We start from the raw sequence: 72089 nt of genomic DNA on the forward strand, positions 1-72089 counted from the left end.
ATCTTTACCTTTTTTGTAGAGTCCAATATGTACTTCCCGACGCCAACCGTAGCTCATTAGCGTTCTCTGTTGACGTCATTCAAAGAGAGACGATTCCAGTGTTGCATCTGAATCAGCTGATATAGATCCTTATGCAATCGATTCCTTTATCAGCACAATTCTAGAAGCTTCAAGTTCCCACGTTCTTCTTCCTAAATTTTGGTGTAAACAAGACAGGTGGTTGGCTCCTTGTGCGTGTCGTCTGGTTACACTAGTTATCGAGTTATTGGCTGATCTTCTGCTAGTTATCAAGATCAAGATCCTACGTCATGAAGATCAGGACCTAGACTTCATCAATTCCCATTGTTTAGATGAAAGGATTCTATTAGATTGATGAGTGACTCTAAGTGTAGAGTGAACAAGATTATCATTCAAAGCTACATGTGATGCATAAATCATAATGAGACTGTATAAGTATCCAAAATAGGGTTTATAGTAGTGGGGTGCCTGCTTGATTGTGCTACCGTCCTAACTATCGAAGCTGACGATGACGACTTGTACAATTACATGGTCCTTACTCGAAGCGTTCCTAAAAGAATAGGGGAGACACGACTTAGGAGATACATCGATGATCCAAGATAATGAGAAAGGACATGGGTGCATAGGTTATTACTAGAAACTTGGGAAGGGACATCTACTATCTCACTATTTGGTAAAAGGGTTTAAACTAGTGTTGTCAACCTCATGGGTAAGCTTGCTAAGCAAACTCACACTCTCCATGGGCTGGCGGATACTCCGTTCTTAATGACAGACACTCCACTACACTAGGTACCGAGGTAGGCTATTCCTAGGTTGGCTCTATTCAGATTGATGGACAATCCATGGAGGTCACGGGTACTCCGGTAGGTTCCGGTCTTAGCCATTTCTAGGGTTTATTGTTGACATCAGATGGTCCAATCGGTTGACGAACACTCCGGTTCGAACTGGGTACTCTTGGGTTACTAGATAGCTATTCCTTATACTTCAATGGACACTCCACCGTGACTGATGGATGCTCCGGTACAGACTGGTTACTCTCGGATTACTAGACATAAGGCTTTATAATTCAACAAATACTCTGACAACTTTTCAGACACTCCGTTGTTCCTACTCCGTAAGGGTATGAGTGCTTATGTAGGTTGGTCTACTAAATTAGGAAGGTTTATTGGATGCTCTGCCACATTTGACGGACACTCGCCAAGTTGGACAATAGAACCTATGTTCTGTGTTTTAGGTTGGTTAGATCCTAATTTGGGGTAGTAGACATCTATGCATGTGCACCAAACTTCTAGGATACTTCTAGGGATATACTAGGCTAGGGCTAGATGGGTTTTGTGTTATAGCTAACTAGTGCACCTAGTGATTTGGGTGCTATTCCTTCCCATGAACTATTTGGGACTAAGGCTTGAGATTGAGCAAAAGGGCAAAAGGAACTTAACTCCGAGGTTGATAATCATGAGAGGCTAGGATCCTTGATAAGAGGTTAAGCACACCTTGCTTTCCATTCTTGAAGAGAAATATCAACATCCTTGTAAGAATCCATAGAAAAGCATTAGAGTGACATTCAGAGGGATTTCTTGAGATTGGTCATGCATAGGGCCTTCATCTTACCTTTGTGACGAATGAGATGTCACCACACTCCATGATCCATACATGCATGAGAGATTGAGATTAGGGTTTGGGAGAGATTTCCAATTACTCAAGATGAGAGCTCATGAGCTAACCATGATCATGAGGTGAGGATGAGTTTAGCTTGATGAAGTGATGATCTTGATTTGCATGCCTTCACTCCATCTTCCACCTTTATCTCCAATCTCCATTTTATCTCTCTAGTTCTTCCTTGTTCTTGCTCTTTTGAGAGAGAGAGGGAGGTGAGAAATGGGAGAATGGGTTGAGTTGTTGCTGCTTTAGCTGAGGTATGGTTCATCCAATTTTGTGCATATGACATGTGGGGTCAATTGTTGAGTTGAGGACAACTCATTCCCCACTTACTGCATGCAGTTCAGATACTGTTTGATGGTCCAGTAGGACATCAGACTGTCTGGCATTCTCTGTTGGTTGAGAGATGGGTCCAATTACCTGGGACTTGGCATTGGGCCAATTAACTTTATTCCAAAGGTCAATAATCTGATCTCTAATAATCTGAACCATTGTGTTACACCTTTTAGAATTGCGAGTCACCTCACCAGGTAGGAAGCAATATATTTGTGATTTCTGTTGTATCCAAAGGCTTGCAGGGCTCATCCAGGAGCTTCATCGGTGATCAAAATTAAGAGCTTAGGTTGTAGCAAATTCGGATTGTTACAACTCTCCCTTCCTTAGGAAAATCTCATCCTCAAGATTTCCTAAGGTTCCATTAGGGAATTACACTTGGATAGACTCTAAGGTATCTTCAATGAATAGGAGCTTGCTTCCCTTTCCTTTGTGATTTCTTTCTCTCGAGGGTCACTAAAAGAGGGTGAGGTTCTTCCTATATCTTCCATCGGATGGCTCGATAGACTCATTGGATGTTCTAGCAATCTTTATAACTGTCACGTGACTTAACCATTGTGCTGATAGACCTGGCAGATACTCCGCCAAAATTGACAGATGCTCTGTCAGTTTGTGGCTATAAAAGGGTTGATAGTCGAGTGGTTAATGTTTCCTTCTTCTCCACCTTTCCTCCAACCAAGCCACTGCACTTTCTCAGGCCATCGCCTCCACCGTCCTCAGTCGATCTCTTGGCTTCAAGCTTCTCGAGATGGGGAGGTGAGTATTCTTCTTTCGTCAGCCACTTATCTCTTCCCTTCCCCAAGGGGTTAGGCTAGGGTTTGCTCGATTAAGAGGTGGGGTGTTGAATTCCAGCTTGGTGTAGAGGTAGAGCATGCTTGATTTGCCCATTGGGTAACCTTCGGTTGCTTAGAACTGCTTAGAGTGGTAGATCTTTGAGGAGTAACGCCTTGCGGTTGCTCAAATCATGCTGAATCGAACATTGACAGACTCTTCATCGGCCCTAGCAGAATATTTCCACCAAAACCTAGGGAGGCTTAGAAATGCCCTAAACATGTCGTTCACCATTTGTGTTGACTTTGATAGATGGTCGGAACTACCACGGACTCTCCACCAATCTTGGTTAGTAGCTTAAGTTTGTGTCTACATATTGTTGAGAAATCGATGGGCTCTTCGCCACTAGTGTCGAAGGTTTCGGTATGCTCCAATTAGTCTTGGGTCTGAAGTCTATAATTCAATGGATAGTCTGACACCTTTTGCAAACGCTCTGCTATTCTCTAGGTAGTTGCAAGTCTCTGAACTTCATAGGGACCCATAAGGAACATCATGTGACACTACATTACTATATTTATACCCTTGTTCCATAGTGCTAGCAGATACCATCAGTATTCTTAAATTTCCTTGGCACTTGTTTGGTCCGACCACACTTGCAGATCTGGCTTAGGTCATCAGTCTATCGAGTGGGGGTCCTACCAAGAAGAGACCACACACCGAGGAGCAAGGTAGCCAGCAAGGCTCTCGTGAGTGGGTGGTGCCACCTAAGAAGAGGAAGACACCGCACGCTAGGAGATCCAAGAGGGCCACTTCGCCTAGCATCATCAATGACAATGAATGGGCCATGCTTGAATGAGAAGAGGAGGAATAGTCCCTTAGACATGGCAAGGGTCCAATGAATAGGTCCGAGAGAGAGGACTCCTCGTTCGATGAATTCGAGGTGGATTACAATGATGATGAGTATGAGGAGGAAGGGGCCCGTCCAATATGCTTGGAAAATCATCCCAAGATGGACTATTCCTAGGAAAACACCAAGAAGTACAAGGAGGCTTGTCAAGAGAAGCACTACTAGAGGGACAATGACACCCTTTCTGCCAACTTCTGCTCTCAGGTCCAATATCGACTCTTCTAGGGTGAATTCATCAACAGGCCAATGCAAGAGAGCCAGTGGATCAATTGGGCTTATTTGGATGGCTTTCCACGCATCAAGGACTTGGTCCAAAATTTTCGGGTTATGGGTCTTCACAAGGTGATGGAGTTCAGCCACAATTGGAATGAATCTGCTATTCGTCAGTTCTACGCCACTCTTTAGGTTAACATGGAGGATGAACTTCTGACTTGTATGACTGGCAAGAAAATCTTCACTACATCATTCCAAGAGTTTGCTATTCTCATTGGTCTTGATTATGAAGAGATGAAGATTGGGAAGTCTGTAGGGGATCTTCTCCTGATGTAAGAGCACGAGACCTATATGTTCTAAGTAGATGGAAAACATAATCATGGGGGTAGCAAGGACTTCAGGAGGTATCCTTCCCTGATCTTCAACATGTTGAGGCATACCATCATGCCCAAGGTTGGAAATTTCGATGTTGTTCGCATCCCTTATTATGAAGTGATCTGAGCTATCATGTTCAGGGACAAGCTGAACATGGTTGAGTGGATGGCCACTAGGATTGTAGAGTGTAGGCTTGGCAGGAGAGGTGCCTTGGTATTCCAGTCGTACATTATGGCACTGATCCATCACAAGACTAGCTTCTTAGGAGTTGATGGCGTGGTGCATAGGCATTTCCACCCGTTCAAGAATAAGGAGGCTTTGGAACAAGAGGATTCACCTTTGCCTAAGGTTCCACCACTGCCTATTACAGCTACAGTCAAAGATGGTGCTATTGTGTGGACACCACCAGAGGATTACTTTGTCCCATACTTTAAGCGCCTTAACCGTCAGTTCTAGGAGTTGTTTTCTCCACTCTACCAGGGGTTGGATGCGAGGTTCGCCAAGCAGGAGCAATTCCTTAAGGATAGCTTTGTTGATCCAATGACTACCATGGTAAATAGTTTGGCTGATCAGGTGGGGAGGATGGCCACCAAAGAAGAGATGGGTCAGCTCTGCTCTAAGATTACTTCATAGGTCCAAGCTACCGGGTAGCTCAAGCAGCCCTTTGACATGCTATACCACCATGTCTACCGCTGCTACCCAAAGCCATCAGCTAGCAACTGTGATTGGTACACTCCTTCTCCTTTTTACTTACTTGTACTCCTTTTGAAGTATCTTCATTCTCTTATAAGACTATTCTCATATCTACTGATTATGCAGAGCCCATTCCACTCTAGATGTGTCCTTTGCTTCTGGCCACTCAGGGAGTTGCTGCTTCTCCTATAGGTTCTCTAGGTATGCTTGTACTTCTTGTGGCTACACCTTGTGATACCCTTATTTTATGGCTACCATGGTTTCTGACCATTGCTCATGCCATGTCTTCATGCAGGTGGACAAGCCAATGATGATATCTCCAGGAGCCTTTCGTCCTGCTGCCATTCTTGCAAATGTCGTCGCCTCAACAGCCCAATTGGACTCTGTCCGACCAGTGATTGCCTTCATGCCTTGCCGCCGCCATTCTCCAAAGTTGGTTTCGCTCCGGTCCATCATGGGAGCGTTTATCAGATACTTTGAAATTTGATTTGCTTCACCACCCAGTTGTGTTGGGCGTTCTTGGATTGTGACATACTTGATACTATGATTTGTTCTATGGGTCATCCATCGAGGTGATGAAGTTGACATCCCATTTGAATATATTCCTTTAGTTGGTCGCCTCAACTTGTTTGACATCTCATCCTTCTATTGATGCTTGATGGTTGTTGCTCTAGTTTGGATTCTTGTGCATATGATTGTCCGTATATGGGGGATAAGGCCTAAATATAGACGAGGTTCTGCCGAAACTTTCACCGATCCAGTAATAGTGAGTGAAGGGAACCTGATTGGGAGCTTCAGAGGTTCTAGATAAGGATGTTGGGATCATTCTAATGTTCTCTACACTTTCCGCCCTGACATGCTCGATCTAGATGGGCGCTCTACCACAGCCTAGTATTCCTCACTAAGGTAAGCTATAACTATCCTTCCCAACCTTATACTGAACACTAATCGAGTCCTAAATTTTCTCTACAAAAACAAGATCCTTTGAACCTTTTCTTCGTATCATATAGTATTGAGGGAACAGGGGCTAGATTCAACTAGAGAAGAGAGTTAAGATAACTTAGGGTTTTCCTAAAGCATAAAGCAAAATTTTAAAGTTGAAAGCTCAAGTGCATATCGAGTGGGTTGAATGATGCCTTGTATGAGGACTGTCGGTGTAAGTCAATGAACTGCTCTAATACCCTGTCCTGTATCAGGGGACTGTCATGCACGGGCATGCATGGCACGCCAGTACATGGCGGGGGTTGTTGCTAATTTGGCACCACGAGGCCCCTAGGAGTGCATATAGCAACTCCTCTTCAGGATCTTTGCATTGAGTTACACACACATTCCCGATGCAGGGCATACCAAAAAACTTGATCGATTACACACTTAAGTCTCCAACGCTTAAGCTGAAACATTATTGACAATAACACAAGATTAAAACAAGAAACTACTACTAACACTATCTTTCTAACTATCTGCTGCCCTCTACCCAAGTTACACTTCATTTTACTCTTCTACTCATCGGAAAACACATAGCTCATCTTGGAGAACTTCTAAGGTCTACTAACCATCGCACTCATCGGAGATGGTTCTGGAGGAAAACCTCAACAACCTGCAAAACAACTTAATGGCAATGCTGTGAGTACATTTCATACTCGCAGGACTTAATTCCAACACATAGATATTTGATGGATGCATAGGTAATTTATTAGGCATTTGTATATATGCAGAAAAGCGCATGGCGTTTCTTATATGACATGCTATGATCCATTTTAGAGAATTAGTATTAACAAGAGCTATATCTATAGGGATATTAAGCATATATAAGCCATATCTTCACGTTCCATCATTACACTACCATGGGTATAGAAAATAGGAACAACCGAATCATTCTGTCTTGAAGGACTTCAAGCTTTCGAACTCTATAGAGGTGTAGAACTATACCCACACGGAAAACAGGACTAACCACCATACACTGGGTCTGGTAGTAAGGGTTGCCTCACATTCTCCAACCTTTCCCTAATCTGGCCCGAGTGTTCGACAAAAGGTTCGGCTAGTGCCCAGTCAATGTCCTGGATATTCCTGAACCGACGCCACCCCCTTGCCTGTTTCACGGATAAACCGGTTGCAATTAGTTACTTGGCTTGTTGAACCCCATCCATGACATGTGGTCTGTATGGGTGGTTACTCGGACTCACGTATCCCAATAAATGCTCCTTAGTTGCTCCATGAGCTATGTTATTTGAGATCCCACACTCACAACGACCTACCCCTCACATGACCAAAGTTACCAAAGTGGTATCCAAGTTTATGACCTTTGGTGTTGTTGTGCCTTAGCCAGATTAGTGAAGTAAGTCAAGTTGTACCCTCATTGCTTTTAGTGGTTAATTATCCTAGTGTAGCATCTTACATGAATGAGTTCCTTTCTCATACTCGACTTCTACCGTTGCTAAGTAACTAAGCAATAAGCAATTAAGCATTTCCATTTGCATTGTTTAGTGAAAGGCTTCTACTAAATTGATGAGTGACTTTAAGTGCAGAGTGAACAAGATTATCATTCAAAGCTACATGTGATGCATAACTTATAATGAGACTGTATAAGTATTCAAAATAGGGTTTATAGTAGTGGGGTGCCTGCCTGATTGTGTTGTCGTCCTAACTCTCAAAGCTGGCGATGATGACCTTTACAATTACATAGTCCTTACTCGAAGCGTTCCTGAAAGAACTGAGGAGACACGACTTAGGAGATACATCGATGATCCAAGATAACGAGAAAGGACATGGGTGCATAGGTTATTGCTAGGAACTTAGGAAGGGACATCTACTGTCATGCTATTTGGTAAAAGGCTTTAAACTAGTGTTGTCAACCTCATGGGTAAGCTTGCTAAACAAACTCACACTCTCTATGGGCTAGTGGATACTCTATTCTTAATGACGGACACTCCGCTGTACTAGGTACGGTGGTAGGCTATTCCTGGGTTGGCTCTATTCAGATTGATGGACAATCCGTGGAGGTCACAGGTACTCTGGTAGGTTATGGTCTTAGCCATTTCTAGGGTTTATTATCGACATCGGATGGTCCGATCGGTTGACGGACACTCCGGTACGAACTGGATAGCTATTCCTTATAATCCAACAGACGCTCCGCCGTGAGTGATGGATGCTTCGGTATAGATTGGTTACTCTCAAGGTTACTAGACATAAGGCTTTATAATTCAACGGATACTCCGACGACTTATCGGACACTACGTTGTTCCTACTCCGTAGGGTTATGGGTGCTTCTGTAGGGTGGTTTACTAAATTAGGAAGGTTTATCAGGACGCTCCGCCGCATTTGATGGACACTCCGCGAGTTGGGCGACAGAACCTATGTTCTGTGTTTTAGGTTGGTTAGATCCTAATTTGGGGTAGTAGACATCTATGCATGTGCACCAAACTTCTAGGATACTTCTAGGGATATGCTAGGCTAGGACTAGATGAGTTTTGGGTTATGGCAAACTAGTGCATATAGTGATTTGGGTACTATTCCTTTCCATGAACCATTTGGGACTAAGGCTTGAGATTGAGAAAAAGGAACTTAACTCTAAGGTTGATAATCATGAGAGGCTAGGATCCTTGATAAGAGGTTGAGCACACCTTGCTTTCTATTCTTGAAGAGAAATATCAACATCCTTGTAAGAATCCATAGAAAAGCATGAGAGTGACATTGAGAGGGATTTCTTGAGATAGGTCGTGCATAGGGTCTTCATCTTACCTTTGTGATGAATGAGAATGTCACCACACTCCATGATCCATACATGCATGAGAGATTGAGATTAGTGTTTGGGAGAGATTTCCAATTAATCAGTATGAGAGCTCATGAGCTAACCATGATCATGAGGTGTGGATGAGTTGAGCTTGATGAAGTGATGATCTTTGGTTTGCATGTCTTCACTCCATCTTCCACCTTCATCTCCAATCTCCATTTTCTCTCTCTAGTTCTTCCTTGTTCTTGCTCTTTTAGAGAGAGAGAGGGAGGTGAGAAACGGGAGAATGGGTTGAGTTGGTGCTGCTTCAGCTGAGGCATGGTTCATCCAATTTCGTGCATATGACACGTGGGGTCAATGGTTGAGTGGAGGACAGCTCATTCCCCACTTACTGCATGCAGTTCAGATATTAGCGGATGGTCCGGTAGGACGTCGGACTGTCCGGCATTCTCAGTTGGTTGAGCGATAGGTCCAATTACTAGGGACTTGGCATTGGGCCAGTTAACTTTATTCCAAATGTCAACAAACGGATCTCTAATAATCTGAACCATTGTGTTACACCTTTTAGATTGCGAGTCGCTAATATATTCGCGGTTTCTGTTGTATCCAAAGGCTTGTAGGGATCATCCAGGAGCTTCGTCGTGATCGAAATTGAGAGCTTAGGTTGTAGCGAATTCGGATTGTTACACTCAGTTCTAAATTATAAGTCGCTTTGATTTTTTTGGTACATGAAATTTGCTATGTATATGGACATACGTTATATCTAAATGCATAATAAAATAGATATACCCAAAAAAGTCAAATTGACGATAATTTGGAATTGTGGAAGTATTTAACTATACAATAGTATGAAAATTATGGTTATGATATATTTACAAGTAAATATTTTTGGGCTTAATAAGATGAACTACAAATTTTTATGGGTCCTCATATTAAGTCATAAAACTCCATATTTACATATACCAACACTTGGATAGCATGAAAATTAAGGTTATGATATATTTTGACTAAATATTAATGGTTTTGTTATCATTTTCTCTCTCCCATACTTTTATGAGTTAGAGTACTGTGTTAAGACATGGTGTGAAGTTTGATTCCAAGACAAATTGAAACGCGTGACCCAATCATTGGATAAAACTTCAAACGTCCTTTACCTGTATGAATTCGAGTAGAGTGTGTTCGGACATGTTATAGAGTTTGATTCAAGATGAATGAGAACGCATTGAGCTTCATGCCTTCCAAGTGACTAGACCATAAACTATACGTACAGTAGCAACGCACAGACATTTTCGCTAGTAAATATATAAGTATCTAGCAAAGCTAGGTCAAAACCTAGCTACAAAACTGTACTTTGGTTGAGTCGATGGTGATTCCTAGCTAATTAAATCCTGTTTAGCGCTTGAAGTATATCATCCATGAGATCTTCAAACTTCTCAATTCCAAAGCTGAACCTCACCATGTTGTCTTTGATCCCATTCTTGGCCTTCTCCTCCTGGCTCCGTCCCCAGAATGACATGACCGCCGGCTGCTGCACCAGGCTCTCGCACCCGCCCAGCGAGGTCGCGATGAAGGGGATTTCTAGCGTATCGACAAAACTCATGGTACCATGCAAGTCCGCCTTCAGCTCGAAGCTGACAACGCCTCCGTAGCCGGACATCTGACTCGTTGCAACCTCATGCCAGGGGCTGCTCTCCAGCCCTGGGTAGTGCACCCGCTTGATCTTTGGGTGGCGCTCTAGCATGCGTGCCATGCGCAGCGCCGTTCTGTTATGTGCCTCCACGCGGAGCGCCATCGTTTTGAGCCCACGGATGACCATGTATGCCGCGTTCTGCAAAAATTATGATTTGTCTTGGAGTTAGTATCGCACTATATATCGTTAGCCGCTGGCAGCTCCAACTCCAAGGGTTAATAACGGTCTAGATAGAGATGACGTACCGGAGAGATGGCGCCCCCGATGTCGTGGTGCCAGGCGCGTATTCTGGAGATGAGCGCCTCTGAGCCGCTGACGCATCCGGCGATGGCATCATGGTGGCCGGCCATGTACTTAGTGGCGGAGTGCAGGACAAGGTCGGCGCCGAGGGTGAGCGGCTTCTGGTTGATGGGCGACGCCATGGTGCTGTCGATGCACACCAGGGCACCCTTCCGGTGACACAGCTCCGCCACGTGTCTGATGTCCACGCACTTGAGCATCGGGTTCGTCGGGGAGTCGGCGTAGAAGAGGGTCACGTCGTCGTTCTCGTCAAGAACAGGCCCTCAGCGACTCCATGCCGTCGTCGAGGTCGATGAACGTCGACCGGATGCCCATCCTGGAGAGCTTGTCACGGATGAACGCGCGCGCCTCGCTGTAGCAGTCGGTGGTGGTCACCACGTGGCCGCCGGGCGGGACGAGGGCGAGGAGCGTCGTTGTGATGGCGTTCATGCCGGAGGACGTCACCAGGGTCGCCTCGGCTCTCTCCAGCGCGCTGATCTTCTCCTCTAGCACCTTCACCGTCGGGTTGCTGTAGCGCCCGTACTCGAAGCTGTGGCGCCGGCCTTCCTTGAAGGCTATGAGGTCCTCGGAGCTCTTGAACCAGTGCGTCGTGCCGCTCACGATCGGGGTGGCGATCGAGTCTGTCTCTGTGCCAGTGCCACGTCCACCCACGTCCGCGCCCTTCTTCCCGAGCTTCTCCCCAGCGTGCACGGCGAGGGTCTCGTCGGAGGCGCGCCTTGCCCTTGGCTGATGATGGGCGTCACCGTCGGCGGCGGCGGTGACCAGCTCTTGGAGCAACGACTCAGGTGCAGCTGGGCACACGACAGCGACGCGCTTGTGCCTGGGAGAATGGCAGCGGTTGGACAAGGCTGCGCTGGTGCCTCGGGAGTGAGCTCATCTTGACAAGCCTGCTGGACGGAGCCATGACCGAGCTTGTGGTTGTGGGATCAACGACTCAAACCAAAGATTGGATTGGAGTTGATTTCGTGCTTGTCTTGTCTGTCTGCTGCACAGGAGGTCAGGCAAAGAAGACGATGCGATTGAGCTTATCGGTTGGTGTGTGTTCTGCTGCCTCGCCTACCTCCGAGGCATTTATACATAGTTGCATACGCGCGTGAACTATATTCACGCGTGGGCGCCGCTGTAGGGGGGATTAACTACAATTTTTGACATGAGTTTCTTATGCTCTGTGATGATGAGTCAAAAGCGAGTGTAGCATATATATATCCAGCTCACTTAATTAACAAGGAATGTAGGAACAAACCATGTGATATCGTTAGTAGTAATTAAATTGAGGGAGCAGTTCAGATCTTGGACATCACTGCCGGTTCAAAAACCTCATTTCACTGCCGGATTTTGAACCGACAGTGGCATACCGGCAGTGATGAGGGGTCGATATCACTGTCGGTCCTTAAAAACCGACACTGATCTATAGGAACCAGTGTCGGTTTCTGACTCCACCCGACAGTGTCCAGTCGAACAACACTGCCGGTTTATAGAGCCAACCGACAGTGACGGTTGCTTCAAGAGTGTCGGCTCTTGGCTCAAGCCAGCAGTGTTGAGCAAGCCTACACTGTCGGTTCATGGATCAAACCGGTAGTGTTGTGGTAAATATCAGTGTCGGTTCATGGATCAAACCGGCAGTGTTCTCGTAACTATCAATGTTGGTTCATGGTTCAAGCCGGCAGTGTTGAGCAAGCCAACACTATCGGTTCATGATTCAAACCGACAGTGTTGTAGTAAATATCAGTGTCGGTTCATGGATCAAACCGGCAGTGTTCTCATAACTATCAGTGTCGGTTCATGGTTCAAGCCGGCAGTGTTGAGCAAGCCAACACTGTCGGTTTCCTTCTAATAGGCAGTGATGGTTACGACAACACTGCTGGTTTGTTGCTAACCGGCGGTGATGGCCCGTTCATATTTTATTATTTTATAATTTATTTTAATTTATATTTTTTCGTGAAATCGGGTTTCGCTTTATATACGCTACGTAGACGACAGGTCCATCAATATTAAACATTACAAATGTTACGATTACAATTTAAATGTTCTTATCCACATCTCGATCTCTCAAAATTAAAAATAAATGTTCTTAGACTTCACACATGCTTCTCGGACTTCCTACAATAATCTAGCGAGCCGCTCTGGGCCATACTGGTCCTTGTACCTCACGGATTGTGCAATGGAAAATACTCTATCTTTTTTCAATACCTCGGCTAAGATGAATTTTGCCAGCTCCGATTGTAGTGCGACGATCTCCATGTCTAGCAGCCTTTCGTGCTTAAATTTCTTGCGCTGTCGTTCAAAAAGATGATATCCAACGAGGAACAGTAAATTATTTTGTTGAATTATTAACAGACATAAATGAAATGGAGATTATACACACCAACTTATCGGCTTCTTCCGATTTCCCGCCGATGTAGCGAAGCATTGCCCACATTACATAAAACCCGCATTCATTGTTTTCCGCCGGCTGTGATAGGTACTTCCCCTCCATTTTGACAACCTTGAATGGGACTGGCGTCTCACCGATATGTCTTCTTCGGACACTGAGCAATATTAAAAGAAGAAACATTAGAAAGCGGTACGTGTGACTAGAAAATAATAGTTATTAGGATCGCTTACTAATTCAGCACTGCCACCAGTGCATCCAGATGATGAAATGGTTTTTTCTTCGAGTCCCACACCTCGATCAGATTTTTGGTAAGATTGACACAAATGAAGACGAAATAGTTGCTGCAATCATAGAATCCTAATTATCAAATAATCTTAACGAAAAAAGAAGCATAAAATTAAAAGTCAAAAACACATACTCGCAGTTGTAGGCTAGAAGTATGTGAGTTTTCTTCTTCATCATGAATTCATCGAAAACAACAATCAATCTTTGTTTCAGGTCTTCCACGTCACATCCATAGAGGCCTAGACAGGTCCTCTCATTGACTCGCAAGGGGTCCAAGAAGCCTATGTAATCCCATTTGCTTTTTACAATGCAAAATTTTGATATACACCTACATAAAATCATGGGAAGTGCTCAAAAGTTAATAATTTATCTCGAGAGAGTAGTTAATTGTAATATCGCGCATGCAGTGTTATCCTAAACGCTAAACGGTAAACAGTCGGTCACCTACCGTTTAGCCTATTATTCGGGCAAAACGGGTGTTTAAACGGGAAAAACGGCCGTTTAAACGGTCAAAACAACCGATTAAACGGAAACGGTGTACCACCGTGTAGCGTTTAAACGGTGTGTAAACGGGCTAAACGGCCGTTTAGGCGAACAGTGCGCGCATGTAGGGTACTTACATAGTCCACAGCGTCAACATTTGAACATCGAGATCACGTTTCTGGTATAGCTGGAACAAGCACTCCCACTCGACATTGAACTTCTCTTCTTCGGGATAATGGAAAACATGTGGCGAATGGATAATAACCTCAAAACCAAAGTCGTCCATCTCTGTTGCTAGAGCCATGTAATATTCATGCAACTGGCGCATATATGTTGTTAGATTTTTATACTCGTCATCAGGAATCAAAAGATTGCCCCTTTCATACTTTATTGCCGGTGTTCCCGTCCCTTGTACATCATAATAGATGTTCGTAGCCTCTTCCATGGTTAATCCTGGGTTGTCTTTGACGTACTTCTGTATGTTCCTTAAATCTTTATTGTGTATTTCTTCGTCTCTTGTTGTAGCGTATTTATTCCGTGTCTGCCTTTTGAATTCGGACTTCAACATATACGAAGGCAATGATGCACAGAGATTGAAGAAACTAACACAATCTTCCTTCGAGATGTGTGCTATAAATGTTTCTTTCATCAAGGTGGTAATGCTGCCACTGAACGACCTTTTTCTTTTCTGTTGGTCCACTTTGGGAGCATTAGCGACTGAATCCAAGGACCTTTTCTGCGACTGCGAGGATGTCCTTGATCTTGTTTTGGGCTGCGGTGGAGGAGGAGGATGACGATGAGAATTCTATTTTCCCGGCGCTGATGAAGATGGAGGAGGAGGGGTGGAGGAGGAGGAGGAGTCTCTTTTCTCGGGGCTGATGAAGATGGAGTCGGACGAGGAGGAATAGAAGGAGACCTCTGTCTTCTTGGGGGTGATGGCTCCGGATGAGGAGGGGAGTGATCTCTGTTGGGAGATGGTGAGTGATCATCGGGGGTGGGCGAAGACTCGCAGTCGTCCTCATCATCAGAGGACAATTGATGGTCAAGCTTAATGAAGCGCTTGCGCCAGGCCACTTGAGAGCCCTTGTTTTGACCAAGTTTTGGCCTGTCTTCCGCTATGGGGTACTCAATGGGTATCTTGTTAAACTTCTTATCAAGTATTCTATCAATAGTGATGCAAGCGTACCCTAATGGAATTGGGCGGCCATTAATTGTCCCGTCTCATGCAGGCTAGGCCTGGCCAAGCGCCACCTTGTCCTTTGTCCATTCCTAACGGATGTACAACCTGACATTGATGGGCTCAGTGATGTCGTCCATCGGATGAGGTAGATTCGCCTCTTCTTCATCGAGTGGGGTTGATCCGCAGCTGCTGCAACCCCTAAACTGTGGGCTAAAGGCACTAGGCGTAGGGTTTTGTGGTACTACTGACCCCTTGGATAGCAAAATTTGCTTGACTCGCGCTTCAACGGTCGCCTCAATCCGTGCTTCCATTCTATCTTTCATCTCTTTTAGTCTCCTCAAATACTCTGCCTCATGTTCCGCTCTACCCCTCGAGCGGCTCCGGTAAGTGTTAGATTCTTGGGGGAATGCTAGTTTCCAAGGAACAACACTGGTTCCCCTAGTGCGACCAGGGTGCTCCTTGGTTCCGAGTGCTTGGGTGAGCACGTCTTTCTCTCTATTAGAAGTGCGAGTCCCTTGCCTCACCTCCTTAGTTACTTAGGAGATCCTCTAGATGAGTTCGCTCATGGGTTGATTTGAGGAGCTAAAGCTCCCGTCCTCGACATGCCGTACATTTCTCTCCATATAGTATAATACCGATCTGGGCTCCCAATCGACGGTCGCAACCTGAACGCCTTCCTCAGCAAGGCGATCCATCTTTTGAAGTTCTGCTTCAAATTCTGGCATCTTTTTAGCGTAGCCACGAGAGCCGAGATGATGAGGATTTGTCGCTTTTTGCGAATTCTCCTTATTCTTCCTGCTCAGTTCTAAGTACTCCTTGGTAACCTGTATTCCTTGAAATCCTACTAATTACAGTTATTTGTTAGCGACATATATGCATGCAACAATGATATTAAACTAATTATAGTTATTTGTTAGCATCAAAAAACAAAAGATGTTGGAAAATATTTCATACAATAGCTAGAATAGGGAACTATGGAATGGCCACATTTGGAGCGAATGGCTCATCGCTAGGGTGGAAACCTAGTTCTTGTGGTGGGGGAGGTCCGTTGTTCATACCACCTAATCGATAAAATGAAAAAAAAATATGAACATAAAAATATGCACAAAAAATTCTTCCAAGTAAAATGTGGCAACATAATTAAATATAGATCGAATGCAAGGAATAAGAATATATATAAATGTAGAATGCAAAGAAATATGAATATAAATATAGATCAAATGAATATAGATAGAATATTGGAGAAGACAACATATCAATACCATTGAAAAATGCAGGAGCCATGACCAAATCACGTAGAGAGAGAGTGGATGTCTTAAGAAGTGAGAGTGAAATGTGAGAAATGAGACTGAGAGAGTTCGTGGGTGGGTGGGATTGATGTATGTGGCCGGCAGTTTGTTTTATATAGGGGGGCATGGACATCACTGTCGGTTTTTAAATAGAACCGACAGTGGAAGTTACTATCACTGTTGGTGTCGGGTTCATAAACCCGGGGTCCCTCAGGGACCGGCTTTCACGCCAGGGCTCGGCCCAGGAGGACGACCTTTTTTTCTTCTGGACCGACCCAAGAGTCTAAACTCAACAGACCAGAGCACTCGCTTCAGGCCCTGGCCGACTTTGGCCCATCTTTTCGACCGGAGCACTAGCTCAGGCTCATGCCAACTCCGAATGGCCTCTCCGATCGAAGCGCTAGCGTCAGGCCCCGGCCGCCTTCACACGACCTCTAATCGGAAAGCCTGACCCGAGGACCACCTCCAACTCCGACCCCGTGTCTTTGACCAGGGTTCATAGAAAACCCTACCCATCGCTATTCTCTGACTAGCGCGCTAGAATCGACTGGGACCATCTGACCGGGGACGCCCGCTCGGAAAGAACTAGAAGGCGTACGAAGGAAGGCAAGACGGGGCTCACAAGTCAAACCACGGCACTAGTGACCATACCCTGTGGAATAGTACTTCACAACCACCATGCCACGAACAGTATTGTAGGCGCCAACATTTACCTCTATAGTATTGTAGGCGCCGGTCAAAAACACCCGTACGGTAAGACCCCCCATGTGCCTCTGGGCATCAACAGTATTGGGGGTGCCGGAATTCACCGTACTAGGTGAACATGGTAAAGCCATGCCTCTAGTCGGCAAGACAACATTTTTGCAGGTACCGATGTCCTCCAGTCTTGAAGAAAGCAACTCAACCTCCCACATGTACCTGACATTCTACGGTGACATCAATAGTATTGCGGGCGCCCACCATTGTCCCGTCCCCATCGGCGTGGGCAACAAGGCTTAGAAATGTCCGTACTCTCTCTCCCTCTCACTTGTAAAGCCATCCCCTTCTTCTATAAAAGGGGATGTGCTCCCTCCAAACACAGAGATTTAACCAAGTTGACTTCTTCAAGTTCAGGTTCATTAGATCGATAGCTCGCAACCCCTCAAGCACACGCTAGGACACTTCGTTCATAGCATAGCTCCTGTCGATCATGGCCCTTCTGACCGGACCAATCGGACACGCCGTCTCTCTCTCTCTCTCATTTGTAACCCCACTACAGACTTCGAGCACCTGGGCTTAGGAATAAAGTCACCGACTGACCCACACTGGACATAGGGCACGTTGCCTGAACTAGTATAAATTCTATGTCATTGAGTGCTAGGCCACCTCTGATCAGAACGTACAACAAAACTATAAATATTTACTAGTTGGTCACTTTCTGCACCGATAGTTGGCGTCGTCTGTGGGGAAGACACTGTACGTTCAACACTTTTTTGGTAATCGGATGGTCCATTTCTCTGCCGCCCCCGCCGCGGTGGGCTCGGGCGATACGATTCTCTTCGGCTCGATGGAATTTCCCGCGCTCTTGCCCGCCGGGATGTGGGTTCCACCCGTCTTCGAGCCTTCCCAAGCCTCCCGCTTTAGAAGCCTGGACTTTGCCGCTGATCGGCTCGGCGTACTCCACCTCCGTGAGGAGGTGCACGTTTTGGCACCTGTCGAAGGGGCACCCTCCATCGACTCCAGGACACATGACATCAATGGCGCGGCATCTGCGCTTCTATCCGAGCAAACTCTCTGCTCAAACCCCGCTATAAGTAATACGCGTACTGTTACTTACTCTTCATTTACTATCCCTAATCGAGCACCCGGAGAGACTATGTCGTCCACGCCGCAAACACTGCATGATCGGTTCCCCTACGGCCTCACGTCCTCTGTGGATATGTACGCCCGGGGACTCCGAAGGGTGCTGGCGCCTTTCCCCCTCACATCCGAATTCATGGGAATGGCAGGCTGCGCTCCTACCGCTTCCCACGAACCCTTGGATGGTGAGGGCATGAGCGATGATTCCAGCGTCAGCGACGTGGCATCACGCCACCATCCGTCCTAGGAGTAGACTCAGTTCAACATATAATTAAACGGTCTCGTCACGCGGAAATTCAATTAAACCTCAGAAAGTAGCAAACCATCTTCGGAAAATCCCAAACTTGGTGTTTTCTTCACACGTGGCACATGCAAGCCTGAGAAAAAGTTTGAGGCCAATACGACACCGGAATGCCTATGAACCATAGAAACCTTGATAACCTATGTGTATAGTCATGGTTCGACGAAAGAGCACATGTACCTCTGTGAAGCATGTATACTCCGCCTATGTCGAAATGGCTTGAAATTTTTTTGGCAAGCATGTACACCCAAATAAAGACCCCACACAGGATCTTAGTTTTTTCTGTTCATTTTTTATTTATTATATTTTTCTCCGTGCCAAATGAGACAAAAGAGGGTGAATTTCATCTAGGACCCAATAGATTTTTCCATCCACCTCCACAAAATTCTTATCCCTAGGGCACATTAGAGCCTGTGTAAAAGTTTGGCACCATTCCGGATCTTTTCGTGGGTAGACTCCGTTCAACCTATAATTAAACAGTCTCATCGCGTGGAAATTCAATTAAACCTCATAAAGTAGCAAACCATCTTCGGAAAATCCCAAACTTTGTGTTTCCTTCACACGTGGCATGTGCAAGCCTGAGAAAAAGTTTGAGGCTAGTACGACACCAGAATGTTACACGAATTACATGCATGACAATAATTAAACACACAAAGCCGTACATATTAAAATTAGAACCCAATTAAACTACGACCTTGAAAACCTAGCTAAATAAACATTAATTATTATCGGAATCACTACCGGGATCGATCGGGCCACGCACACTAACATGCCTCTATAGCCATATATGGTAATTGATGTCATAGATTATGTATCCGCTTGTATCGATGAAGTCCAATGCCCTAATAAGTGCACTCTCTCGTGCCTCACAATACCGAAAGAATGGTCGGCCATAGATGTAACCTACTGAACGACCACTGCCCCTATTAGTAATCCTTATGCAGTATTGGTGTCCTTCTATAGTGAGCTAGCCGAGGTTTCCATTGTAGAAGTCCCAATCGTACCTGAGTTGCTCCGTAGCTTGGTCTAGAACGGCCCATAAGCCACATGTAGCATAGGTAAGGTCCTGTAGCACAATCTACATGTGGAGAAAAAGAAAAAAATTAGAGAATGTTATTACAATAATAAACAACAAATAACCACGACTCAGGTATAAGTGACCATTTTACCACATCCGCATGGTTGTAGCTCGCAAACCATTCGCTTGCTTGTAGGACGGGGATATCACTAGCATTCAAAGCAAGTGCCTTGAAGTGCCTCTAAACAAATGCGCATGACACTTAATTGGGAGCTTATCATGTCCGGGCTCTGTATTCCCATCCCGTGGATATGGTTTCGATGATTTGAACCCCTCACAGGGATGAAAAAACGGAGTTCACACATCCATAACCGACCACTTGCATTAGATGCCATGTTCTCAACGATGTCCGAGATAAAGAACCAGCTAAGTGCTATTCGCAGCCAATCTATTGGTGATATAGTCAGCGACATATATGCATGCAACAATGATATTAAACTAATTACAGTTATTTGTTAGCATCAAAAAACAAAAGATGTTGAAAATTATTTCATACAATAGCTAGAACAGGGAACCATGGAATGGCCACATTAGGAGCGAATGGCTCATTGCCAGGGTGAAAACCTGATTCTTGTGGTGGGGGAGGTCCGTTGTTCATACCACCTGATCGATAAAATACAAAAAAAATATGAACATAAAATATATGCACAAAAAATTCTTCCAAATAAAATGTGGCAACATAATTAAATATAGATCGAATGCAAGGAATAAGAATATATATAAATGTAGAATGCAAAGAAACATGAATATAAATATAGATCAAATGAATATAGATAGAATATTGGAGAAGACAACATATCAATACCATTGAAAAATGTAGGTGCCATGACCAAATCACATAGAGAGAGTGGATGTCTTGAGAAGTGACAGTGAAATGTGAGAAATGAGACTGAGAGAGTTCGTGGGTGGGTGGGATTGATGTATGTGGCCAGCAGTTTGTTTTATATAGGGGGGCATGGACATCACTACCGGTTTTAAATAGTACCGACACTGAAAGTTACTATCACTACCGGTTTTTAAATAGAACCGACAGTGAAGGTGACTATCACTGCCGGTTTCTAAATAGAACCAATAGTGAAGGTCCATATATGTGAAGGATATATTTATTTAGATACTATAGTCGGAAAGTTTTAACAATAACGATATATTTATTTAGATAGTAATGAAATACATCAAAAAAATTAGAAAGAAGTTACATATACGATAACAAAGACCTTACACTAAAATTACATATACGATAACAAACTAATTAAAATGTTAAAACCAACTCTGTTATAACATAGAGGATGACCTTCAGCTCTATGACAACACTATCCTTGCTTTGAATCATTTGTATACACCTTCTGGTATATGTTGTCTACTAATCCCTTGCAGAGAAGAAATAATGAGAGGAGTAGAAGGTCCGATCGAAATGCCAAGAAAGAACAAAAGACGACATGATGGAAGAGTGAGAAAGGAGTGCAACATATGAGACAAGATGCTCATGAACAACTCATGATGCAAGGAAGTAAAAGACCATCGAAAGTCATCTACCCTTCATCACATGGTGTCATTATGCTCCATTGATGAAGGTAACATCTTAAGGTAAGTGGTCATTGTTTTCATGTTGATCTTGGTATGCACATAAATGAAGACACAAACATGTTCAAGTTACAACTTTGCTTGATCCAACCTGATTAACTCAACATGTCTTGTTCCTTAAGTTTGTTCATAGCACCACTTTCTTGATCTCGGTCTTAACCAAATGAGCTAAAATGTTGCATATCTTATCTTTGGAAGATGATAGTCATAGTCATGAAAATTTTGATACATTATATAAAGATGGGCAATCCTTCCATAGGTTAAGCAAATCCACTCTTTTTATCATAGTCAAAATGCTACATTGATGCTCATCCTTCTGATCTTATCACCCATGTTATAAATGAACAATGCACACAACATCAATCTTATCATAATTCAATGTGCCTAAGGCTAGAGAAGAATAAATAAGATTTTGTTTCTGTTGGTATTTTCCCACAAATAGAACCCATGCACTTGATCTCTACCTTATCTTTATGAGCATAATACACTTTGAGTAAAGTGTGGGGGAGTCGATCCTCCAAATTCTACAAGTGAAAGTTCTGAATCGATAATAGGCTCACAACCATTGATGAGAGGACAACTGCCATACAAGGTACGTTACATAATCATGCACAATGGCAGGTAAGCATAGGACATGAGATGGCTAGCCTCTAGTAACAACAGCAACAACAAAATCAAAATTAGGAGGCTCTATTCCAGCACCTCCACATCTGGCCACCTCGTTGAGCAACCACGACAACAACCAGTTCAGGTCAAAAGGCATCCCCCGTGTATCTAGATAAGTATTTCTTTTCCTTTTATTATTCTTAGTTTGCTTTATATATATATTAGAAAAAAATATGAATAACTAAAAATGAAATAAAAAGTTATCTTTGTAGAGATATATATAGTTATAATATGTGATCTAAAAAATGAAAACAAAATAAAAAGAGTGTCTAGTTTGCTTTAATTTCTTTTAAGGGCTAAATAAATAATAAGGGACTCTTAAGATAATCTATTAAAATAAAAATGATGAATAGTTGCTCTGTTGTAATTCCTTTTAAGTACCTAGTTTTTAGCCTTGAATTCTCTTGAGTTTTGGATAAAATTATTTTGATATAAGGATTTACTCTGAACTCGAATCTTGTGGGTAGCATATGGTTGATCTAAGTCTAAGTAATTGACGAATATGATACGAGAAGGTCTAAGGTGTTGTTTATCTTGTTCCAAGTAACACTAAAGTTCTAGAGATTTATCTTTTAAAAAACACAAAAATGCTACATGATGAGTTCCTGTATGACAAAGCTTGAATTCCTACCAGAGCCATACATATTATTTAGGCTAGGAAAACTTTCACTATATGTTGCTTGTTTTGTATTGAGTTTTGTCAAGCTTTGTTGACCCTTATGAGATATTTGTCATGCTCTTAAAATCAAGATCACGTACACACCACCCACATATGCACTACTCCTACACTGGGGGTAGGCGCAAAAATATGCCATTCTATCTAGATCCACCCAAAAATGTTTTACTCCTACACTAGGGGTGAACACAAAAACATGCTTGTTAGGTTTTTCATCCACCAAATAAATGCTCAAAGTTCTTGTTGATATCTCTATCAAAGTTCTATTGCAGAAAAGAGGAATGGGGCTATGCAAAAGTTATTCATAAAAAAGAGTTGAGAAAAAATGGACACAAAAGTGTCCGAGATATTGAAAACAATGGGTACTTCGATGCCCGCCTGAAAAAAGAGAAAGAGAGATGAATAAGATAGCCCCTATTCTCTAGCAAATGTTTCTAAGTTTCAAAAGAGAGATATGTTTTCAAGGAGCAAAGTAGAATTAGGTTAGCCACCATAATTGTATCCACCATACATTCACACACATGCACATCTTGATTTGATTGTATGACTCCACTCTCTTTAGATCCGTTGTTTGAATTTACAATATATACATTGTAAGTATGCTCTAGATTTCTCCCTACCCAAGAACTCCACATAAGCCTTAGTAGTAGGAAGAGAAAAGGCATAACATCTTTACTGCCCTGGGGAGGATCCATAAATACCACATATATTGAGAGACTTGAGAGTGTCATACATTGGAATCTTTGAATTTTATTTTAAAAACTTATAAAAACTCTAGAACAATGGTGGAACAAAGAACTTGATACATAGTGCTTGACTTGATTGTTCTATCTTTCAATTTCTCAAGACCCAAGTGAAGGCTAAGAAGCCCCATGGTTGAAGGTAATATGGATAAGTTTGAAAGTTAGAATAGTTTGTTCTAATCTAGAGGAGAATTTCTAATTGAACGCATGTGTACTTTTGAGGAGTGAAAACAATGTAGCAACTCCTGATCCATTGCTGAATTTAGCTTTGCTCAGGGACCAGCAAAGGTTAAGTGTGGGGGAGATTGTTGACGGTCACTAACACCAATTATAAACCATCAACATAACCTGCATTTATACTTAATTCCATCACCAAACATAGGTATAGGGGTTTAAACTAATAAATTCCACAAGTTTTATTGAATCTGTGTTTTTAGTACGGTTTATCCAAAAAGCCATCAATGGCGACCTATTCATCAAAGGAAATTACGGAATTCCGCCACGTAAACAGCGTGGAAAGATTCTAGAAGACTCTAGGAGGCTCTCCACTGGAGCAGACCCCGAGGGGCTACCATGTGGGGCTAGCCAGCCCCACATGTAGGCCAGTCGACCTATGGGTCCTACCAGTCAGCCTCTACATTGAAAGTCAGTTTCCCACCACCATTGAGATCCAATCTTCGTCGTTTATTCAAGTTAGTTGGATCTTAGGGCTCAGGATTGATGCTCCGGCCTACATATATCAGCCCCTACCCCCTCCCTCAGTAGATCCCTGAAACCCTAATTCATATCCCTCATTTAGATCAACACACACTAGGAGGATTAGGTCTAGAATTCTCCAATATAGTAGATTAGTAGCTCATTAGTGAGGGTCAAGTTGGGCTCATGCTCAAGTTCCAGATCTAGTCTTAGAGGCTAGGCAAAGCCTTGTATTTTCACTTCTACATCTTGTAAGACTTATTATCAATTTATCATATTTTTATCTACATGGTTATGCTTACTTTGAACATATATCTTGCTTAGTTATGGTTATCATTACTTTTATGTGCGGGTTCATAGAGCGTTTAGCCTGCTAGTTTACTGATTAGGCTAAGTAGCCAAGTCTCATGTAAGCATGGTGCTTATATGATGCTCTACCTATGAGTGTACCCTGTTCTCTAGTTGGGTGGTAGCAACGGGAGGTGACAGCCCCGTCTATCCTTTGTAGTCCACTCCAAATTGAGCAGGTTCTTAAATTGTAGAATCATAGTCACATTAGTAGAGTTATGTATTGTGGGTGCTCTATCGTATAAGCGGTGTCCCAAAGTGCACAAGAGTAGAGTTAGTCTTAGCTACAGTTGGATGTATATATACTTTGACCATGTAATAGGAATATCATAGGAATCTACCTCACCCGTTGTTCTCCCAAGTTGACTAGTTTACATTATCTTAGTGATCTATCCCCTGAGTGCCATTATGTTTAATTTCTATCATTACATTCATCCCTGCTTTAGCTATGCTAGTATGTTGATTAGTAGACATTTCTTTGTTATCCAATAAATCTTTACTCCAATGTTTTCCTATGGTAAAATATAAATAACGATACCTAGAATACCCTCGATAAAATGCTACAATGGTATTCTGTGCGCTTGTGGAATCCTTCATATTTTATTTGCACTTAATAAAAACCAACAATGGCATATTTTGATTATAATTCCCTTGTATTCATGTATGTGACTTGCAAAATAGTAATTCTGCAATACAAGTGGAACTATGTCAATAGTAAGGGTATATGTGTATAAAAATAAGTAGTTTTCTTCTTTTTGGATCATAGTTGGCGGTTGGATTTTGTCGATAAGAACCACCAACAAACGTAGGGAGGAGTTAGGTCATGGTTTGGCCTTGACCTCTTACAGGGTCATGGGGACCCAACTCTATTTTTTCCCTAGCATCCTTACCGACCTAGAGAGGTTGTGTTTCCCTATTACAGGCAGGTTTGGTTTGGCCCCACACGGGGAGAGGCATGTCCACTGTAACCATGCGGTCGGAGTGGTGCACCTCAGTGGGGTCAATGGGTAACTCAAGTGGGACCCAATATCCTCCCCAATCGACGTGGAGTTCGACTGTGCCTCATTGAGAGACGTCGCATAAATAGTTGGCCATCAAACCTGTCGGTCCCCTACCGCCTTCGCAGTGGTCAAAGGGCAAGATGCCACCCCCAAAGGGGGTCAACCCAGGAGACTTCGAAGCGGATGACTCAAACATAGGAAGAAGTGGTCATGAGGCTCTACACCACCGATTAGAGCCATAGGGGCCCACCTCATCCTTTCCTATCCCTTTTGTGGCCCCGAGCCCATCTAAGGGCCGACCAGGGGAAAAGTATCCTAATCATGCCACAGGGTTGCAAGAATGGTAGGTCGCCCTGCCTATGGACCAGGTGGCTTGCTGCCTCCCTAGTCAATTCATGACTTAATGGTGCCTGTTTGCTCATGAAGCGAGACATTCTGCATAGGAATTTAAGGAAATGGAAAAAGGGGTGCAGGTCTTACATGTGTTTTGCTTGTTGCTCCTTCATCCCTCATCCTTCGTCTCATCCCCTAGGGCTCTTCTTGTCTATGATCTTTTGGGAAAAAGGTTTGTTTGTTGGTTTTCGCCCTACATGGGGAGAGACATGTCCACCATAACCACACGATCAGAGCAGTGCACCTCATCGGGGTCAATGGGTAATTCGAGCGAGACCCAATATCCTCCCCAATCAACATGGAGTTCAGCTATGCCTCATCAAGAGACATCTCATAAATCACTGGTCGTCAAACCCTTAGGTCCCCGACTGCTTCCACAATGGTCAGAGGGCAGGATGCCTCCCCCAAAGGGGGTCAACCTGGGTGACTTCGAAGCGAATGACTCGAACACAGAGAGAGATGGTCACGTGGCTCCATAGCATCGATTAGAGCTGCAAGGGCCCATCTCACCTTGCCCTATCCCTTTGTGGCCTTGAGCCCTTCTAAGGGCCGGCCCAAGAGTGGGTGTCCTAAGCATGACACGGGGTTGTAGTTGCGGTGGGTCATTCTGCACACGATCTCGGGGGCGGTCGGCCTCCCCAATCATGTCATGGTATAATGGCACCTAGTCATGAGCAGTCATGCACCATAGAACATGGGCATGTAAATCAAAATGATATGGAAAGAGTGGGAATGCACAAGGCTTACTTGGTTCGTGTCACTGCATGGGCACTCGTCGCTCTGCCTTCCCTTTGATCGCTTCACCTATTGGTCGGGGAGGCTTTTGCTTTGAGTCGCCTGCTCCACCACTTCCATGTTCTTGGTCTTGCACGCTCGTATTCCCTCCTTCGTCGGCTGGAATGTATCGCAGCAAGCAGCCATGGGAGGAGTCACTTGAGGCCAGTGGGCCACCACCGCGTCTTTGAGCTTGCCTGCGTGAGCAAGGGTAAGTATTCAGGTGATGTTTTAGTTTGAGGTTTGACCTATATTGACCATGTGCATTCCTAGGGCTGCCTTCGATGCCATGTCTAGAGGGGCCTCTAGCACCGCTGGTGCCATGACCCCACCTATTGGGGGGTTGAGCTCGTCGTCCTCATTGTTGTCTTCCTTAGATGATTGGCATGAGTTCCACGAGCTTGTCCATGGGACTAATGAGGCCCACTGGCTAGAGCGCTACCTTGACACTGTCAGGGTGGCCCACAAGGCCTTGGAGAGGGAGACCGCCACCGCGCAAGCAGCGGTCGCCGACGCCTAGGCCCACCTCATGGGTAAGGATGCTTCTTCATCTTGTTGTCTTGTTTGTTGTTTGCTGCTCCTAATCTTCTTATCTTCTTGTTGCCAGCATTGGAGGAGCAGCTGGCACCCTCCTGCCATGAGACAGAAGAGGCCTACCTCTAGGAGGTTCTTCTGATGGAGGACTGTGAGTATGTGGTGGTGGCCAAAGCTCGGTAAGGAGTCAACATCACCCTCGCTGCCATGCAGCTGCGCACCATACCAGCCAGGACTCCGCTAGGTGTAGCCCAGGTTCCCAAAACCACGCCGGGTAGGCAGAGCTGGTTGGTGACTTTGCCGCCGCCACAACCACCATCATGGTCACCATTGTCTAAACTTTTCTTCTTTCTTGCATAGGATGGAGAAGATTTCGATGGAGAAGTCATGGTTCTTGTGCTTGGCCTATCAAGCATAGGCAGGGTGGGCCACCGACCATGGTCGCCTAGATGTGGTGGAGGCTGAAGTGCAATGCTTGTGTGGGGAGCCAGAGGATTCCCAAAGGACAAAGGAACTACTCTGTCAAGAGGCGCGAGCTCCATTCCAGATCGAGGATCTGATGTCCCAGGTGGTCAGTCTCAAGGTTGCATTGGCCATCCAAGAGATAGAGCTCACCTCAGCTGGCATAGCTTGGAACAAAGCCGAGCAAGGGCGAAAGCATCTCAAAGCTGAGTGCCAGAAGCTACGCTTCGATTGTGGCAGTGAGTCCCCTTCTACTCTGCATTGCGCTTTCGCCTTGTTGCTATGCCTGGTCATGAACCAGTTATTCTTTTCAAGGCTGCGCGTGAGGGCGCTCTTGGATCAGGAGAAGAAAGCGGTAGCAAACTAGAAGATGTTGAAGATAAACAACCAGCTAGTAGCGCTAACCACTTCTAGGTGGGCCCTCTACGATGTTGTGCTCGGCGCTGACTGAGGGAACACCCAGCTGGTGCTTCGCCTTGATGAGGCCTGCCTCCAAGTGGATCCTCTGATTTTCGAGGGGATCCGTTGCAATGTTCATGCCACCTTGACATCGGTCAGTTTGCACTAAAGTGGCGTCGATTTTGATGTTGTTTGTGAGGATATGCGCCGGGGAAGTCCGACATCAATATCCTTGCCATTGGCAGTGCCGTCGCTCGTGGTGCGAAGGTTCTTGCGGGTAAAATGTCAACCGCATGCATCCACCACGAGTTCCAGACTTTTGGTGTATGATGTTTTTTAGTGTAAATGTTTTGTGCTATATGGGTGATCTTGTTGTGATGAACATGTTCATGCTTTGTATAAATGACATGTGATTGGTGCATTCGTTTGCCATTTTGCCGTTTCCCCATCTTCTAGTTTGAGCTAGGAATGTACGCCGTTTCCCTTAGTCTTGTGCGTTTAGGTGCGTGTTTTAGGCCGAGGCTAGCCCACGGGGCTAAAACATGCATGACCCAACCGTGTGGCAAGACATCAATGATAGGTCGTAGATCCGATGCGATGCGAGAAGAAAAGCGAGTAAGGGATGAGTGTTTTGCTTCCTTTCATTCTCTTTGCCTTGAGTGAGATAGTGCCATGTTCCTTTTCAAACTTGTCTATGGGTGCTTCACCTTGCCTTGGAGCTAGTCCATGTGGCTTGGCCAGAGTGGCATTTAGTGTGAATGAGAAGTTGAAGAGCGAGTCATTGATTCACCGTGGCATGAGATACAATCAAAATAACTCAAAACAGGTCACTGGGATGATGACAAACTATGCTACGCCTTGGGATGTGTCTAGGCATGCCTATATGTGTAGCCTCCATGAGTGAGTCATGTCTGACTGCTAGCACAAATCGAATTGAATCACTTGGGAGTCGAGCAACACTAATGAAATGTGTGGGTATCATGCTCTTTGGCTTTTTCCACAAGCTGACTCTAGGTTTCTACAACTATGGGTGAGCTTGCACATGTATGTGGACGTGCTTAGGTAGAGAGGCTGGGGTCAAGGTTGACGTGACTAACCGATGTACCAGAAGTTGTCGTGAAACTAGCTGTCACTACTCGGGGCATGGCGAGCCCTTGAGCGCTTGCTCATGGGAGAGTTGTTGGGGTCCCTAGGCTGCCAGCTAGTGAGGGTGCTTCTTTAGCACATGGAGCGGTCGAAGCCGACAAGGGGCAAACTCTCAGGTGGTCTTGGGCCAATCCTTGCTAGCTTGATGTCCTCGGTGGGCTCACAAGCCCCCGAGGGTGACTCCTTCGTGTCTGACCTACTATAGTTTTTAGCCAGGATGGCTCATGCCTTCTATTGCTTGAGCCCTCATGGTGCGATGATGTCGCAGTCATCGTCTCTCTGCTTTTGGGTGTGGTTGCTTCTCTCGACGGAGAGCTAGCATGACCTGTCACTATGGAAGTAGGTTCTAAGGGCAACATGGTTCATTCCACTTAGCACGGCGCGTGGTGCACTTAGGGAGACTGCTTCCTTGGATGCACGTGCCTCTGAGTGAAAGCTGACAGTTTGTTGAGCTATGACGGACAGTTTGTCCGCCATGTGGGACTAGGCCCTATTTCTAGGTTTGGCCTTGCGAGGTGTGGCACCAGGTAGCCACCTGATCACCAACGCTGATGCCGCATGGTGGTGGGGGATATCATCGCTTGAGTATGCCCTGACATGATGTGTTTCGCTAGTGGTGGAGACGCCACTCGGGCGTCGCTCTATCATCGGATCCGGGCTTCCCACGCGTTTGACCTAGATGGGGTAGAAACTAGTGATGGGCATTGACCCATTAGTGTGGATAACCTCATGGTTTCCCAAAAGGATATAGTTGGTTGAGGCCATTCCATAGGTGAGTTCGCCATGAGCCATGGGCCTTTGGCTTCATGAGTGGAAGATTTGGCCATGGCTGGTGACAAGAGATGGTACTAACCCCCTATGTAGGTGAACTCTAGGATGCTACCACTAAGGGTAGTTCTTAGAGTGTGTCTTCCATAGACCGCGAGGTCTAGATCTCCGATGCGGAGGTCTAGGCCATAGCTAAATGCGAACGCATGCACTGACCCTCTGACGCTGATGATCTCATAGTTTTCATGGCGGATGTGGCTGTCGTGGGCCATTCCACGAGCAAGTCCATCGCTAGTGCGAGGAGCCATCCACTTCCTTCTCGACAAACGAGGGTGTGTGACTGTCCTTGCCTGGTGCGCCAACTGTTGGTGTTTTGTAAACTGGACTACTAAATTTATATGATTGCCTCACTACTCTGGGAAGACGATGGTAGCATCCAAAAGACACGAGGATTTATATTGGTTTAGGCTGGAGCCCTACGTCTAGTCTCAGAGATGATTGAGTGCGTGTTCCTCACTTGAATGCTCTAAAGTTCTTACAATAGGGGGTGCAAGAATGGTCGAAGAGGTTGGAGAGCTAGAGCTAGGAGATGGACTGCCTGAAGGGAAGCTTCAGGAGCCCTACTACGATGGAGAATGAGTAAAATGGTAGAGGATATTAGAGAATGAATCGAGAGGATGGCATGGCTACCCTTATATAGAGTTCGGGGCTAGTGCATGTACAGAGTAAGAGGTTCTCCTGACTGAAGGATCGTGAGCCTGGGGGAGGAGCCTAGCTAAGTTGGCTTGCAAGCTACGCCATCTTGTGGAGCACATCTGGGCACAATTGTTGTCATGGTCTTGTGCCCATGTCACAGTAAGGTGTGGCATGGTGCTACTGTGCTGGCTGTGGTGGCACTCTAGGCACAGTGGTGGTTCACCAGTTGTCTTGTACGACATGGTCTCCGTTGTGGCCTTTGTCATTGCCTCCTATTCTCCTAGGGGCATCATACAGAAGTCAGTAGCTGCCCCCAGGTCGCCGGTCGCCTAGTTAGCTTATGGAGTTGGTGGCCACGATCTTGAGCTCTGGGGTCGTGGCTCCCGCTGTCTTTGGTGGCCCCTAAATCAAGGCCTCCATCATGGATCCTATCCCATAGTGGGTAGAATCATACATATATCTTCTCGGACTGTATTTGGATGGCGGGTCGCCGTACCGACTGTCACTGCTATGCAGTGTTGTCTTGTCTGTGCTGTGTGGCACTAGGATGGCGTCTGACCGGATCGAGGTGACCGCTGTCCCCTTAGTCCTTACGGGGTCAGTGCGGCGTGCTTACTCCTGTCAAAGCAGGCATGCTTGGCTAGGCTTGACTTCTCCCCTTCCCTCCCAGGGGTCGGGACGGTGAGGTCGTGAACCACTTGTGCATCATGCGGCTAGGGCAGAAGGGAGGGGTCGTGTCTGACCCTGGCCTTGGCGTTCGGCCTAGTTCACTTGGCTCAGTTGGGCCTCGGTTGTTTGGGCCTTCGCTAGCTGATGTATCGTGGACTGCTCGGCCTGTTACCTAATAGGTGCCTTGAGACACCCGGGGATCATAACCCCGACACCACTACAACCAAATTCAATGATGTTGGTTTCTATAGGATAGCCCATGTCACCAATTTATATATATATATATATATATATATATATATATATATATATATATATATATATAAAATTGAGTATATAAATTGCAAAAGGGAAGAATTATGTTTATTTTCAAAAGTTTTGTCACTCCTGCATAACCATGGTGACAAACATGTAGCCGCTGCCCCTAACAATTTTTAGATTTGAGACATTATGTGTTGAGATAAGCTTGAAGCCACTTGAAGAACAGACCGAACAGCATGAGTAAAACAACATTGAAAGAACAGGTGCTGAATTATCTCATCTTTATGACAAAAATAACATTATTTGTTGCCATGCCAATTCTATGTAGCTAAGTTGTCTTTGGTTAACACTAAGCCCGTACGTAGGTACCATAAAAAGACCTATGAAATAAAGGATTAAGATGCCCAAGAGGGAAGTGAATTGGGCTAATCTAAAATTCTCATCAAATTAAAACCTATCACTTAGCCAATTTCACCCCTTGTGGCTAATAGTGTTTCCAGTCTACACAGAAAAGTTTTGCAACCTAGATCTAATCCTACACTAGCATCACAATTCTTAAATTGTAAAGACACAAAGTAACTGCACAAATGTAAGTATATGTAATGTCAAGAGAGGGAAAGGAACACGATGATGTTTTCCTGAGGTATCAAAAAGTCGGCACTCCCCACTAGTCCTTGTTGGAGTACATACGTAAGGGTATAGCTCCCCCTTGATCCACGCAAGAAAAAAGTTCTCTCTACGGGCTGATTCTTTGCCACTCCAGCACGGTGAATCACCCACAACCACTCACAACATGAGTTGGGTCTCCCACAATCACCACCAAGAGATCACCAAGTTCCCAATCACCACCAAGCCATCTAGGTGATGCCGATCAACAAGAGTAACAAGCACAAACTCTCACTTGGCCTAACCAAGCCTAATAAGACTAGTGGATGCACACTTGCTACTCATCATGCACTAATGGAGTCCTTAATCTTGCAATTAGCAAATCCCAGTCACTCCACTAAGCTTGAGCAAAAACTTGCTCACACCAACGAGTGTAACCAGCTGTTCAAAGTTGCATGAGAGCCTTCATGGGCAAGGTGGAGGGGTATAAATACCACCCACACAAGCAACTAGTTGTTACTGCTCCACTACATGTGTACGGGGCATACTCTCTGTAATGCACAGTCCCGTGCCTTACACTGGACTAATTTGGTGCCTCTCTGCATATCTAGATAGCACCGGATGATGTGGTGCCTAAAGCACCGGATCAATCCGATGAAGCTAGAACCTCTCTGCATATCAAACCCTAGCCAGGGTCTTGTAACGCTTGATCCGAGGACATCGCCAGATTAATCTGGTGATCACTTCTCTAGCTAACCCTCTATACTGCATAATCTGGTGATTGCTTGGCCATAACACCAGATTAATCTGGTGGTACAGAAACATGCTTATTCACTTCCATTTCAGTCATCTTTGTGAATGGGAACACTCTCACTTGATTCTTGGGCTTCCATAGAGCTACCTAGTGCTAAGTTTCACAAGTGTGTACCACACTAACTCTCTAGAATTACCTAGGTCAAGCTACTAGTTCATACCCCATTTATAGTACAGTCAAAGGAAAAACAAAGTCCTAAGCACTCTCAGTGTCTCACAACTCCAATTGACACTTAGAATTAGTCCTTCCTTAACCTTGCATTGTCATCATACTTTGAAAACCGTAACAAATTCCATTCATAGAGGCATGAAAACCATTGATTACCCAATCATCAATCACTATTGTGATCTAACTTATAATGCCTCTATAAAACACGCATTAGTCACAATAATTGTGCCATCCTTAATCACCGAAATCAAATTAGGGGCCTAGATGTTTTCAACCTTGATTTTTAACAAAACTTTTATGTTTCACACTTACGTTTATTAATTCAGGGATATCGTTATGTATCATAGCCAGCTAGTGGGATTTAACTGAGAGTTGTCCACTAGCATGAAGGTTCCAGTGAAATCTATCTTACTCCTAGCTTAACACAATATTAGTGATGTGTGAAGTAAATCGTTCCAAGCCACTAATTTGTGTCCAATCAAATTTCTGCATGAAATACTCCTTGCACTCTTCTCTTTGTTGAATTCAAGATCATGTTTGATTGCATGTTGACAAAGAGCCAACTTTTTTGCCATATTAGGATAAGTGCCTACTTCGATGGGATCTTCTTCTGCCCTATTCGCTTGGCTGATAAGCCATGACTGAAAGTACTATTGGCTGATTTGTTGTGAGAGAAAATACGGTTCGTTGACCGAAAAAAGTACGGCTTATAAGCCAAGCAAACAGGGCGTTCATTGTAATCAATAATTGGATGATGATATACTTCTTCACACCTCTGTTCCTAATCAGCCTCTACTTCATCCTCTAAGTCCTTAAACTCACTATCATCCTTTAATTCATCATCATCCTCAATCTCTTTTTCAAAACATCCAGATACATCTAGAACATCCATAGGTTCACTCTCCATGTACATAGTCTCCTCAACAACACCAACATGTTCATTTTGTTGTAATGGATTTCTAAGGTAATCATCCTCATCTTGGTCAGTATTATTTTCAGGCTGCCCTTCCCCAACGAAATCCTACTCAGTGATGACCTTAAATGTTTTTTCGGGATCACAATGGGTAATGGACATCTCTATTTCTCCTTTTTGTGCATATCAAACATAGACATCAACTCCGCATATGATTTTACTTCTAGGAAAGTTAGAACATTATCGTAGTACATGTGCAACTTCCAAATAACCTAGAGGGTATTTCTCTAGAACTAAATCAGTAAATCCTTATAATTTGATGTCAGAATCAACAACCATCTCAAAACTGAAACATTTCACATTCTATCTAGACTTTTGTGATTGCCAAGCAATTTAATTTTCAGTGAAAAACTAGTATTTGGATCCATCCTGTGAGCCCAAAACAATAACGGCATGCATGAGAACTGACTATGTACATGCTAGTTTAAAGATTTGATATGGAAGACGTGGAGATGATAAACTCACCTTGCAACGTGTTTTGTTCCTTGGGGTGTGTCCTTGTACATGGTAGCTTCTCAAGACCCATGTTTCCACTTGCCAGCGAGGCAGCGACCGTCCTGTGCCAGCCCTATCCACAGTAGGCTTGGCCGCACCGGACCTGGCCATTATGGCCTGCTCGGTGCTCACCATGTGCTGCCCGCCTTGGCCGAGCAGTCCTCTGAGGTCACATCCATGGCCACGGTGGGTATCTGTGCCTGTGACAGGCATCTCCGTTCCCACTCCGTCGCCGAGCCAACCTCTATGCCTGCCTGATCTAGGGTTAGCGCCAGCGAGTAGACAAAGCTCGAGTGATCAATTCCCCTCACCTGTGTAAATTAAGGTAGGAAATTGACTTTTAGTTCCAATCCCTTGTTTGGTTCGTGGTGGGAAATAAGAAAGAAAATTGAAGAGGGAATTCATATTCCCTGTTTGGTGTGGGGGTTTTGAGAGGGAAATTAAAAGACAAATCATGATGGATGGTGAGGATCTATTTTTCTTTTATTAAGAACACAACTCCCACCCCTCCCCTAGGGTTTTTGATTAGTGGGAGTTGGCCCTCTAAACTTTCCTTCCCCTTCTCACCAAAACTCCCATTCCCACAAAACAAAGACAAGATTTCTAAACTCTTATTCCCTGCTTTCAATTACCCCCAACCAAACGAGCCATTATTAGAGAATTTTTGGTCTTTTTCCATTCACCAACAAGGAGATTAATTTCACGGTGCATGCCAACGGAGATTACGGAAGTGTCAGATTGGGAACAGCAATGAAAGGGATGATGAATAGGGAAGATTTTAAGTTTAGGTGTTAAATAGAGAAGCATAAGTTTTTTAATATCAAAATAGAGAATTTTCTCGTAGAGTATAGGTTTGCCTTTGCATTAGCGGCTAGCCGTTTACTTACTATTATATTAAGCGGCAGCATCTTACAGTTGCAGATACAATGAATAAAGCCTTAAGTTATTTTTCATAAAAGCTCGGAGTAGTTCAATTTTCATGGCTGCGCTGGCAATAGATCATTTAGAACTACTAAGACTGACCGATTTGGTTAAAAAAATGTGTATGGTTGTGCTGTGAATAGATCTTTTAGAACTACAGAGACTGACCGGATCCGGAACCACTCAGGTCATATCATGTATTTGCACTTCTTACCACTTCAAATAAACTACTACTACAAAACTATTGGACATTCATGAGCTGGCAGAGAGAACAGAATAATGCAGGTTCATGAATCTATGCTTCCTTTCTGCCTTGTACCCAGTGTCAACTGGTGCTTTTACTTTGCGTTAACCTACCACTTGTGTAACTAATAATAATTAGGTATGAAAACTGACTTGGGCCAGCGGCTGGTGGCTCCATGCTTCTTCAAAGTTCATACATACAAATAGTTCCCTTTCAAAGAGAAAAAAAACATATATACAAATGGTTTGTAAAATATGGCAGTAGATTTAGTAGTTTCTGCATTGGACATCACATCATACATACAAATAGTTCCATTTCAAAGAGAAAAAAAAATATATATATACAAATGGTTTGTAAAATATGGCAGTAGATTTAGTAGTTTCTGCATTGGACATCACATCAGGAGGAAATAAAAAAGTGATCCTACGTCGTATCGAGGACCGCGTGTGGCCGTGTTGAAGACAAATCTAAACTTGGAGTGTACCCCGTTGCAATGTTGATGGGTCAGCCTGATTTAAACAAATGCATGCAATCCTCAAAGCGGTTTTGCCAATTCCGCTGCAAGTCTGCAAGGCAAATACTATGGTAAATCCCCAGGCCTTGTTTTTTTTTTTTTTTTTTTTTTTTGAAACTTGGTTGGCTCTATGGCCTGTCATTACCATCACCTGACTCAGCCAAATCGTGAGTCACTTGGACGCTTACACGATCCAGGAGAGGGCCAGTCCAAACATGTGATTGTCCCAAGTCCCAACTTAAACCCAACCTCGCAATCTCGTGCGCAGACGAGTTAATACATCGGGGAATAAGAATTACATTCGGATTAACAAAGTGATCAGCAAGTAATCTACGGATATCTCTAAAGATCATGCCACTAGGTGCTCGGTCTAGAGAGTCCGAAGTGATTGCTTCCTTCAGAGTGCTTGAGTCGACTTCCACCTGAACACGAGATATGCCATACATTTCCACCATCTCCAGTGCTTTCAGGCAGCTTACAGCCTCCGCCATTAGTGCATCTAGAACCACCCCGGTGTTGCCCGCTCCAGCCACTACATGATCACCGGCATGGTCTCTGATGATAAATCCCCAAGCGCCATGCCCAGTTTCTTTCACATAAGCACCATCAGAGTTTATTTTCAGAATATCATGGGGCAGCCTCGACCATTTCAGTTTCGGCATAGCAGCAGGCTTGTGTGTAGTTCCTTGCTTTTGAACCAAGCCAGCCATCTCAAGAGTGATTTGACAAATGATTTGCGTGCTCAGGAGCGGATCGGCGGCATTCACCTTATTCCTTGTATCCCACATTTTCCATAGCAACACACTGACTGTACAAGCTATCTGCTGGTCCAGTTTCAGCACCATTTTCACAAACTCTTTTGCTGAGGAAGCATCCAGCAGGGACTGGCGCACATGTTCCAGCTGGCCTACGCCAGAATTCGTTTGCATGTTTTACATTTCAAAAAGCAGTCTCCACCGTCTTCATCAAAGCGCATACAAGTTGGGCATCTCGTTTCCAGATCAATGCCTCTCCTTTTGATGTTCATTTTCAAAGCCAAACTATTTTGTGCCAACCTCCAGAGGAATTGGCGCACTGTTGGGGGACATTGGAGCCGCCATAACTTCTTCCAGAAAACTGCATTTGCATCACTCGTCCGGCTCCCTATATTGCTCTCTCCTTGTTGCTTCTGTTTTTTCATTTGTTCTTCATCCTCAAGCACATGGTATGCCGATTTAACAGAGAACAACCCCTTGTTGTCATAATGCCAAGCAATGAAATCCTCCCCGTCCACTCTCACCGGAATCGACACAATGTTGACTGCGTTTTCTTTCCAGAAAATATCGCGAATCAGTTGGGAATCCCAGGACCAGTCATAGGATCAATCAACTCCGCCACCTTTGACAACAAGACAGCACCTCTTGGAGTTCTCGGCCTACGAATTGTGCCAGCGGGTATCCAAGGATCATCCCATATCCGCACCTGTGTCCCATCACCTATCCTCCAAATGAGCCCGCATTTTAGCGCATTCAGACCACGGACAATGCTTCGCCAAGTATATGAAATCCCCGGCCTTTCCGAAGCCTTCATAATATCACCATTTGGACAGTACCTGGCATGCTTGTCTTGCTAACATGTCCAAGTTAAACAGATGCAAATCTCTATAGTCCAGAACGCCTTTATCCTTCCGGCTTGACAGTCTCCCAGGACACCCAATGCAATTTATTCTCTTGTCTTGCTGTGCCCACCAAAAACGGCATATCATAGCACTTATATCATCAGCCAAACCTTTTGTGATATCAAAACAGGCCATATCATAGCTAGGAATTACCTGGGCAATGGCCTTTATCAAAGTTTCCTTTCCTGCTTTTGACAAGAGCTTCTCCTTCCAGCCTTGGATATGCTTCCAAACTCTGTCCTTCAGGTATGAAAAGGTTTGTGCTCTTGATCGGCCCATAAACACCGGCAACCCAAGGTACCTATCAGTTCTCACCCTGTGCCAGCCCAAGAGTTTCCAGGAACTCATCTTTGTCCACCCGACTTCACCGATGACTTATTTTTTGAGGAAAGACGACTTGTCTTTATTGATCATCTGACCCGAACATTCTTCATACACTTGGAGCACATGTCGTTGTAGATAACTTGCATTCTCCCTATTTGCTTTCAAGAGAAGCAAAGTATCATCCGCGAACAACAAGTGAGTAATGCTGGGTGCATTGTCACAAATAGTAATTCCCTTGTTTATGTTCGACACAATGGTAGCCACATCACAGGTTTCCATAGACTTGGTCCACCACGTCTTCTCTCTCATGTCACTTGGAGGAAAAAAAAATTGGATGCATACAGTATGCACCAGCCTTTCATGCATACATGCCGTGGATAAATGTCACATGTTCTCATCTCATGATCCAACAGCACGCATCATGTTGCTCGCCTATCGTGGGCCTACATGGGCCAAGTCAATCATGGATCAGTGCAGGTGGGCGAATGAAGGCCATGAGCGTTTGATTATTTTGTTTGTACACGTGGCAGCACATCAAGGGCGGTATGCACCGGAGCTCCATGCATAATGTATCCACCTATTTTTTTCCTTGCATGCACCATCGAGCCAACCAAGCATCCTTCAATATATGTAAGTAGGGATCAGATGATGTGTGACCCAAGAAGAGGAAGTAAAAACTTTCCTGACAAACATCTCTATGAGTAAGTTAATATATTACTGTTACAGTTGCCATCCATTACATGTTTGTCCACCAAGGAAGAAAGGGTCTCCTCCATCACACATCAAATAGCCGCCACTCCACAAAATGATCGGAGGGTCGTCAATATGGCCTGAGAGGCACCAAGCCTCCAAGTGTTCCCACACACCAAAACTATAAGATCATCTATCCCAACTCACATTCACCCAACTAAGGCCTAATCACTCATAAGATGGGCGCTAAGTACAATCTTAAGCCTTAGATATGATCATAAAGTTCTCCATGTCGTGAGGATGTGTTCTAACACTTGCGCTGGCTTTTTTTCGCTTCAAAGTACTCTAACACACTTCAAATGGATGGCCAAGGGCACATATATAGCCCCAAAACTGAACAAACTTTTGTGCCCAGGAACCGCACAGGTAGCCATGTGAAGGTAAATTACCCGATGAGGCATCCTCGACCATTGGCGACTGAGCCACTAGCCCACTACCATGGAGTTCCACATCACCAGATGATCTATGGTGAACCTTTTTCTTCGCCGTCTCGTTTGGTGGTTCCACCAAACTACCTCTGCAAGAAACCAATGATATTACAAGCGATAAGATCAAAAGGAAGATATTAATATGAAAGATTTATTTGATACAGTTCGATCTAAGAGTGGTTCAAAATAGTGTCTTGCGCTAATCCAAAGATTCTTATGCTAATCGGGAGATCTAATGTAACTTGTACAAATACAAGATTTTATTAGATAATGGAAAGAAGTCTCCGACTTCATCCTCATCATTGAAGATGAATTAAACCAACTTATTATAACTCAACATGTAGAGGCAAAAAAGTTTTTTAAGACAAGACCAAATTCTAAATAACGAAGGCCACCCATAGGACGCAAAGAGTCACATTGCTACTGTCTCCAGAGCCCAGCAAGCCCCCACGTTGTAATTGGGTCCATAATCAAAGCCACTTAATAGAACATGCAAAAGAGATTTTGGTCGACAATTGTCAAAATCAACTTTGTTCTTTGTTATCTGTATTGACCAGAAAATAGCCACCGCATGAGGCATCTTGCACCAGTCCGTTCTTGCATATCCTGTAGAGCATGGCCACGACATTTGGGATCAGCCTGGCTTGTCCTCAAGCGGCCACCGCTCATCGCCGAGCTTAAGCTTCTCTACTAGCGTTTCATGACAGCCTTCTACGTGCTTCGCTCAGCTTACTGTGTTGGAACCGGTGGTGACCATTGAGTTCTCGATCTTGGAGCTGGCTTGCAGCTGGACCAGCTCGTTACCACGAGCCTGCGCTTCCACGGATCCCAGGTCCAATGAAGCTACAACACATAAGGCCACGGGCCTTCCCAACCCAAGAGAAGTCTAATAGGTGGGGGCTTCTCCCGTCTTATATGTTGTGCTCCCCCACCAGGCCTTATATGTTGTAACTCTGGTGGACCTGGGACCTGTGGAAGCGCAGGCTCGTGGTAACGAGCTGGGCCGGCTGTAAGCCAGCTCTAAGATCGAGAACTCGGTGGTCACCACCAGTTCCAACAATTAGTATCAGAGCCAGTACCCAAGGTTAGAAAAAGCTAAACCCGATAAAAAATCTCGAGAGTCACATACATATGGCGGGGGCACCCTGATGTGTGACTAAGGAGGAGATTGTTGGGAGAGCACAACATATAAGGCGGGAGAAGCCCCCACTTATTAGGCTAGTCTTTTGGGTTGAGTAAAGCACATGGGCCTTATATGTTGTCAGCTCTGATGGACCTGGGACTTGTGGGAGCGTATGCTTGTAACGAGCCGGGCCGGCTGCAAGCCAGCTCCAAGATCGAGAACTCGATGGTCACCGCCGGTTTCAACATACTACTGCTGCAGTGGAGGCGTCGGGTAATCTGCCTCAATGCCTCTACAGTGGGGAAGAGGACGGCTTGTTCTCAGGGTCAACTCTGAACTTGAGGGTGCAGAGGAATGCCTCATCATCATCCTCCTGTTGCACCATGCGAATCACTCACCGACGCCAATCGTTGGTGCAGGAGAGGAGGCGCGGAGGGCGTTTGATCTCACCAGAATCTGCATTCATATCTCACTTCCTCTTGCTCCCCTTTGGTCCCTCTGCAGTGGATAGTAGTCACAGGAGAGACAAATTGAAGCCCAGACTTCACCATGTGCAGCGGTAGATGGGTCAACAATACTTCCTCCCGAGCCCTTCTCTACCCTCCTGTCTTCCACTTTCCCCACCACTGATTGGCGACAACATCATCACATGGCAATCTCAAAAGCAAAAGGTTGTGACTCTATCCTCATGTGAAGCTGAGTACATCGCTGCCATGACAATGGCTTGCAAGGGGGTTTGGTTGGCATGCCTACTTGCTGAGCTCTGAGGTGAGAAGGCGAGCGCTACTGTTCTGATGATCGACTACCAGTTCGCCATAAACACAGTAAGAACCCAGTCTTCCATGATCCAAGTAAACATAGATACAAGATATCATTACATCTGAGAATGCATCGAGGAAGGAAGGGTGAATGTCGAGTCCAATGGCACCACTGAGCACTAGTCGGACATTATGATAAATGCGTTAGGGTGTGAACGTTTCTGCGAGCTGCACTCCAAGATTGGCGTCGTAGATGTCAAGCAATCATGCAAGGTTTAGGGGGAGACTTGTTAGTCAAACCTTAGCCAACGTTACCTAGTTCTAGAACCAACTTGAGAATTGTTTGACCTAGACTTTAACAGAATAATAAATTTGCATTGTCCTATCGTTTTATATCGTAGATTCGTATAATAAATTTTCTGCCAGAATTCCATCCATAATTAAGCATCCCCTCATCTTAGATACATGGGTCGATCGAATTATTCACCCTTAGAAGCTGGGCATGTCTTTTACAGTCTCAACAAATGGATGCATCCCATTACGCTAACACTAGCACACTACACCTGACGCAGGATGGCCATAAAATTCCTGCACTGCATCCATCGGAGTCTCAGCTGCAGGAGGGACTCACGGAAAAGTTGCTGACAGGGAATGATTGTGTGAACGTCTGGACATGGAATGTGAGCTGGTTGCCGGCGCGGACGACTTGGTTTACTCCAAGCCAAGCGAACTTGACCTGCAGATTCACACCGTACACCTCGGTGATGGACCCGGCATGGATAATTCCACCGAAGGTACTAGCGTACTGAAACTTGTACTTCTGGCCGCCGAGGGGGATGAAGAAGTTGCACTCTCGTGGGAGGGTCACCTCTATTTTGCCGTCAGATTTGAGATCATAAGAGTGCACTCCCTTGCGGACGAGACCACGCGGTAAGTTGTTTTTTGGCCAGGATGTCGTATACTGTCCCGGTCGCAGCTGCCACCGTTATGTTCGCCGAGGTGGTAGCTGCTGCGTACTCATTGTGGTGGATGGAAGCCACGATGACCAGGAGGAGAATGTGCTGCCTGGCCATGGCTACTAATCCCTTGAGAAATTTTGAACCTGTCTACTCACCAACCGGCTGTTTTGGGGCTTCCTAGCAACCGGTTATTTAAAAGCCCCAAAACAACCGAATCCACAGGCTAATAAAAATCGGTTGTTACAGCACCATCTAACAACCGAATTACACATCATAAGATCAAAATCTGATGGCCAAAATAATTCACACTTAAATCTAATGATCAGAATAATAATGACAACTCAAAGTACACATAACTCAGGACACATACTTCTTAAAATCTCAGGAACCAAACCTACACTAATATTCAAATAACAGATTGCATGAACAAAGATATAAAATTACATCACTATAACAATAAATTTACATTGAACAAATCAATGTAAATATAGTAATATACCACTATAAATACAATGTAAATGCAACAATGGTGTGCGTAGTACTCGGCAACGACGACAGGACGTCCATCTTGGCTTGTGGTTGCCATCGCTGTCCGAATGTGCCTGGATCGATAGCGTCTTCACCAACATCAGTACCTGCACGTCCGCAATGCATCACTGGAATCAATTGTACCACTAAATTGACAAAACAAGCGGAGCAGCATGCAGTGACTGAACTGAAAAAAGAAAGGTGTGGGATACACGGGGATCTACACGGCAATGGATGGACCTTGAAGATGAAGGGCAAATCAACGCCGCATTGCGAAGCGACGACACAAAAGTTCAAAAGACAAACTGAACAACAAAGTTTCAACTTCAAATTATTATATTATTATAGTTTGTTTGACAGACAACGTTTGGGACGGAAACTCCCTAGCCATTTAGCGCTTCCTGAAGCACCAAGAAGAATCAAATTTCAAGCGAATCCACAATTAAAACTTCAAAAGTGGAAACAAATATTATGGTTGAAAATTGGTGTGTAACTCAAATTAGTTTTTGAAGGAATTGGTCTACATATCCCTATGTTTGCTCACTGGGGTAACACATCCAACAGTGTCGTATTACTAAACAACAAGTATACTAAACAGAAATCAATGAATCAAAAAAAAATATATATATATATATACTAAACAACAAGAGAACATCCACCAGAACTCTGAAAAACATAAGCAAATTGATATGCAGAGAGCAAACATTGCAGCCTGATGGAATCAACACTACAAAACGGCATGGGGAGGATTACAATTTTGAAGAGCATCAACACTACAACAGCCTGATGGAAACAACAACAGACTCTCAATTTTGAAGAGCAGAAACTAAGAGTGCACCTCAAAGGAAAATAGCAACCAAAACAAAAACCAATTAAAATATAAATTGGGGATTGAAAAATTACATCTTGAAAGGAACTGTCACCAAACTTGCGCAGCCACTACAATGCACTAAAACAGCTAACCAAAAACTAATCTAATACTCGAGAAAAAGAACACTACAAAACCCCAACTTACATCACCCTATCAAGGAAATTATAATGAAGAGTTTAGTGTAAATATATTAATAGGAAATTGTATATTCAGTAAAAACTGAATGTAATTCCAATCATATGTCATTGATTTCACCTATTGACTAGATGAACACAGCACACAACCACAGCAGTGCACAAAATCTGAAAAAAAATGTCAAGAAATATTTTCTGAGATAAATGGATTTCTGAAATAAATGAAGCAAAAACACATATGTCAAATTCTTCAGAAAAAAACAATTGTTTTCTATGGAAGGCAGATAACAAAGAGAAATAGGGCACATACTTCACAAATGTAAAACAAATATGTACAGAAAAAATAATATTTTCCAAATATTTTCTAGGCAATGTAGAAAACAAAAAGAAATATTTACGATGCTACTGATCAAGATACAGAGCAACATTGGAAAGAAATAAGAGAAAAACAGGCAATGTCTGTAACAGAAAAACAGCAAGACAAACACAAATGTGACTAAGGTGTAGTTCATCACAAAAACTTCAGAGTATGGTGGATAGAATTAGGCATAGTTGCCTTTAATATAACTGAAGATACCTTGACAGGTAGTTCTCTGGGATAAGAGCAATGGTCACGTCCAGCCTGCTCTGCTAGTCGGCAGGGATCCCATAGTGGCTCATGGAGCAAAGCATCACTTCATACTAATGCGGCAACGGTTCCTCTCATCAAAAGTAACCAGCAAGTCAGGTCACTTGATTTGTTTTACATGTGTCAAATTCTTCAGAAAAAAAATCACAAATGTTTTCTATGGAAGGCAGATATCAAAGAGAAATATGGCACATACTTCACAAATCTAAAATAAATTTCTACAGAAAAACAATATATTTCAAATATTTTCTATGCAATGCATATAACAAAAGAAATGTTCAAATTGTGCACAAATGAACAGATTCACAAAGAAGAGGCAGCTAGTGTTTTCTAGCAATATCTATAATAAAACATGATCAGCTACTTATTCTACTTTCCTGCTGGCATTACACATAAGCAACCTCAAAACACAACTCTTCAAGCTCACACTTCCTAGTAACAAACCATTGTTATATATGTGATCAGACAGTCCATAAACATGTTAAAACGAAACCAGGTACATTATCTAATAGATCCTAATGCAACATGAGACATCATGATACACACCACATGGAAAAAAGCAGAGACTCCACATGCATACAGTAAGGAGAAGCTACTCTACAGTAAAACATCAAAATTTAGCTTTATTCTCCAATAAAGCTACTCGCCACATAAAGAGCTTGACATTAAAAAAACTCTACAAAATAAATAAAATTTACAAAATCTATTCAATGGAATCCAGACCTCAGAGAGAAATACTACAAATTGTTCACAAATATAATAAAATTTCAAAACATCTTTTCCAAAACAAAAACACCAAGTCACCAACGTCGTCAGAATTTGGCTTAACAGAAGTGACCGGAACCTAACGTTCCAGCAACAGCTGAAACAACTACTAATAATATAGCCGAAACGAAAATGCCCACACATCCTTCAAAATTAAAGATGTGGTATGCTTCGAAAAATTAGTTCCGGCTTGTGAACAGAACAGCATGATGCCACTTCCTACCTCTCCTTCCTCAAGCAGCAGCGCATCCATCTCGATCCCAAGACTTCTGCATAGCAACAGCAGCGAATGGCACGCCGTGGCGCAGAGGAAAGTCAAGTCCTCGCTGCTGCTGCTCCTAGCGCTCTCCACCATCCTCGTCTTCTTTGTCCTATACTTGTCGCACAGCTTCGGCGCAACGACGGCTGACCAAGCGCTCACGCAGAGACAGAGCACGGATCATGGAGGATCGATCGTGTCGTGCCAGGACAGGAGGAAGCCGATGAACCGATAGTAGTCCCTGCCAAGAACAATGAGACGCTAGAACAGAGCCTACCTTCAGACATCTCGTTGCCATCAACAAACACATCACCAGCTCCCGTGGTTCCTGCATCGAGCAGAGGCGGAGCAGAGCAAAAAGGTGATCAGAGTAAGTGCAGTTTTACAGTGAACTGTTTGACATTTACAGTTGTACAGTCAGTATAAATTTTAAAACAACTCAATGTAATTGCAAGCATATTGTACACTAATACAAGGGACTAGGATATATTGCCATAATTGCAAAGACTAGGATGGACATAAAGAGCTTAACATTAAAAAACAGATCAAATGACAAATTCTACAAAAATAAACAAAATTTTCAAATGTTTTCTATCCAATCCAGACCTCAAGGAAAATACTGCAAATTATTCACAAATATAATAAAATTTTAAAACATCTTTTCCAAAAAAATAAAAAAAAACGCACATTCCCACTACTACATAGAAGCAAACAAAATGAGAGAAAGACAATTACCCTAGTACAATAAATTGTGAACATGTTGATATATTTAACGCACACAGATAAATCCACAAGCACACGGATACCGCTATAGCTTTCACCCAGAAGTATTCCAAGTATCGTATCTACAGGGAAACATGTGAGACTAACTACGATCTAACTTAACTAGGGGTAGCAACAAGGCTAAGATAAATAGGAGCGTAGAGAGGAAAACTAAGGTTCTCTAATTTTGACTTGGATAAGTTATGTCTTCTACTATTCAACTGGGACATTATTTAAGGAAAGACACCAACAGATGATGTTTCCCATAGTAACCACGTCCTACTTGCCCTATAAATGGGATTCAACGAGGCTATAAGAGTCACCCTTACGAGCTATCACCGATCCAGAATATTGAATGCATCCACAAGTAACCAGAGTCAAAGCACCACACTTACACTACAATTACTACTTTGCTCTTCCCGGATAAAGAATAAAGCACTCAAACAAGTTGTGAACCTAATGAATAATATAAACAAGAAGCTTACTTGAATCAGAAGTTGATTACTAGAGAAATCTCAGAGACAAGCTCAGATAGAACTTGGATCCACCAAAGTACAAGCCATAGAGAGAGTACCAATAGGCCGGTATCTTCTCCAAACTCTTCCCTCACTCTTTATCTCACTATTATTGATAAGACTACATCCTATGGAGGACTAATCTTCTCTTGATAGCTGGCTCTGATCCTGAAGATATGAATTAGGGTTCTAGGGATCTGCTGAGGGAGGGGTAGGGGCTTATATATATAGGTCGAAGTGTCAATTCTGAGCCCTCGGATCAAACTGACTTGAATAAATGGTGAAGATTGGATCTTAGTGGCAGTGGGAAACCGACTTTCGAAGTGAAGGCTGACTGGTGAGACCCATAGGTTGGCCAGCCTACTGGTGGGGCCGTCTAGCCCCACATTGCAGCCCCTCAGGGTCTGCTTCGGTGGAGAGCCTTCTAGAGTCTTCTAGAATCTTCTCACACTGTTTACACAGTGGAATTTCATAATTTCCTTTAACAAATAGGTCCCCCTTGATGGTTTTCTGGATAAACCCTACTGAAAACATAGATTCACCAAAACTCATGGAATTTATTAGTTTAAACTCTTATACCTATGTTTGGTGATGGAATTAAGTATAAACACAAGTTATGTTGATGGTTTATAATTGGTGTTAGTGATCGTCAACAAACTCCCCTAAGCTTAAGCTTTGTCAATCCTTGAGCAAAGCTAAACTCAGCAATGGATCTAAAGTTGCTTCAATGCTTTCACGCCTCAAAAATACACATGCGTTCAATCAAAAAATTTCCTTCGGATTAGAATAAACTGATCTGACTTTCAAACTTACCCATATTACATTTAACCATGGGGCTTATTAACCTTCACTTGGATCCTGAGCAATTGAAAGACAGAACGATCAAGTCAAGCACTATGTCTCAAGTTCTTTGTTTTACCATTGTTTCAAAGTTTTTATAAGTTTTCAAAATAAAACTCAGAGATTCCATTGTATGATACTCTCAAGTCTCTCAATATATGTGGTATTTGTGGATCCTCACCAAGATAATAAAGATGTTATGCATTTTCTCTTCCTACTACTAAGGCTTATGTGGAGTTCATGTGGTAGAACCGCCTAATCTAATGCCTCCCAGAAGTACTTGTCTTCCATTAGACACTAAATACCCAAGAGAAAAAACTAAACTACGTAGTTCCATCGAGCACACCCCAAGGGAGAACTCAAAAATCTACATTTTTCCATCAGGATCATAAATGAGAGAAGAAAGCTTACAACATTCTTAAGTCATTTCTTACATCACTTTATTACACTACCAGAATATTACCTCAATTTATTATAATAGCTAATGAGGACATGACACCCATGCATATGACCATGTTTGGCACATGGTATGGAGGGGTAGGAGGCCAGCAAAGGTGTCCAAGTCAAGAAGGAGGTCCGAGGCTAATTCGGTTCGAGTCCCCGAGGTGGAGGCCCAAAGTAACTCAAGTTCGAGTCTGCCTCGGCCTCCAGGACTAGTCTGCCTTAAACTGATCACCCAAGAAGCATCCAGACTCCGTTTTCGATGATCCATATATGGATAGAAAGATAATTTGATAAGGAAGCCAATCCAAGTGGTTTCACGTCAAAAGCTCTTCGGAATCAACGGAAATCGTCGAAACAAGTCAGTATCCAGAATCTGCCAGGGTGCTACGACACCTTCTTTTGGTCCGTTGGACCGTGTATCGTGTTTGGGCCCATTAGGGGATGCGTCCAGGGTAGGCGACGACCCTAAGACCTTTATTATCATATGCCGTCGCCGTCATTAGGTTTTGGGTTTTGCTTAGATTATTCTGTCAAGAACAGTTTCACCGTTCATCTGTTTGTGAGACCCCAACTTCGTGAGTTTAATCATTCATCTGTAATTTGGTTGCGTTCTTTCTTGTTCTTGCTTGTGTTCTTCGTTGCGCAGGCAGGGATTAGCCTTCTTGGTGAGGTCAACCTAGTCCGTGACTCGGTTGATAACCCGAGGAGCTGTGGTGCTAAGATTGCAGGGTTTGATCTTTCGATCTGAAGCCGGATCGGTGTGTCATTCTCTACCACAACAATAGTTACCACCACCTGATGGAAGATCGGGATCCCCGTCTCCATTAAGTGGTAATCAGAGCTAAGGTATACCGTCAGGTTCACTTTTATTCCCTAGTTTTGAGTGTTTTGATTCGTCCCATAGTCCAGTGCCATACTCATTTTTCCTGTCCTAGAACCTTCTGCGCCATAGTCTTTGCATATTTTAGTTTCAGAGTCCGTCGTTTTGAGTTTGTGTCCTGGACAAGGTCTTTGTTGCTGGTTAGGTCATGTTAGAGTCCAGTTCGTGTATTTTCCCCCATCGTTTCCATCAAATCTTTGCTTCCGTGACCAATTTTGCACACACTGTTCCTGTTTTGTCCTCTAATTCGGAGCCAATTCTTAAAACTGGTCTAGTTTTCACATACGAACTCTATTTTTGACGTTCCATATATGCAAATCGATCAGAAAAAAAATTTCGGATCCGTCCATCCCCGGCGTTGCCGGGGTCGAAGATTTTTAAATTGGTCAAAAAGTGGTCACAAGATCCTCTTTTCGTGGTCACAAGGTTTTTGTCGATTTTGATCCAGTTTTCTAAAAATTCCACAGGCCACGTCTTTCACTTGTTTGAGCTCATATTTTCTGTGGTTACTTCTTTTGTGCTCCTAAGTAAAGGAAAAATATCAAAAAAATAAAATAAAAAAGTCGAAATTTCCCAAAAAATAACGACAGCCCAAAAAATAGAAAAAAAGAGAAGGGCAAAAGAGGAACAATATTTAGAGGAGCACATAGAGAAGACTAAAGTGAGTTGTGTTAGCGTGTGTTGTCTGGTTCCTTGTTTGTGTTGCTGTCTCCATCCACCATACTTGTTTTTCTCTCACCTATCGCCTTGCTATTCACCATACTTTTGTCATACACCTGGTACTTGCAACACTTTAGACTAGCAACGAGAACAAGTACTTTGGACTATAATTCACCATTACTTTCTGTTACTGACTTGTGTGCCAGATATACATATTACTTTTTGTTTGCCTTCCAAGCTCCACGAATTCTTTAGATCAGTATAGAAAAAGGGCTTTGCAATCTTGGTACCACTGCCTCACAGGTATCACGAACCAGCCGCCGGTTGTACCGCCACTACTTGCATTGGTAAGAACTTTGTAAGAGCTTGGGAAGACGCTTCCACTTGCTGTGAAAAGTGACACCACTGCAACCATATAGTCATTTGGTAGGGATAACTTTCACCGTTTGTTCCTTATTTTTATGTTTACAATGACAGGTTGTTTGTATCCACCGACTTATGATGGTATAGGTGCTGATGAGTATATGGAGTGGAAAATTGCCATCGATAACATATTTGCTACTCGCTTTATGTGTCCAAGGAGAAAGGTAAAAAATGCAGCTAGTATTTTATGACATTCTGTTTTATCTTGGTGAGAGTCTTTAGATCCTTCTGATAAACCTCAAACTTGGAATGATATGAAACTTCTTATGCGAGAAACCTTTGTTAATCCATCCCCTGTTTTGACTTCATATGTTGAGGTGCACCATTTAGAGGAAGAGTCTATTGTTATTCCTCTTGCTATGACTAACCTTCTGCAGAATAATGTACATAAGAGAGAGGATGACGTGGAAGAAAATGAGGAGCTCACAACCTGATGCAAATTCAGAACCATCACTTCACAATGCACATATTACTCCTGCTAAGAACACAGGTAATGCCCATGGTCCTACACTCACGGAAGGTGAAAATTGTTTTAATGTACTAAATTTTTCCATAAACCATGCTGTCATTGTCGCAGAACCGACCAATTTATAAGAGTACAAGTACAATGGCAGCCCGCAAGCGGTCGCACTGTCATACTTGAACCCATATAAACCCGGTAGTCCATCGAGTACCACGACGGGTCTCGATAAACGATTTACAACAACCAAGATCGTACAGGATTCAACATACATGCCACATATTACTTAAAGTTCACAGATACATTTCATCATTAGAGTACGAATAAAAGTTATTACAAACCGAGTTTGATAAATAAAGCGGAAGCAATTAAGTTCAAAAATAAAGTTTCCAACATAGTTTGATACAGTGCCAAGTCGGATCATGGTCCACAAAAGCAATGATAGGAATTAATAAAGAAGCTTGCCCAAGGCTTACTCTTCATCCACGGCGGGATAGAAGCAACTCTTGCAATAACCATGATACACAGTGCCATCTGCAACAATGGGAAATAAAACCCTGAGTATGAGAAGGTACTCAGCTAGACTTACCCGTCATGAACCAGAAATAAAATGACTCCAAGGATTATGCAAGGCTGTATAAGTGGACGTACCTTGACAACATTTTGCGTAAAAGGCAATTGACCCATTGTACAATTATGATTCCTTTATCAAGTTAATTATAACTATCCATTTCTAGATTAGCAACTATCCTGTGCCAAACATGTGGTATATCATTTAGAAGCATACAATAGTAACCATAGCAGGTATTGTAATTCCATATTCATCTGAACCATCATGTTTCATAACACAGTTACTACGATGTTGGAGCTAGTCAAGTTTCTCACTATCCGGGAGAGACGGCGATTCAAATCGATTTCAACCAGCTGGGAATTTATTCCTAACACAAACCCAGGTCTACCAGCCACGATAGCCTTAGGTCACCTTTGGTACAACTCAGGTACACATTTCGCGGGTCTGTACCACGCCGCACAATCTGGAACACCAGATGCCAGGATGTTCAGGCCAAGCCTGCCCTTGGGCTCAGTCTGATCATTCCCCGGAAGGAGCGCACAACAGAACGTGTCCCGACCTGAGTTGAATTACTCAGCTTCGTGGTCGAAACGAGTTATCCGGCCAGCTAAGTGAGAGGCATGCGTTCAATCTTGTCAGAAGTTCCAACAACGGTACGGTCCTTAACCGACACAGACGGGGATAGATCCACACCCAAGACCTCCATGCCTTGTTGCTTCTCTATCGATCTCCCGCCCGGTCTCGATTTACTTTTACCCCATGGTTCTGTTCCACGATAGTAGATATAACCAATCGTACTTCGGTATCCACCTACATCTCGCAGGTGACAGGACATCACCCGACTTCTACCGGTCTAAGCATGGCTAAGCATATCTTTGATCCTAGACCTATACCGGTTAAAGGTGTGATATCTGGACAAGGAATGTACATGCATCAAGTGGTTCCATTCAACTCTTATAACCTAATGCATCAATCATAAGTACTTAAGTAAATATTTGTAAATTACTAGGAGACTTAGAATGCTCCGGGGCTTGCCTCGCAGAAAGGAAGTAGGGCAGTGGTCAGGACACTTCGAATGCTATTCAGGGTTCTGCTCCACGCCTTCGGGAGCTGCGGTTTGCGGATTCTCCTGCTGGTCCCCTTTCTCTGCTTCTTCGAATTCCAGCAACATTACCTCTTCCTCCGATCCTAGATGCATGAATATGGCATAAGTATTACGAATGCATATATGTTAACAAGTGCATCATGTTTATTGAGTAGGTGCATATCTCTTCTCGATTATTTAATTATCTACTTCCATAATGCATCGATTATACCACAAAATAGCAGCTGCTTGTTTCACTCATAACTGGAGTTCTACTAATCCAAATCCAGTGATCCTAGACTTTCTGGAAAGCTTATCAAATTCTCTACAACTTTGTTATTAACCATTTTTACAGTACACATCATTTTCAACATGCAACTCATCAAACTCCAGAATCTGTCTGGAAACTATTCAATTTTCAATACAAAGTAACAATACTTCTACTTCATGTAATCACTCAAAATTTGACAACATAAAATCTACCAACAGTTTAAGCATACCAAATACATTTAAGATAATATAATGGTGAAGCCCAAACTATTTATTTAAATGCCTTTATTATTTTACTGAGATATTTAGGTTAAACAATAAACATATACCAGGTGTACTTCATAAATTCTCAAAAGTTTATAGTTCCTTACTAATGCTATCAAAGGACTACTATAAAAATTTCATATCAATTTGCCAAGTAGAACATCCTATACAAAAATGACAAGGCAGCAATGCTTGAAATAGCATAATTAGAAAACCCTATTGAAAAGTGTCAAGCAACAGAATTCCTATTTTTCTTAGCATCCATATACTACTAGGATAACCTCCAACAAATTTCATGAGTATTGGATTCCTAAATAATTTATAAAAATTTACACAAGGATCTCCTAATTATAAAATAAAAATCTATAACTATAAATCTACACATGCACTCATCTTCAAATTTTTACCAGAGCTCATATATGCTAAGACTAGCTTACCACAAAAATTTCATAATTTTTGGAGTACAGGAACTCTAGATATAAAATAAACAAATTTGAATGCATTCAAAAACACATTTCAAATCCCTATTTAAATCTCCAAAAATTTCTACTGTAAATGTCAAAAACATATTTTTCCTAAATACTACACTTCCTATGGAGCACTACCAAATTTATTGCACAATTTTTGAAGCTACCAAACTGGAGATACAAAAATTCACAAAACATATGAAATCTGCATTCAAAATGAACTAACTTTAAAACATGGAGTCGCTGACACGCGGGACCCACTGGTCAGTTGACCCCACCGGTCAGCGAGACAAAATAGAGCATGACGGTGCCGCTCGACGTTGCGCGGCTAGAGCTCGTCGACGGCGAGTCCGCCGGCGGTGACGTCTTCACTACATGACCCCCACTATCTCCTGGACCTATTGACCTACTTGACCGAGCCTATCGTCAGAGCTAAGTACGGTGGCGGCATTCATGGCAGCACGGCGGAGCCGGACAACGGCGCTATGCCGACGGAGACCATGGTGAAGCACTAAAAGGCGCGAACGAGCTTCCATGGGCTCAGGCGAACCTATCGCACAAGGTTGCACGGTCTACGGTGGAGGGAGGTGGCCTAGCCATGGTGACGGGCACGGCAGGGATGCTCCAGCGAGCTAGCGCATGGTGCTGTGGCTTACCAAGTGTGGTCAGCGAGCGCGGGTGGAGGCAGTGGGTTGCTGGGGAGCTCATGGTGCTGCTGCGGTGATGAATGGACGGCTCGTCGCGAGCCTGCACAGGCTATGGCGACGGCGGTGCTGCGGGAGCTCGGCGGCATTGCCTGGTTCCGCGGCGAGAGCAAGGGAGGGCGCTAGAGAGGGAGAGAGCTGGCGTGAGTGAGTGGAAATGGAGCGGGCGCACGCGGGGTGATAATGGCCGGCTTAGGCCTGGCGCTGCCCGACGGATCAGAGCAGCAGCGACGCGTGACCTTCATCGCGTCCACGCGGCGTTCGCATTTTGGCGCTGGTCGGCCACCGAGTGCTGGTTCAGTTCGTCAGTCATCCACGAAGCCGAGCCTGACAGCGGGTTTTGCAATCGAAATAACTCCCTATGCAAAGCGATTCAGTGAATTCTTTCAGAACAAAAGTCATAGTCCTAAGTACCATCTCCAAATGTTGTTCAATGATCTCGTGCTAATTCACAACATAAACTGAGTTATATGATACCAAAAGTCAGGCTGACAGCACTGTCAGGGCATGACTTAGAACAAAAACGGCTAAGTGTTGCAAATGTTGAATTTTCTAATTTTTGTGATCCAATTTCACACATGCTAGGAGCTGAATCAGTTAGTGACCCAAAAATAAAAGTTGTTCCTTATGTCAAATACTACAACTTTGCTTTAGTGAACTCCTCCATGCAAGCTTTCTAACACCTAGTTCAAACTTGGTCAAACAAGCTACATTCAAAGGATGGTACATACTGAACTATGACATAATGACCTAATTAGCCCTAGTCATAAATACCAAAGTTGTTCATGATGATATTCTAAACATGTTTAAGCTATTTGCAAGGTCACACAATCATCTACATGTTTACACTCATGATCATATGCACATACACATGAAAACATGAAATAATAAGAATGTTGCATATGTTTCAATCGAATGTTTCAAAGGTCAAAGCTTATATATGAATGCTTTATGATCATGCTCATGCTATGCAAGTCAAGTTATGCAAGGCTAACACCCGAGGTGTTACAGCCCCTCCCCCTTATAAAAATCTCATCCCAAGATTTACAAGACCTACCATTCTTGAAAAAAGGTGGGATAAACTTCTCGTAGATAATCTTCTCTTTCCCACGTAGCATCTTGTTCACTATGATTGTTCTACACCACCTTATAGAACTTAATAATCTTACTCCGTGTTACTCTTTCCAGCTCTTCTAATACTCGAATTGGCTTTTCTTCATAGGTCAAATCCGATTGAAGCTGCACGTTGGTGGGTGCAATAGCTTCTTCAGGTACTCAAAGACATTTCTTCAACTGAGACACATGGAATACATTAAATATTGCACTCATCTCTGGTGGAAGTTGTAACTTATACGCAACATTTCCTTTTCGTTCCAAAATTTTGTATGGCCCTACATATCTTGGTGAAAGCTTCTTTTTCATCCCAAATCTTTTTACGCCTTTCATGGGTGATACTCTCAAGTATACATAGTCACCCACTTCAAAAGTCAGTGGTCTTCTTCTTTTGTCAGCATAACTCTTTTGTCTTGATTGAGCTACCTTCATATGTTGTTGGATGATACGTACTTGCTCTTTGGCTTCATTGACAAAGTCAATACCAAAGTATCTCCTTTCACCGGGCTCAATCCAATTCAATGGAGTTCTGCATTTTCTGCCATACAAGGCTTCAAATGGAGCCATCTTGATACTCGCTTGATAACTGTTGTTATAGGAGAATTCAGCTAAAGGTAACCATTTCTCCCATGAACCTTTTGAAGATATAACACAAGCTCTAAGTAAATCTTCTAGGATTTGGTTCACTCGCTCTGTCTGTCCTGAAGTTTGTGAATGATAAGCTGAACTTCTGATTAGCTTGGTTCCCAAAGCCTGGTGTAAGTGCTCCCAGAAATGAGCTATGAACTGTGGTCCTCGATCTGAGATTATAGTCCTAGGTACTCCATGCAGTCTCATGATCTGGGAAACATATAACTCAAAGTATTTCCCCACGTGATATGTTATGTGAACTAGTACAAAATGTGCTGACTTGGTGAGACGATCAACAATTACCCATATTGAATCGTGACCTTGTGGCATCATTGGAAGGCCTATGATAAAGTCCATGCTAATTTCCTCCCATTTCCATCCTGGAATAGGCAATGGCTGAAGTAGTCCCGCAGTTTTCATATAGACAGCTTTTACTCTACTGCAGTTATCACACCTAGCAACATAGGCTACAATTTCTTTCTTCATCTTAGTCCACCAAAAATAGGTTTTTAAATCTTGATACATTTTACTACTACCCGGATGGATAGACAATTTGGATGAGTGAGCTTCATCTAAAATTTGATTCCTTAGCTCACGGTCTTTTGGTACCACTAGTCGGTCCTCAAACCATAATACACCTCTTTCGTCTAATCTAAAATGTTTGGTTTCTTGCTCTTGCATTTTTCTCTTGATGTGACTTATTCCTACATCTATCTACTGTAGCTCTATAATTTTGCTCTCAAGTGAACAACTAATCGTGATATTGTGTAGTACAGCAGGATGTAACAAGTTGAATCCATCTTCCAATAATGCTTCCACAGTGTTGCAATGAGACTTCCGACTGAGTGCATCGGCTACTACATTAGCTTTACCCGGATGGTAATGCACTTCTAAATTGTAGTCCTTAATCAATTCCAACCATCTTCGTTGTCTTATGTTCAGTTCTGGCTGGGTAAAGATATACTTGAGACTTTTGTGGCCAGTATATATATGACATACATTGCCCAACAAATAATGTCTCCATATCTTTAATGCATGGACAATGGCTGCAAGTTCCAAATCATGTGTAGGGTAGTTGACTTCATGTTTCCTCAATTGCCAAGAAGCATATGCAATTACTCTTCCTTCTTGCATAAGCACACATCCCAAACCTATTCCCGATGCATCACAAAATACATCAAAAGGCTTTTCAATGTCTGGTTGTGCTAGCACAGGTGCTGTAGTCAACAAAGTTCTAAGGGTGTGAAAAGCTGCTTCACATTCTGGTGTCCATTTGTACTTCTCATCTTTCTGTAGTAGTCTGGTCATAGGCTTAGCTATCTTTGAGAAATCTAGAATAAACCGACGATAGTATCCTGCTAACCCTAGAAAACTCCGAACTTCATGAACCGAAGTTGGGGCTTTTCAATCCATTACCTCTTGTACTTTTGATGGGTCTACAGAGATTCCATCTCTTGATAAAATGTGACCTAAGAAAGGTACTTTGCTCAACCAAAATTCACATTTGCTAAACTTGGCATATAGCTTATGCTCCCTCAATCTAGATAGGACAATCCTCAGATGCTCTTCATGATCTGACTCATTTTATGAATAAATCAATATATCATCGATAAACACGACCATGAACTTGTCAAGTTCGGGCATGAATACCGAGTTCATCAGGTACATGAAGTAGGCTGGAGCATTTGTTAGTCTGAAAGACATAACCAAATACTCGTATAAGCCATACCTAGTAGAGAAAGCAGTTTTAGGTATATCCTCTGGTCTGATCTTTATCTGATGGTAACCTGATCTCAAGTCAATTTTGGAGAATACCTTTGCCTTCGCTAGCTGATCGAACAAGATGTCGATGCGGGGCAACGGATATTTGTTCTTGATGGTCACAGCATTGAGTGGTCTGTAATCTACACACATTCTCAATGACTTGTCCTTCTTTTTCACAAACAAGGCTAGACATCCCCACGGAGATGAGCTAGGTTGGATAAGACCCTTGTCCAATAGATCTTGCAATTGAACCTTAAGTTCCGCTAACTCATTGGGTGGCATTCTATAGGGTCTTCTTGATATGGGTGCCATACCTAGCACTAACTCGATCTTAAATTCCACGTCCCTATCTAGGGGTAGACCTGGTAATTCCTCAGGAAATACATCCGAAAAATCACAAACCATTGGGATATCACAAAGTGTGGTGGTTTGGATAGCACAGGCTAAATGTTGGGGTTCAAAATTGCGGGAGAGTGGTACTAGAAAAGCATTCCCTCCCATGGATTCTCTCAACATAATAGTACGGGTGCTAGTGTCAATAAGAACACCACGATCCTTCATCCAATTCATGCCTAAGATTACACTTATCGATAACCCTGGCAATATTATCAAATCTGTTGTGTACTCCCTCCCTTGTATAGAGATGAGCACATTTTTTACTATCTTTTTGGTAATAACAGTACCCCCTGCTGAACTTATGTTATAACCCCCTTTTCTTACTTTAATTATTTCTTGATCATGTCTAGATGCAAATGCTTGACTCATAAATGAATGAGAAGCTCCCGAGTCAAATAAAACAACAGCGGGATGCTTGTTGACGAGAAACATACCAGCTGTGACAACTTCTCTGGCGGGCACTTCTTCCAGAGCGATATAATGCACGTGTCCCTGACATGCCCTGGCATTCACCTGCCTCTGATTGTTCTGATTTGGGTTGCCATTCTTCTTGGGGGTGGGGGCATTCCTTGGACCAATGACCCAGTTGGTTGCAGTTGAAACATGGTTGATTACTTCTAAATCTAGTGGAGCTGTCCTGACTGCCATTTCCTTTTGGTAAGGCAATAGTGAATGCCTTACGGAATGGTTTCTATGGCCTATTATTCTAAGCTTTAGGTGGTGGAGGCCTAAACTTAGGTGCAGGTGGATAGAATTGTGGCCTAGCTGTGATAGGCGCTTTTGACTGGAAAGATCCGGAGGCACCGGCCTCATATGCCCTCTTGCGGCCCTTAGCAACTGCATGCATGTTATTGTGGTTTTCTTGGGTCAAGGCATCACTAATAAACTCATTGTACATGGCACACCTAGAATTTGCCATAGTCTTCATCAGTTTAGTACCCAAACCTCGCTTGAAATTCTCTATCTTTTTCTCTTCAGTATCCACGAAACTTGGAGCATATCTGGACAAGTTGTTGAATGCGTGCATATATTCTGTGAGTGACTTTGTTCCTTGAGTGAGCCTCATAAATTCGGCCACTTTCATGCGCATCAGGCCCAGGGGAATATGGTGTCCCCTAAAAGCCAGCTTGAACTATTCCTAGGTAACTCACGCATTAGCAGGCAAAGACGACAGGAAATGTGTCCACCAGATCCCTGCTGGTCCTTGCAATTGATGAGAAGCATACTCTGCTTTCAGATGCTCTGTGACCCTTAGCAGATGAAATTTCTGCTCAATGGTATTTAGCCACTCATCAGCCTGTAGTGGTTCCTTAGCCACCTTGAAGATTGGAGGCTTCGTATCTAGAAACTCCTTAAATGTACTGTGCTAATTTGGCTTGGCCCCTGGTTGATGTGGGTGGCCACGAGCGGTGTTTTGCGTGATAAGGTGCAAAGCTTCCTCCATTGTCCTCTGGCTCCCCAGGAACTGGGTAAAGAACTCTTGAGCAGACGGCGGCGGTGGGGGTGGTAAGTCGTCATGGTTGCCATCCTGGCTGCCACCAGCTCCAGCACGGGTGCGCGTCATCTGCGAAGTTGCAACAATAAGCGATTATTGGTTGATGTCAAGAGATTACAGATGAATTATGTACTCATGCCAAACTGAAATTACTGGTGAAAATTCTCAAAATCACAATAAAAACAGAGGCATAACAATTCATTCTCACAACATGACATCACCAATTTGACCACTTATCACGCTCATAACGCATGCAAATTTAAATCGTGATTACCAACAAAGGACCGGAATTGCATTGATGTTCAACCAAACGTGCGATTAATCAACATTACATGATAGTCGGGTTACTAATGCCAAATTCGAACTATAGGTCCATTACATGAATAAAGGTGATACATTAGACCTTCCACTAAGTACTAAGCGATCTAATCCTCATCATGATCACTATCGAGGTCAGACATAGGATCATCTCCTTCCTCAGGCTCCACTTCTTCTTCATGCTCTACTTCTTCTTCTTCCTCGTCCTCTTCTAGATCCATCTCTATGGCTCTAGGTGGGACATAAGGGTGGAGCTGATTATTCAGTAGATGAACCTCCTCATGTAGGTTATCGTTGTATTCTTCCGCATTGGCCAGCTGCTGCCCCAGCTCAAACTGTCGAGCTCTCAGAACATCTTCCCTGGACCAGGCTGCATTCCTCTGGTGAGTTAACCAAGCCATCTCTATAGTGAGCCTCTCAATCTCGGTGTCGTGCTCCCTCTAAAGCTGACGTCGGTCCTCACGGGCATGACCAAGAGCACCAGACACATGTCTAAGGCTACCTTCTACTCCATCTAACACTCTCATCACTGCGAACATGGCGCTCATGGAAGGGTTATCACTGTTCTGCCCTTCTACTGCACCAATCTCCAAAGATCTTCCTCTTGCCTATTGCCATGAGTCAGTGGAGGGGTTACCCCTCAGAAAAACTCCAACCAAAGCAGCTGCCAGCTCCTGAGGAAAACGATCCATGATATCCCTCAGGATCCCAAAGGCTGCCCTGCCAGCTGCTTCTTCAGCAGTCCTACCAGTTGACTCATAACACCAACCTGTCCACTCAGAATCGTCACCTCGGGGGCAAACAACGACCTCCACAGTAACCAAGAGACCTTCTCCCAACTGCTCATTCGCCTAGAAGTAGTGGGGCTCCATTCCATCAGGATAGCCTACATGGCTGAGCACTCTCCACAAGAGTGTAGGCATCCCAAACTCTCCAAGAAACGTGTGGCATTGACGGGTACGTGGAGCAAGCTGACGGCTAGGAGCTCTGCCTTCGGCGGACTTGCAAGCGGTCTACTTTGTGCGTGCCATCTGCACCATTAACATGCACCACTTAGTGAGACAATGCCATAATGGATAAGAGTTACTTAACCGAGTAAGAAGTTTATAAGGGGAGGAACAATGTAGTTATGTGAATGGTAATTATCATGATGCATGCTTGTTCCGTACGTCCTCACAAACTTAGGAAAAATTTGTTTCTAACGGTAGACATGGTGGCATACATTCGTTCTCTCATATATAGCGTAACTAGTCGAGCTACACATTTCATTGTCAGTGTACCTGCATAAAATTCCATTTCAGCCCTAAACCCATAATGAAATATGCAGAATGTAATTGTAAATACTTCCATATATGTATACCCATACATATACTTTCATATCAATCTACCCGACAATAATTTAAACCCACAATTAAATACGTACCATATACACATGCAAGCATGCATACATAGCCGTACCAAAGCTAACTCTCCCTGACCGCACGCTTACCTCTTGCGGTCATACACTCATCATCTTACCTTGGCGTAGAGGCATTTGATCCATACATTACCACTCAAGTGAATGGCATCCATACAATAGCACGTCGTATGGACGACGAAGTAAAAACCCCCATGTTAGTACTTAAATAGCCACCTAATAGTCCTTAATTTGGGCATAAGGAAAGTGATCATTGGCACATTTTAGATTTCAAATACCTATTATATAACTATTAGTTGCTCAAGAAGGGTTTTTGGAAACAAAAACTTTTGTTTTAAATACACTTGTGACAATTAACGTTGAATCTTGCTCTGATACTAGCTGTCGTAGAACCGACCAATTTATAAGAGTACAAGTACAATGGCAGCCCGCAAACGGTCGCACTGTCATACTTGAACACATATAAACCCGGTAGTCCATCGAGTACCACGACAAGTCTCGATAAACGATTTACAACAACCAAGATCGTACAGGATTCAACATATATGCCACATATTACTTAAAGTTCACAGATACATTTCATCATCAGAGTACGAATAAAAGTTATTACAAACTGAGTTTGATAAATAAAGCGGAAGCAATTAAGTTCAAAAATAAAGTTTCCAACATAGTTTGATACAGTGCCAAGTCAGATCACGGTCCACAAAAGCAAGGATAGGAATTAATAAATAAGCCTGCCCAAGGCTTACTCCTCATTCACGGCGGGATAGAAGCAACTCTTGCAATAACCATGATACACAGTGCCATCTGCAACAATGGGAAATAAAACCCTAAGTACGAGAAGGTACTCAGCTAGACTTACCCGTTATGAACTAGAAATAAAATGACTCTAAGGATTATGTAAGGCTGTATAAGTGGACGTAACTTGACAACATTTTGCGTAAAAGGCAATTGACCCATTATACAATTACGATTCCTTTATCAAGTTAATTATAACTATCCATTTCTAGATTAGCAACTATCCTGTGCCAAACATGTGGTATATCATTTAGAAGCATAAAATAGTAACCATAGCAGGTATTGTAATTCCATATTCATCCAAACCATCATGTTTCATAACACAGTTACTATGATGTTGGAGCTAGTCAAGTTTCTCACTATCCAGGAGAGACGGCGATTCAAATTGATTTCAACCAGCTAGGAATTTATTACTAACACAAACCCAGGTCTACCAGCCACGATAGCCTTAGGTCACCTTTGGTACAACTCAGGTACACATTTCATGGGTCTATATCGCGCCGCACAATCTAGAACACCAGATGCTAGGATGTTCAGGCCAAGCCTATCCTTGGGCTCAGTCTGATCGTTCCCCAGAAGGAGCGCACAACAGAATGGGTCCCGGCCTGAGTTGAATTACTTGGCTTCGCGGTCGGAACGAGTTATCCGGCCAGCTAAGTGAGAGGCATGCATTCAATCTTGTCAGAAGTTCCAACAATGGTACGGTCCTTAACCGACACAGACGGGGATAGATCCACACCCAAGACCTCCATGCCTTGTTGCTTCTTTATTGATCTCCCACCCAGTCTCGATTTACTTTTACCCCATGGTTCTGTTCCACGATAGTAGATATAACCAATCGTGCTCCGGTATCCACCTACATCTCGCAGGTGACAGGACATCACCCGACTTCTACTGGTCTAAGCATGGCTAAGCATATCTTCGGTCCTGGACCTATACCGGTTAAAGGTGTGATATCTAGACAACGAATGTACATGCATCAAGTGGTTCCATTCAACTCTTATAACCTAATGCATCAATCATAAGTACTTAAGTAAATATTTGTAAATTACTGGGAGACTTAGAATGCTCCGGGGCTTGCCTCGCAGAAAGGAAGTAGGGCGGTGGTCAGGACACTCTGAAAGCTCTTCAGGGTTCTACTCCATGCCTTCGGGAGCTGCGGTTTGTGGATTCTCCTGCTGGTCCCCTTTCTCTGCTTCTTCGAATTCCAGCAATGTTATCTCTTCCTCTGATCCTAGATGCATGAATATGGCATAAGTATTATGAATGCATATATGTTAACAAGTGCATCATGTTTATTGAGTAGGTGCATATCTCTTCTCGATTATTTAATTATCTACTTCCATAATATATCGATTATACCACAAAATAGCAGCTACTTGTTTCACTCATAACTGGAGTTCTACTAATCCAAATCCAGTGATCCTAGACTTTCTGGAAAGCTTATCAAATTCTCTACAACTTTGTTATTAACCATTTTTACAGTACACATCATTTTCAACATGCAACTCATCAAACACCAGAATCTATCTGGAAACTATTCAATTTTCAATACAAAGTAACAATACTTCTACTTCATGTAATCACTCAAAATTTGATAACATAAAATCTACCAACAGTTTAAGCATACCAAATACATTTAAGATAATATAATGGTGAAGCCCAAACTATTTATTTAAATGCCTTTATTATTTTACTGAGATATTTAGGTTAAATAATAAACATATACCAGGTGTACTTCATAAATTCTCAAAAGTTTATAGTTCCTTACTAATGCTATCAAAGGACTACTATAAAACTTGCCAAGTAGAACATCCTATACAAAAATGACAAGGCAACAATGCTTGAAATAGCATAATTAGAAAACCCTATTGAAAAGTGTCAAGCAATAGAATTCCTATTTTTCTTAGCATCCATATACTACTAGAATAACCTCCAACAAATTTCATGAGTATTGGATTCCTAAATAATTTATAAAAATTTACACAAGGATCTCCTAATTATAAAAGAAAAATCTATAACTATAAATCCACACATGCACTCATCTTCAAATTTTTACCAGAGCTCATATATGCTAAGACTAGCTTACCACAAAAATTTCATAATTTTTCTAGTAGAGGAACTCTAGATATAAAATAAACAAATTTGAATGCATTCAAAAGCACATTTCAAATCCCTATTTATATCTCCAAAAATTTCTACTGTAAATGTCAAAAACATATTTTTCCTAAATACTACACTTCCTAAGGAGCACTACCAAATTTATTGCACAATTTTTGAAGCTACCAAACTGGAGATACAAAAATTCACAAAACATATGAAATCTGCATTCAAAATGAACTAGCTTTAAAACATGGAGTCGCTGACACACGGGACCCACTGGTCAATTGACCCCACCGGTCAGCAAGACAAAACAGAGCACGACGGTGCCGCTCGATGCTGTGCGGTTGGAGCTCGTCGACGACGAGTCCGCCGGCGGTGACGTCTTCACTACATGACCCCCACTATCTCCCGGACCTATTGACCTACTTGACCGAGCCTATCGTCGGAGCTAAGTACGGTGGCAGCATTCATGGTGGCACAGCGGAGCCGGACAACGGTGCTACGCCGATGGAGACCACGGCGAAGCACTAAAAGGCGCGGACTAGCTTCCATGGGCTCAGGCGAACCTATCGCACAAGGTTGCACGGTCTACGGTGGAGGGAGGTGCCCCAGCCACAGTGACGGGTGCGGCGGGGATGCTCCGGCGAGCTAGCGCATGGCACTGTGGCTTACCAAGTGCGGTTAGCGAGCACGGGTGGAGGCAGTGGGTTGCTGGGGAGCTAGTGGTGCTGCTGTGGTGATGAATGGATGGCTTGTCATGAGCCTGCACAGGCTATGGTGACGGCGGTGCTGCAGGAGCTCAGCGGCGTTGCCTGGTTCCGCGGCGAGAGCAAGGGAGGGCGCTAGAGAGGGAGAGAGCTGGCGTGAGTGAGTGGAAATGGAGCGGGCGCACGCGGGGTGATAATGGTCGGCTTAGGCCTGGCGCTACCTGGCGGATCAGAGCAGCGGCGACGCACGACCTTCATCGTGTCCACGCGGCGTTCGTGTTCTGGCACCGGTCGGCCACCGAGTGCTGGTTCAGTTCGTCAGTCATCCACGAAGCCGAGCCTGACAGCGGGTTTTGCAATCGAAATAACTCCCTATGCAAAGCGATTCAGTGAATTCTTTCAGAACAAAAGTCATAGTCCTAAGTACCATCTCCAAATGTTGTTCAATGATCTCATGCTAATTCACAACATAAACTGAGTTATATCGTACCAAAAGTTGGGCTGACAGCACTGTCAGGGCATGACTTAGAACAAAAACAGCTAAGTGTTGCAAATGTTGAATTTTCTGATTTTTGTGATCCAATTTCACACATGCTAGGAGCTGAATCAGTTAGTGACCCAAAAATAAAAGTTGTTCCTTATGTCAAATACTACAACTTTGCTTTAGTGAACTCCTCCATGCAAGGTTTCTAACACCTAGTTCAAACTTGGTCAAACAAGCTACATTCAAAGGATGGTACATACTTGAACTATGACATAATGACCTAATTAGCCCTAGTCATAAATACCAAAGTTGTTCATGATGATATTCTAAACATGTTTAAGCTATTTGCAAGGTCACACAATCATCTACATGTTTACACTCATGATCATATGCACATACACATGGAAACATGAAATAATAAGAATGTTGCATATGTTTCAATCGAATGTTTCAAAGGTCAAAGCTTATATATGAATGCTTTATGATCATGCTCATGCTATGCAAGTCAAGTTATGCAAGGCTAACACCCAAGGTGTTAGAGTCATAGAGCAATTGTTAGTGGAACCCTCTCTTGATTTATCTGTCCCATGATAATTTGCTTGATGTTCCTTATGACAAAGATGAATTGGTTGAAGATGCTTTAGTTTTATATGTTTTGGAACCAGTGACTTGTGCTGAAAATAAACATGTTATTCATATTGCTACTAAAATTGATGAGTTCAAATTGTTGTCTTCTTTACATACTTTGGGTTACATTGAATTTGATGTTTTGTGTAACCTAGATTGTTTGGAAGAGAGCCTTTTTAAATATGCTAATTTGCCTTGGTTTTCTAAACACACATATCATGTTATTGGCAGATATAACAACAAGGGACAATATATGATACATCGAGTATACATTCGTAATAATATGAATTCTCCTTTTGTTGTACAAGATTATGATCATTTAGAGGGCAGCCATAATAATACAAATATTTTCTCATGTTCCTCAAAGAAACAAGTTCACTTCCAAGAAGGGGAGCATTGTTGGTTGCTACCTATGTCTGCTAGATCATCTATTCTTGCATTGTCTTTGGTTAGTTCTAATCTTTTGCTAGATAGTGTTGACATACATCGTGTGTGTTCGGATCATGGAGTCTACATGCTTGCTGAATTTTTTATGCGAGATGACATGCTACAAACTTAGAAACATGGTCATGTTCCTTCTCATAATTATTTTAGTCCCCTTTGTTTTTGTAACCCTGTTCTCCTTTATGTTGTGCAGGATCAGTTTCAAGCACAATCGACGCCGAGGACGGCTTTTCATCAAGTAGGGGAGGATGATGAGGACATGACACCCATGCATATGACCATGTTTGGCACATGGTATGGAGGGGTAGGAGGCCAGTAAGGGTGTCCAAGTCAAGAAGGAGTTCCGAGGCTAATCCCTGCCTACACAATGAAGAACACAAGCAAGAACAAGAAAGAACGCAACCAAATTGCAGATGAATGATTAAACTCACAAAGTTGGGGTCTCACAAACCGATGAACGGCGAAACTGTTCTTAACAGAATAATCTAAGCAAAACCCAAAACCTAATGACGGTGATGGCATATGATTATAAAGGTCTTAGGGTCGTCGCCTACCCTGGACGCGCCCCCTAATGGGCCCAAACATGATACACGGTCCAACGGACCAAAAGAAGGTGTCATAGCACCCTGGCAGATTCTAGACGCTGACTTGTTTCGATGATTCCTATTGATTCCAAAGAGGTTTTGATGTGAAACCACTTGGATTGGCTTCCTTATCAAATTATCTTTCCATCCATATGTGGATCATCGAAAATGGAGTCCGGATGCGTCCTGGGTGACTAGTTTAAGGCAGACTAGTCCTAGAGGCCGAGGCAGACTCAAACTTGAGTTGCTTTGGGCCTCCACCTCGGGGACTCAAACCGAATTAGCCTCGGACCTCCTTCTTGACTTGGACACCCTTGCTGGCCTCCTACCCCTCCATACCATGTGCCAAACATGGTCATATGCATGGGTGTCATGTCCTCATCATGTTTGGCACATGGTATGGAGGGGTAGGAGGCCAGCAAGGGTGTCCAAGTCAAGAAGGAGGTCCGAGGCTAATTCGGTTCGAGTCCCCGAGGTGGAGGCCCAAACACGATACATAGTCCAATAGACCAAAAGAAGGTGTCATAGCACCCTAGCAGATTCTAGATGCTGACTTGTTTTGATGATTCCCATTGATTCCGAAGAGCTTTTGACGTGAAACCACTTGGATTGGCTTCCTTATCAAATTATCTTTACATCCATATGTGGATCATCGAAAATGGAGTCCAGATGCGTCCTAGGTGACCAGTTTAAGGCAGACTGGTCCTAGAGGCCGAGGCATACTCGAACTTGAGTTGCTTTGGGCCTCTATCTCGGGAACTCGAATCGAATTAGCCTCAGACCTCCTTCTTGACTTTGACACCCTTGCTGGCCTCCTACCCCTCCATACCATGTGCCAAACATGGTCATATGCATGGGTGTCATGTCCTCATCAATAGCAGAATATAATAATGTTATCAGAGTTATAGAGGAAGCAGGATTAAGTTAATGACATGGTGGAGCATTAACATAGTAGATATTTTTATACAAGAGATGTTAGTAGATTTTACATCTTTTCTTATAAAAACCTTTCGTGAGGGTTATAAATAAACACTATGATCATAGCATGAAAGGAATCCTCTCTGAGCCTACCAGGAGGTTTCACACACAAGAGTCAGCTCTAAGTATCCTCCGATCACCTGCAACTGGGGAATAAAACCCTGAGTACTCGATTATACTTAGCAAGACTTACCCAACAGGAGGAAAATAAAAGACTCCAAGGATATGCAAGGCTATCTGACTTATGGGTTATTGCATCTGTGGAATCATTACTAAACGTGCATCCTTATATTCAATTTTATTAGCAGTCATCATTAGTTCATTAACTAACCATTCTATGTAAGCACCTATGCTACTTTAAGCAGGTGGTAAGCAATCAGAACCATTTTATCACCTTTCAAGTTCCTCTTCTTACTACAGTGCTAGACCATAGCCAAGTCACACCGTCTCATAGAAATGGTGATTCATGAATCAATACATCCTAGCTGGGTACCCCAAAACACACGCCCCATTTTGTACCCCAGGCATAAACAAGACCAACCCATTCCACTCCTGTCATGGGGTCTAGGTCCATGTCCAAACTTGGACTCTAAGCCCCACACTTGAGACCTGGTCTTAGTATGGTGCTTAGACCTCCACCTTTTCCTATCTCCAATTAGTCGGTCTGAAAAGAGCCAGAACCCACGATAAGAGCATAACGAGCCTTCCCGCTCCCATAAGCAAGTATGTGCTTAGGATAATAAGTCTGTGACCTGACTACCATCCATAGCAATGGACGGTCCTCAATCAACATAGGTGGAACAAGTGCAATTCGAGTCTTGCTCAAATGCCTAACCAAGTCCAGATCCAAAGTACCATTTCATCTAGTCTCCAATTATCATCCACATATATATATTCCATGTGATAGTAATATAATAACAACAATAATATCTTTTCTATCTCTCGCGAGTGACAGGTAATCACTCGACTTCTACCAAATCCTATAGCATAGCAATCTACATGATCCTGATATACTAGTAGGACTCATAGGGTAAGGATGTATATATGCAAGTAGTTTTCATCCAGCTCCTTAAAACTTAATGCAAAAGCATAAAATAAAGTGCAAAATAATAGGGATTATGCACCAGGGCTTGCCTAGGTAAGATATAACCAAAAGTTTGCATTCCATCATAGTGACACGATCATCAAGGCATCATCTTTTCTGCTACTTTAGTCGACTCCATGATCCATCATTATTCCTATTACGATATATGTGGATACAATCTAGAGGCGCAATTAATCAACGGTAACCGCAACTCTTAAATATACCATTGCGCTCTATAAGCTAACGAGCCAGGTTTAATGAGTAATGTACTAGTCTACATATCCACATCGTCAAGTAAGGCTTTGTCTCAGAAAAAATGTTCTAGTTTTAAAATCCCAAGGTGCTTTGGTATTTTATTGATTAAATATATATTTTTGAACTAGGGCTCATTTAGCTACCTTAGCAAACTAATTATTATGGAGCTACAAAAATTACAGTGAGCACCTAATAATGTTAGGGATTTACTATAAAAGTTTTAGAGCCAACACTATCACCGATTTATCACAAAAATTCCTTCAAGTTTATATCATACAATATTAAGCATCTCAAATTAATTACATAACTCCTAAAAATATTATAAAACTATGTGAACAAAATATACTAGCAGATAGATCACAATTTTAGAAACCTAACAAAATTTGTTTCATAATTTTTGGACATCAACATGATTTTAGATTAATTACACAAAATTGGTTCTTAAATAAAAATACAAAACCATTTCTAATACTTTACTAAAAAGACGAACCAAACTGGCCCAACATGGCCCACACGGGCACGGCCCACGCACGGAGGTAGCCCATAGCAGTGAGCCCGTGGTGTTCTGGCATTTTAGCAAAAATGCCCCCGAGCTTCCTACTATTCTTGCAGCCACTGTTTGTCCTATTTACTTAGTCAACACTTAAGCACGAAAGACCCCGAGAGAAGCTATCTTCACATCGGGGAGGTCCCCACGACCCCCACACTCACCGACATGGCATGGACCGGTATGGCCCTATTACATTAGCCAACCAGGACCCTTGTAGACCTAGCTTTGGGACCTATGCTCACCTATGGCCCGACACGCGATGATGGGCGGTGGTTGCATGAATGGAGGTGAAGCAGAGTGGCTCTCCCCGACGATGGGTGACATGCGGCAATGGCAACCGCATTTTGGTGAGCCACAGCATAAAATAGATAATAGAAGTGATGGGTAAGCATCAGTGATGCACCACAATCCTACCCGTTGTGGTGGCCTGGCCGGAGACGCCCCGAGCAAGTCTGGCCACGTGCGCGTGGCGAGCTCGACGGTAAACCATAGTGACATAACCGTGTTAGTGGCATGGTGGCAGCTATAGGGCTGCGACTTGGGTGTGCACAATGAAGAGGGGTTCTAGGCAGGGCTAGTGGTGTGGTCAATTCGACGTGAGATGGCAAGGTTGGAGCTAGCCACGGTGAGGCGGGCTAGGCCTTAATGGCGCGGTGGCGGGAGCAAAGCTCCAAAATTGGAGCTTAGCCTAGCCATAATCAAGGTGGGGTGGCGGTTGATGAGAGGTTGTGAGGATGGAGATGTGGGTGCATGGAATTGATGGGAGACAACCCCTCGTAGGCAGGCGCGTTGGCGTGGCTCGGCGGCAGAGAGAAGGAAAGAGAGAGAGACGGGGTATGGTTAGTGAGTCGATGAGGTGAGCCTTGGCAGGACACGGTTGATGCGACTAGTGTGGCCCATAGCCAAACACTATTGATAGGCACGCATGCTCACGACCGGTGTGGCCCGCGCGTCGTAGTGCCATAAATGGCATGGCGACGGCGGTCCGACCTCGTGCGCATGGCATCAAAGCGGGCCAGCAACGTAGCACGGTGCAGCGGGTAGGCGCGAGCACAACGTGATGCGATAGTAGTGGCAGTGGCAGTGGCTGTGTCGCGGTGTGAGGTGGGTCGGCGACGCAACAGCGCGTGGGGTAGGAGCAGCGTCGCTCAGCCAGGCAAACCATAGCAACGGCAGCTCCTCGTGGATGGGTCAGGGCAACTAGGCCGACTAAGCATAGCAGCGCGCGTGCGCACGTAGAGTGCTCCAACACCGCGATGGCACACCCTCGTGGCCTGGTGACCACGCCCAGCCAGGGCTAGCCCGACAACGTGTTGTGCACGGATTTTAAAGTAGCGACTACCATTAAACCATTGCCTCTAAACCAAAACCGACTTTACCATGATCAAACTGATACATGAGGCTGCTCAGCCGAGCTAAAATACCGCATCACACTCTAACCCAATCTCTCTAAATAAATTGCTAAACTTAGCAATGTCTAGCTGTACACAAGCTTGAAATTTTCTAAGTTTTTTGAGTTGAACTCTATTTCAAATTACATTTCTAAGCTATTGAAAATATTACTAAGCAATATTATTTTTCAACAGCAAGTATTGTATTATCATCTATAAAGTTTGCACTTCTAACTTTATTTAAGTATCACACACATGTTCTATAGTATTTTTGCTTAATAAAAATTGGTTTTAAACCCTACTTGATATACATGAGCTATTGAATCAACATTCATTTAATATTTTTATTGGTTATTTTAGACTACAAGAGATTTATCAACACCTTCTATCACATGCATTATTACATAAATATGATGCCCATGATATGATTTAGTAGTTGGTTTAGGACGTAACACCGAGGGTGTTACAGTTCATAGGTAAGGAGAAAGCTAGAGCATACATACAATGCATATATTGTAAAGTCAAACAATGGATTCAAAGAGAGTTGGGTCATATAATCAAATCAAGATGTGCATATATGTGGATATATGGTTGATATAAATGGTGGCTAACCTAATTCTACTTTGCTCTTTGAAAACATATCTTTCTTTTAAAACTTGGAAACATTTGCTAGAGAGCAGTGGCTATCTTATTCATCTTCTTTTTTAGGAGGGCATCTAAGTACCCATTATTTTAGATATCTCGAACACTTGTCCATTTTTTCTCAATATCTTTTTTTCTTTTCTTTTTTTACTTTTGAATAACTTTTGTATAGCTCCATGTCTCTTTTCTACAACAAAACTTTGAAAGATATATTAATAAGAACCTAGAGCATTTATTTGGTGAATAAAAAACCTAACAAGCATATTTTTTGGTTCACTCCTAGTGTAGGAATAGAACATTTTTGGATGGATCTAGATGGAATGCATATTTTATGAACTCCAAGTGTAGGAGCAATAGGTATATGTGGTGTGTATGTGATCTTGATTTTAAGAGCATGACAAACCTCTCACAAGGGTGAACAAAGCTTAACAAAACTCAATGCAAAAGCAAGCAGCATATATGTGGAAGTTTTCCTATCCTAAATAACATGTATAACTCTAGGGAGAATTCAAGCTTTGTCATATAGAAACTCATCATATAGCATTTTTATGTTTTTCAAAAGATAAATCTCTGAAACTTTAGTGTCACTTGGAACAAGATAAACAGCAGCTCAGACCATCTCATATTATATCCATCAATTACCTAGACTTAGATCAAGCATATGCTACCCATGATTTTCAAGTTCAGAGTAAATCCTTATATCAAAACAATCTTA

At 43.3% G+C, this 72089-nt stretch overlaps 1 pseudogene; it reads right to left on the reverse strand.

The window, feature by feature from the left end:
• Window positions 1–10036: 10036 nt before the first annotated feature.
• LOC136539143 (probable cystathionine gamma-synthase 2) lies at window positions 10037–11593 on the reverse strand (annotated as a pseudogene).
• Window positions 11594–72089: the final 60496 nt, after the last annotated feature.

The sequence above is a fragment of the Miscanthus floridulus genome, chromosome 2, assembly GCF_019320115.1.
Source record: "Miscanthus floridulus cultivar M001 chromosome 2, ASM1932011v1, whole genome shotgun sequence".
In the NCBI taxonomy this organism is placed as follows: domain Eukaryota; kingdom Viridiplantae; phylum Streptophyta; class Magnoliopsida; order Poales; family Poaceae; genus Miscanthus; species Miscanthus floridulus.